At 35.7% G+C, this 58,758-nt stretch overlaps 8 protein-coding genes and 1 long non-coding RNA gene across 9 annotated transcripts; 3 read left to right on the top strand and 6 right to left on the bottom strand.

Annotated features, from left to right (window-relative positions):
• The first annotated feature begins 10,494 nt into the window (after positions 1-10,494).
• On the top strand, positions 10,495-11,596 carry LOC120214991. The gene is made up of 4 exons (XM_039212799.1): positions 10,495-10,744; positions 10,903-10,984; positions 11,215-11,282; positions 11,391-11,596. The coding sequence occupies exons 1-4, from the start codon at positions 10,690-10,692 to the stop codon at positions 11,594-11,596; spliced, it is 411 nt and encodes a 136-aa protein (XP_039068730.1). The 5' UTR covers positions 10,495-10,689.
• Positions 11,597-11,735: 139 nt separating this feature from the next.
• Positions 11,736-12,374, top strand: LOC120216234. Its single transcript, XR_005525035.1, has 3 exons — positions 11,736-11,899; positions 11,980-12,080; positions 12,206-12,374. It is a non-coding gene; the product is annotated as an uncharacterized LOC120216234 (long non-coding RNA).
• Positions 12,375-13,192: 818 nt separating this feature from the next.
• On the bottom strand, positions 13,193-14,524 carry LOC120216215. The gene is made up of 3 exons (XM_039213706.1): positions 14,366-14,524; positions 14,109-14,246; positions 13,193-13,487 (listed from the first exon to the last, which is right to left on the bottom strand). Exons 1-3 carry the CDS (start codon positions 14,454-14,456, stop codon positions 13,474-13,476), a joined length of 243 nt encoding a protein of 80 aa, XP_039069637.1. The 5' UTR covers positions 14,457-14,524; the 3' UTR covers positions 13,193-13,473.
• Positions 14,525-16,092: 1,568 nt separating this feature from the next.
• Positions 16,093-18,866, bottom strand: LOC120216225 (syntaxin-22-like). The gene is made up of 7 exons (XM_039213717.1): positions 18,482-18,866; positions 18,291-18,384; positions 18,062-18,207; positions 17,930-17,965; positions 17,321-17,478; positions 16,942-17,042; positions 16,093-16,261 (listed from the first exon to the last, which is right to left on the bottom strand). Exons 1-7 carry the CDS (start codon positions 18,652-18,654, stop codon positions 16,196-16,198), a joined length of 774 nt encoding a protein of 257 aa, XP_039069648.1. The 5' UTR covers positions 18,655-18,866; the 3' UTR covers positions 16,093-16,195.
• Positions 18,867-23,375: 4,509 nt separating this feature from the next.
• On the bottom strand, positions 23,376-26,943 carry LOC120216193 (potassium transporter 4-like). The gene is made up of 9 exons (XM_039213687.1): positions 26,896-26,943; positions 26,096-26,336; positions 25,766-26,008; positions 25,619-25,669; positions 25,268-25,528; positions 25,095-25,147; positions 24,893-25,007; positions 24,551-24,805; positions 23,376-24,442 (listed from the first exon to the last, which is right to left on the bottom strand). Exons 1-9 carry the CDS (start codon positions 26,941-26,943, stop codon positions 23,376-23,378), a joined length of 2,334 nt encoding a protein of 777 aa, XP_039069618.1.
• Positions 26,944-27,794: 851 nt separating this feature from the next.
• Positions 27,795-33,200, bottom strand: LOC120214981 (protein ESSENTIAL FOR POTEXVIRUS ACCUMULATION 1-like). Its single transcript, XM_039212788.1, has 8 exons — positions 32,963-33,200; positions 32,734-32,828; positions 31,703-32,476; positions 31,555-31,627; positions 31,371-31,454; positions 30,451-31,242; positions 28,255-30,369; positions 27,795-28,144 (listed from the first exon to the last, which is right to left on the bottom strand). The coding sequence occupies exons 1-8, from the start codon at positions 33,033-33,035 to the stop codon at positions 27,795-27,797; spliced, it is 4,356 nt and encodes a 1,451-aa protein (XP_039068719.1). The 5' UTR covers positions 33,036-33,200.
• A 2,896-nt stretch (positions 33,201-36,096) lies between these two features.
• Positions 36,097-38,035, bottom strand: LOC120214977. The gene is made up of 4 exons (XM_039212776.1): positions 37,555-38,035; positions 36,823-37,215; positions 36,679-36,748; positions 36,097-36,438 (listed from the first exon to the last, which is right to left on the bottom strand). Exons 1-4 carry the CDS (start codon positions 38,033-38,035, stop codon positions 36,348-36,350), a joined length of 1,035 nt encoding a protein of 344 aa, XP_039068707.1. The 3' UTR covers positions 36,097-36,347.
• Positions 38,036-39,251: 1,216 nt separating this feature from the next.
• On the bottom strand, positions 39,252-41,748 carry LOC120216206 (protein ESSENTIAL FOR POTEXVIRUS ACCUMULATION 1-like). Its single transcript, XM_039213696.1, has 6 exons — positions 41,620-41,748; positions 41,429-41,523; positions 40,346-41,149; positions 40,181-40,253; positions 39,912-40,049; positions 39,252-39,831 (listed from the first exon to the last, which is right to left on the bottom strand). The coding sequence occupies exons 3-6, from the start codon at positions 40,934-40,936 to the stop codon at positions 39,356-39,358; spliced, it is 1,278 nt and encodes a 425-aa protein (XP_039069627.1). The 5' UTR covers positions 40,937-41,149; positions 41,429-41,523; positions 41,620-41,748; the 3' UTR covers positions 39,252-39,355.
• A 14,512-nt stretch (positions 41,749-56,260) lies between these two features.
• Positions 56,261-58,104, top strand: LOC120214522 (cysteine-rich and transmembrane domain-containing protein WIH2-like). Its single transcript, XM_039212410.1, has 3 exons — positions 56,261-56,382; positions 56,472-56,748; positions 57,869-58,104. Exons 1-3 carry the CDS (start codon positions 56,340-56,342, stop codon positions 57,924-57,926), a joined length of 378 nt encoding a protein of 125 aa, XP_039068341.1. The 5' UTR covers positions 56,261-56,339; the 3' UTR covers positions 57,927-58,104.
• Positions 58,105-58,758: the final 654 nt, after the last annotated feature.

Raw genomic sequence — 58,758 nt, 5'->3', positions numbered from 1 at the left:
CGATATATATATGGAGATCGTTGTCATTCAATTCCGTCTTCGAAAAAATCAGTTGATGTAGGTTGTGTGCTTGTACTCAAACTGAGCTTGACTTGAGGACATGTTAGTTTGTTATGCCCCTCACCGTTGCAGTACCCACATCGCCTAATTTTCTTCTCGACCTTGTTCTTCGACACTTCTTTTCGCTTGCGTTGTTTTCGTGAGGGTCACGAACATTGTTTACTACAATGCTCTGGTTGACTGAATGATTCAAACCAAACGAGTTTTCTAATTCTTCTATTAGGTTTTCATCTCATCTCTTGCGGTTTTGAAAGACTCGTCTGTCTTTGATGCAATGTAGCATAACCTACTTGACGTTGAACGTAGAGCAGTGAACCTTGCCATTTGCATCACTTCTGGAGACACATTCAAATCAACATAGCTGGGTGCAGAAGCCTTCGCATCATTAGTCCACCTACTTTGAATCAAAGTCCCGGGCAAATATGTGTAGTCCAATTGCTTCAAAATGTGAAGTTGATGGCGACCGGAAGTCCAACGGTCTCGAATTTTTTGCAGGAGCAAATTAGAGTTTTCGTACGAGAATCAAAACTAATTTCAAATTTCCTATTTTTTCTGCGTACTTTGACAAAATATAATGTTGACATTCATCTGATAAGGACTTAATCTCTGCATCAATCCGGTACAATGTCTCCCGTATAAGTTCATCTTGGAACACACGAAAAGATTCGCGGGTAAAAATCGCAGCGGCATGGCTTTCAAGGTCGACCAGTTTTGTGATCTGGAAGGGCTTCGTATGGGAACTTAAGTAATCCGCTTTCAACTCGTTCATACGCATTCTACTAATTCCATCTTCAATTGCACGAACAACATCTAAATATGTCTTCTTGTGTTTCAGTGCAATAGCTAGTGAAGCATTCATAGACTCGCACCTTTGTGTTGAGCGAATATTGGCAAAGAAATGACCGGTTAGATATGCTTGTGCCCATAAGTGTCGTGTATTTCCCTTCTCAATCACCAATGGATGCTTTTGGAAGTTGAATTCTGAAACAATCGAACGCCATTGAATATCAAATTCCTTGGTTGTCCACAGGAAGCCATGCATTTTGAGAATGCTGCTGTAAACTTTGGGTCACCAATGTTAGCTTGTGCATTGCGGAAAGATGCCAAGAACATAATCTGTGCTTAGCATAAGGGATAACAGATTTGATAGCCCTCTGCATTGCCCTATCCCCATCGGTTACAACGGAAATAGGTGATTTATTCATCATGGCTTCTAAAAAATTCTGTAGCACCCACTCAAAAGATTGACGTCTCGTCAGCGATTATGGCAGTGGCAAAACAATTGTGTTATGGTGATGATTGACACCAACAATAGGCATAATTGGTCGACCATACAAATTATCTTTGTACGTTGTGTCGAACGCAATTACATCACCGAAACATGTGTAATCCGATCTCGATGTAGAATCCGACCAAATAAGATTATACAATGCCCCGATTCGTCTACCGAGTATGTCATAAAAAACCCGGATCATCATGTTTCTTATAATCAAAGTAGGAAATAAGCGCATTCACATCCCTATCGACGATTTCCTTTGCTTTACCTCTTTGAAGTGCATTGTAGAGGTCTTTATGTGTAAATCCAACATTATGATAGCCCCCTGCCTGCTGCGTTAAATAGTTCATTACTTGTGACGTGCCAACACCGACCTCTTTCAATGTTGTTGCTCATCGATATCAGCCTTACTTACAGCTCTATTAGAACGCATAAATGGTGTCATAGCAGATGTGCACAATGCATGATTATGTTTCTGATCAGACTTACTTATAACCCATTGATCGTTTGTATTTGTTGCTGTAACTACGACTCTAGCCTTACATCCTGTTCTTGTGACTGGCGTATGAGCACGTTGACGATCAACAGTATTGACTTTTGATACTCGAAACCCTTCTTTGGAACAACAAAATTCTTGTGTCTTCAAATTCCCTTCCACGTCAAGCCGTGTTGTTCCCTTACGTGCACTAAACCCATGTTCCCGTGCGAATCCCTTGTAAAAGTGCCAAGCTTGATCACGTGAACAGAAGAGCTGACCAACAAATCTGTCAGATTCATCAACATTATGTACTTCATGGCATTCCTCGGTTGGCTTAACATTGTCTACATCAGTATTATCCATGGCACAAATTTTGTTGTGCAAGTTCAGTGCTCCAAGAGTTGATGGAGATGTAAGCAAAGGTTCATTTTGAACATGTTTCAGCCGTGCTGCTTTCAATAGGATGTGGCATTGGTAGTGGTAGTTAAAGGGTGGGTACACCATTAAATTCGCAGTACATATTTAGGTATGTACAATAACTACAAGTATATATTATCATTAAATTTAGGTATGTACAATAACTACATATTAGGTATGTTTGTTAACTACATATTTAGTATATACATCTTTTGAGTGAGTTTTAAGATATTAATTTAGTAATTATAGGCGTCTAATGATTTATTTTTTATGTTACGGTATATTATTATTAAATTAAAAACAATAAATATATATTATATATTTATTATTATCTTTGGTTAATGTTGTTAAATTTAAATTATAAATATATTTTATAAAATATCAAAACAATCAATAATTTTTTGTGTAAATGAAATTATTAAATTAATATTGTAGGTGGAAAACATGAAACACTGTTAAAAAAATTGAAACATAAATTACATAACTTTTAAAAAAAGTATCGATCCTTTTTATAAAAAGTATGGACACTTTCAATATAATAGGTAAACATATGATGTAATAGGTAGCGCTTATATAATGTAATATGTATCGTTATATAATGTAATAGGTAGTGGTTATTGTAAAGTATCTATCCTTTTTATAAAAGTGTCCATACTTTTTTCACCGTGGAAATATTAATTAAGGTTATCTTTTGAGTGAGTTTTAAGATATTAATTTAGTAATTATAGGTGTCTAATGATTTATTTTTACGTTACGATATATATTATTAAATTACAATTCTAAATATTATTTTATAAAATATCAAAACAATCAAATAATTTTTTGTGCAAATAAAATTATTAAATCAAATTACTTATTCCAACCATGTGACAAGTGTGACAACTCCATCAACTCACAACTCAGCTTTGAACTCAATCAATATTGTCTTTTAGCTTGATGGTTCATAAAGCATGTTACTTGAACAGTATGAATCAATTATGCAATTTTCATGTTCAATTTAACACTACATTTCAAATTCATTTCATATGTAATTGGAGTTTGAATTTAAATTTCAATTTGAGTTTGAATTTCAATATATATTTCGGCTCCACTATAAATATTAGCCAAGCCAATATGCATGTTATCATTGATTATTCCTAATTTCCATTGTTTTTTTTCCAACGTTTAAAAGCGAGGGAAATCCCGACCATTGTATTTTTTGGTCAACTTTAAAGCGTCAGAAACGTTTCGGGCGTATGATCTGGGTGGTAAACAAATAGCAACTAAAATCATAAGTCCGAAATGCTTCTGAGTACCACCCAAATCATAAGTCTGAAAACTTCCGATGCTCATCAAAATCCAAAGCTCATATGGTGCCAAGCAAAAGGAAATCAAAATTCAAATCTCATGATGCCAAGTAAAAGGAAATCAAAATCTACAATTTGAGTTTGAACATTGATATGATATGTTCAGTTGTTATCATGTTGGGATTTTCTCGGTTTTGATTGCTTGGATAGTTGTTCTCTTGCTTCTTCAAGTGTCCTTAGCTTGTAATTATAGCTTGGAATGTGTTTGATATTGTATATTATATTAAATTAAAAACAATAAACATATATATTACATATTTTATTATCTTTGGTTAATGTTGTTAAATTTAAATTATAAATATTATTTATAAAATATCAAAACAATCAAATAATTTTTGTGTAAATGAAATTATTAAATTAAATGTAGATGGAAAATATGAAACACTGTTAAAAAAATTGAAACATAAATTACATAACTTTTAAAAAAAGTATCGATCCTTTTTATAAAAAGTATGGACACTTTCAATATAATAGGTAAACATATGATGTAATAGGTAGCGCTTATATAATGTAATAGGTATCGTTTATATAATGTAATAGGTAGTGGTTATATTGTAAAGTGTCTATCATTTTTATAAAAGTGTCCATACTTTTTTCACTGTGGAAAACATTAATTTAAGGTTATATTTTGAGTGAGTTTTAAGATATTAATTTAGTAATTATAGGCGTCTAATGATTTATTTTTTACGTTACGATATATTATTATTAAATTAAAATTCTAAATAATATTTTATAAAATATCAAATAATCAAATAATTTTTTGTGCAAATGAAATTATTAAATTAATATTGTAGGTGGAAAATATGAAACACTATTAAAAAAAATTTGAAACATAAATTACATAACTTTAAAAGAAGTATCGATCCTTTTTATAAAAAGTATGGACACTTTCAATATAATATAATGTAATAGGTAAATTTGCAATACTATCGGTATAAATATACCGGATTACTTATAAAATAGGTAAATATAAGCGCTACCTATTACATTATATAAGCGCTACCTAGTATGTTATTGTACTTTATAATATTTCCGGTTAAATAATATAACATAACCGGTATAAATTTTAACCGGTCAATTGTTTAACCGGTCACGCCGTATATTAGCCGTTTTTTAGGCGCCGCACCGCAGAACTACCCGTCTAGGGAGGGCAACGGCCGGGTATTGGTCCGTCCCGTTTAAAAAATTCATATATGTTTCTGTTTAAAAAATCACGGAAATTTAAATGGTAATCTTCATCAGGTAATCGGAAAAATTTGTGAAAAAAATGAGTATCCTCATTTAGCATAAACGGTTATTTAAATGGGTATCGGGTCGGGTATCGGGTTGTATATATATATTTAAATTAAATATATAAATATTATATATATAATTTAATTTAAATTAAATTTATTAATATTATATATATAATAATTATTTTTAATATTTATCGGATCAGGTATCGGGGCGGAGATTACCTAACCCGTCCTCGTCCCCGTTTAACATAAACGATTTTCCCCATCCCGTCCTCATTTATCATCCCCAAATCTAACCCATTTCATTCGATTTTCGATTTTCTCCGTCGAGTTCGAATTTTTTTGACATCCCTATCAGAGTCGATGCTTATGTGCTTATTCATATTCCAACAACGAAAATGAAAGGTTAACTATACCTACCACTAGTAAATTTTAAACTTCTGTCTGTGTTTAAAAAATATATATTATTTCTTATATTTTTAATATTTAATTATTGAACTTAATAAATATATAAACTATTTATTTGATCCTTCACTTATTCTTGTGTTTATATTTTAGTCATCTAAATATTTTTTAACAAAATCATATTAACCTCACATTTCTCTATTTTGGTTATTGGTCGTTAATTGTTGACTTTGTCATTTGATATGACATAATAATAATAATAATAATAATAATAATAATAATAATAATTTTAATTATCATTTATTAAATTATTTTAAAGCAAGATCAAAATGATAAAATATATAAATTTTAAAAATTAAGGTTATTATTATGTCATAATACATTATCATTTCTGTTAAATCAACAATTAAAATTCGTTCAAAATAAAAAATTATATCATTAAATATGATTTTATAAAAAAATATAATAACATGACCAAAATAAAAATATAAAAATAGATAGTCTACTCTAAAAAATATTAGATACTTAGTATGTATCAGTGATTCTATAAACAATAATTATTTGATATATTTACTTAATATGTATTTTGTAGTAATGATCAATAATACTTGATAGATTCTTGAGTTTATTTGTGATATTAGCGGTAAATATATTAGATAATTATTGGATAAAATATGCAAATGGTCTTCTGACAATAGGATGTTACTTTATTAAATATCTCAATTATTAAAAGTTACAAAATAGTCTCATGACTATATAGGATGTTGCTTTATTGAGTTTATTGACTATTAAAAGTTTTCATTGTGTCATAAACTCGTCATTTTTTGTTAAAAAATTGATGATAATTGGAGCTAGACGTTAACATATTAACTGAGATATGTAGTTGTTTGAGAGTGTGAAATTAGATTATATCATATCTCAGTCAATAAATTAACGTCCAACTCAAATTGCCATAAATTTTTATCGAAAAATGATAAGTTTAGAACATATGAATTATTATGTGACTATTTTATTGATGGTCAAGTGACTCGACAAAACAATATCCTCTAGTTGATGATTATTTTATAACTTTAAATAGTTGAGGGACTCAATAAAACAACATTATGTAGTTGGAGAATCCTTTGTTAACTTTACCCATAATTATTTTATTATTTATAATAATATTAGTTTAATAACTTTTTAAGTAAATTACATTATTCCTCACTGAAATATACTCTCTCATATTTTACTCATTGTACCTTTAGTTTTTCTAATATACTCATTGAAATTTTCGAATTGTTATTGTTTTGATTTCTCTTAATTATTTTATTATTATTTTTGAATGACGTGTCATTTATTATTATTATTTAATATAAAAAATAAAAATTAAAAAATAAAAGCATAAGGTGGTCGTTTGCCACCGACGACCACCAACAACAATCATAGATAGTGACCGTTCGATCCTAGATTTCATGGGCAATTTCGTCTTGACTCCTTAAGTTTGAATTTGATGGTTATTTCATCGAAAAATGTCCTAAAACCCATTAATATTGACTGAAACGTTTCGACTTCCTCGCTTTAAGTCTCTAATTTGTAGACTTTAGAGTAAGTTTCAATAAAATGTAGGTCGAATTCGGACTCAATGTGTCAAGACGAAACGACTTATGAAATTTGGGACCAAACGACCACCATCTACGACGGTCGATGGTATCCGACGGTGACATCCAACCACATTCTTTTTTTATTTTATTTTATATTTATAATTATTTTATATTAAATAATAATAAAAATAAAAATACTATATCATACAAAAATGATAAAAAATAATTTATGTGGTCACCGGAAAAGCCATCCTAATTTTTTAAACGGTGTCGTGGAAAAATTGAGAAAGAATTAGACTGGGGAATTCTCGACAGCCCTAAGGAAAAGCCACCCTCGATGGCCGCCACACTCAAAGTCAAGTCAAAGTGCATGACCTTTTAGCTATTACCAATTGGTTCCAAGTTGAAAGCTTAAGAATATATTTGAAAAGATATACAAAAAACACCCTTGGTAATAGGTTATTAATCATTACGACCTTCTGTTTCCCCCCTTTTTTTTCAGCTTCCCACCTTTCACTGCACCTTTATTTCTTTCTCTTGGCATGTAACCCGGATTTCTAAATTCATCTAAGATATCAGCTCTGTGAATGGAACTCATCAGACGGTACATATTTTTCCACGAATGCAAAGACAATAGATGGATATAGATATGGGTATCAATATTAATCTTTACAAGAGCAACAAGAAAACAATAACTTGCTAGCACACATTTACGACATCATCAACATAACGAAACAATAGCAAGAAAATCCATAGGTGCAACAAATAGGAAATTTTGGTTTAAGACCTTACCTCTGATATCAGGTGAGGGGAAAAACATATATAATTGGCCACCATGGTCTGACCTTTCCTTGAAGAAACGCTGAAAGACGGGTTCTTATAGGAGCCTTTCTGGAGGTGCCATTCAAATTAAACTGAAGAGAAGAAGAGAAGAAGAGAAGGGAAGCATACACAAACAAATTTATTACAAATAACGTAAATTTGAGCGTTTAAGGAAAGGTCCCTACACTATCAAAATGAAAGCTTCATTTCTTGAAGGTAATTTATTTAAGGCTAAGAATGATAATAAACTAAATGGCTATCTAATAGGTTCTTCAAGTATGAAATACAATTTCGGTGCGAGTCTATCTTATGCATACCTTTTGTCCCAGCTTCATGAAATCTATTTCGACAATATTCATCCCGAATTCTACTCAATACCTTTATAAAAGCTCGGCTACATACGATCTGGTTCGAAAATGTAATGCTAATAATGAAGACAAGTCTAGTAGTCTATGCACTATATTGTTCAACAGTATAGACAAAATTTCGATGTCCCAACACATTCCACCAAATCCACTAATTCATGTGAATTATATAAACACACACAAAGATTTACTAATAAGATGTACATCCCTGCGGGTAAATGGTTTAGTTTTTTTTTCAGCTAATATCGATCATCTGAGACTAACACAGATAAATGACATGGCTGATAACTCACCGTCTTCTCTGCCAGACATCTTAGATTTAAAAGAAGCAAGTCACACCGAGACACAAAGGGTCCATGGAGCCTAGGCGCAAAGCGAAGGCCTCCTTCTTTTATGCGAGACACACTTTTGTACTAAAAAATCTTACAAGTCAATTATGGAGCATATTTTGTACTCAAAACAACACGATAATCATAGTATAGATGCTTAAGAATCAAAATATTCGATATCATTACACTAACAGTGACAAATTGATATAAGGAAAATAATGATAAAAAATCAAATTACTCCACGGAATCAAGTTACAGATGCTGAACGCATTGAGCTCAAACAATAACACAATGGAACAGAAAAGTAACCCTTTATATAAAGAGAGAAAGATTTCCTACCGTCATCAGCTTCTTTTTCGCTCTTCATGCTATTAAACATTGGACTAATTTTAATTTCCATTCACCATTGACTAACATCCGATGAATGCAGAATTCAACGACAGAGAGATCAAGTAATGAAGTGAAAATGTCTACCAGCAAACTCATAAAGTAGAGAAAGATGGAATAGCTTGTATACACAAAAAGTGGCCCGATTACATAGTTCAAACTTTGACATGCTTAATAATCCTCGAAAACGAATGCCCAACAACAATAATCAAACTGACAATTCATTAGAAAGAAGGAAAAAAAAGATAGAGCGGAGAGTTAGAAAAAATAGAAAACGGATCAAGCTTGGGTGCCAGTCAAAGCCTTCATCTGAATATGATTATTATCAGCAGCATTGAAGGCAAGGCCCATACGATCCCAGTTTTCCTCGTCCCAAAGTCTTGGCAACAAGTGCGTAAGTGACCATCACAATGATGACAACAAACATAACGTGAACAACGAACACTAGATCCAGAATCGCCACAGCCCTGAGCCGCGACTCGTCGAGCTCGCACTTGGTGGATCCCTCGACGCCACTCACAACATCAGCCTTATGACAACCTTCGGGTATAAACGCATCCACGTAGAGCGAGAGCCCGGTTTGCAAAACCCAAAGCCCCTGCAAGCAAATCGCCGCCCCCAGGCCCACCTCCGCCACAAAAAGCTTGGGTGACAAGCTAAAATCAAACTCATCAACGAAGCCAAGCAGAGACGCGGGCGGAAATGGGAATCGCATTTGGCCTGTAGATATCAGACGTCTGAACAGAAGAAGCGGATTCGGAAAACGGAGAATGGAGGAAGAAAGAGCCGACCCAAAGGCGAAGAAGAGATCAGGAGGGAAAGGAAGAACGACGTAGTCTCGGAGATCAGAAACGAAACCGAAACGAGAAGAAGAACAAAACGGCGGCGGAGTTGAGGGTAACGAAGCGGTAAACGGGGGTGCGGCCTTTGACGAGGGGGTCGGGGTCGGAGGAGGTGATGGATTGGTGGAGGAAAGCGATGAAAAGGCAGAGGATGAGGGATAGAGGGAAGGTGCTTGAGGCGGAGATTGGGGGAGAAAGGGAAAGGGTAAAAGGGCTGGCGGAGTAGCTTTGTGGGGATTTGAGGAAGTTACGGGCGGTGCAGATTAGATGGTAAAGACCAGAGAGAGAAGCGTGGAGGAGGCTAATTTTGGTATATAATTCCCGCCATTGAAGATGTAAAATCAAAGCCAAAAGAAGCTCAGTGACGATCACAGTAAGGGAGATCCAGTGGGATTTTTTTAAAATCAAGCCAAAGAAGCTCAGTGACGATCAACAGTAAGGGAGATCCAGTGGATTTTTTTCTTCTGATTTTGATTTTTTCTGGTGACAACGTTGTTTTGCTTTTGTTTGAATAAATTACATAAATGATTTTTTAACTATACAACATTATTTTATTAGGTCTCTTGATTATTAAAAATTATAAAATAATTTTTTATCTATGAGTATTGATTTGTTGAGTATCTCTAACATTAAAAGTTATAAAATGGTCATCAAATTATTTATTATGTTCTAAGCTCATCATTTTATGTATCTTAGTCATCATGTTAATATTTAAATTAAATAATTGTCAATTTATAACTGAAAAAATATGAGTTTATAACATAATAAATAATCAATTAATAATTTTATAAATTTTAATAAATAGACATCTTATAATTTGAGAGATCATTTGTGTACCTTTACCCTTCTAATTTTTGGATAAAATAACAATCGCTGGATAAAATAACAATCGCTGGATTTAAATTTGTATGAATCAATTCAAGATGAAGCCTTGAACTGAGAGGGCAAAAAAAAAAAATCTTTACGAAGCAGACAACAGTTTACAGACACGGGTAACAATCGCTGGATTTAAATTAGTCTGGTTCGGGTTTGTCCTCTGCCTGCTAGCTGTTGTTTTCACAGTAGCTGCTTTGAAAATCATTTTTACTTGAGGCCTAAAAACTGTACAGAAGGGTATGTATGCAACGCAAGGAAGATTTTCGATGATATGCTTCAAAGAGTGTATTCGTTCGTTTTATTTCTCGTATGTTGTAATCTTGGAGGTAATTTTATTTCCTCCATTTTTTAATGTTTGGAATTTTCTTTTACGACAATTAGGTTAATCCTTTGAATTGTTTTTTCTCTGCTAAAAATTGTTCCTTCTGCCTGTTTTTGGTTATATTCTACGTGACTTAGTTTTTTAAGCTTTCTTTTTTGGAAGGAATGGAGCGTGAAGACGAGATGAAATTAAAAGGAGACACAAAGGAGAAGATGTTCCAAATTTATACAGATTTTTTGACAGGGTAATCAAAACACAAAAATTTTGTTCACATTTGTTAACTTACTCCATTGCTTCTAGACATTGGTTTCGATGTGTTCATTCCTTAATTGCTTTAGGATATTGTATGTCTGCACATTAGAGAAAGGGGTTGGATTTGCAACTTTAAGATGCAACTTCATTTTCAATAGAAATCAAAGTGATGAAGCCTTTGGTTTTTACCGAATTCCGAAATTATTGTTTGGGACATTTCAGGGTGGCAAAGCTTGATGAACTGGTGGCCGTTGGAGGCAGACTACTTACCGGCTTTCAGCAAGGACTAGGTTGGCACCCTGTGAAAATCCGCATTATATTTTTTATCCATTGTAATCGATAGGATGGTTTCGTTGCTAATTTTCCTTGGTGATTGTATTTTCTCGATCATCTTTCAGAGTTTCTTCGGCGCCCTCCAATTAATGAGGTGTCCAATTTGATCGAGAACGTTCTTAAAGCCAAGGAAACAAAGAGGTTAAAGTCATACCTTGAAGCTGGTTGTATTAACAATCATGACTGTGTACATAATATGAGCAAGTGTAAGTTCTTTAATCATGACCGTGTACATAATACGAGCAAGTGCAAGTTCTTTCATTCTTCATAGATAAAGCATTATCCGGTTGATAAATGGAAACAGTGAGCACTTAGTGTTCTTCTGTTATATACTGATTTCTGCTATAATCGGGTAATCTCTTTGATTATGTAGTATGATTTGCCTTCTAAAACCCTCCTAATTCTGCTTATTTTATCTCACTTTTGTACTTGCAAACTTATGGTGTGCAGTCGAATCCTCGAATGCCACTTGAGGGATGCCACAGCTACGCTGCAAATGGCAGATCAACAGTTATCTCCTTTGTTGGATGCGGAATCTAGTGTAGGACTACATCCACATGAAAGTGATGACGAAGTAGGTGTTTACGCTTCAACTCTTTCTGTTTATTGGAAGTTGACTAACTTGCTGAATGATCCTTTTGTTTTCCCCTTTAGGATGAAATGACTTCATCTTGTCTCCGAGAACCCGAGGTGACAGATTATGCTGTCTTGATTGGATCGTATATAGTATGGTGAAGCAGGATTGTACAATGCAGGTACTGCTTGTAACTATTATCATACTTCCGATGCAGAGCGAAACCATCAATCATCGAATATGGAGTTCCGAAACAATTTCTATTTTTCTCTAGAACGGTGACAAAACACCGCCTTTCCGTTGCAGGATAAGATTGTTAAATCTCTAAATCTCAAGACAACATCCGAAGAACTAGAGAGCTATTCCCTGATGTGGACGTTGTGACCTTACATCAACGATCAAACTATGCAGCTAGCTTGGAAGCTTGTTCCTTGAGACATGTCTCTGTTTTGTAAGAACCCAAAATTTGTTTTGTTCGGAATATTCAGTTTTTGCCTTGTTCCATTTTTATACAGTTTTTGGAATGGTTGTGAACTTGAATGAAAGCACAAGGGAGGCCATTTTGCCTTGTTCCATTTTTATACAGTTTTGGAATAGTTGTGAGCTTGAATGAAAGCACAAGGGAGGCCATTTACCCCATCAAGCCAAGCCAGTGATGTCCTTATTCATGTATCGGAAATCAGGATGTTGGTTATTGACAAGATGAATATGGAACCCTACAAATGGCATAGTTTCAAATCAAAATAAAGACGAAAACATCATTGTTGAAACCTCACATTGTGTTATTTCCATTTGAACACATTATTCTCTAATTTATGCCAAAACCCAGGCTCGGGCGTGAAACAGTTCAAGTTACTCCTACATGGTTGAAATATCTAGCATGTTCGAATCGTTTTGTTGAGACTTTTCTCATAAATAATTCTAAAGGGAATTGAACGTTAAGATATCTTCTTAAATTCCACATGCAATACAACACTCGTGCATGCAAGCCCCCAGGCACTGACTCACTATTTCAAATACGCTGCAATGCTATTATTCAGTCGTCTTACAACAAGAAAAATAGGCTGTGCAGATGACAAACCAATCTCCCACGCAGCTACATCACATATTATCTAAAGAAATACAAAGTTCAGCTTTTAACAAACAACTTTCGGATTATTGGATTATATTGAAGAACAAAAAACCAAGTATTATTATGTTAAACATTGCAAAGTGAATGGTTTATTGGTGTATATAAGATAATGACTAGATTTCCCATGGCAAAATAATTTCAAATTTAAGAAACACTGCATCTAGAAAAAAAAGTGCAATTTCTTTGAAAGTTTGAATAATTTATGTATTATTACACGAGAAATACTTGCACTAACAAGTTTGCACTTTGCATTCAGAATCACAAGGCATCGAAGCCTATATTCAGCATGGAAAAAAGCAAACAAAGAAAAGGTTCTTAAACAGGATCGAAAACAAACAAACAAAGAAACAGTCCAAAATCATCTTGTCCATAACCTGAACCAGTTTTATGATCGCGGTTTCTTGGTTCATGAAATGTCTTATACGAACCAGGCAAAAAGCCATTATTCATCATCATCTGCAGTAGAAAGAGAAAGGAACGGAATTTTATGTCAAACCAGTGGTATAAAAACAGATAAGATTCACAACTTTAATCTTAAGCTTGATGAAGAGCAAGGTTTTAACTGTTAATACTATGGCTTATCAGCTAACATAAAATACTAAGGAAATAAATATATCCGAATCCAACTCAGTATTTGCAAAAGAGGGTAAGTTTGGGTTGGGATAAAGTAACAATTTTTGACAACTCCTTCATTTATGAGTTTATAGAACAAGTATAAAACTGAAACAATATCGAGAAAAAAAAGAGAGAGACTACAACATTGCAAGCAAAAACAAAACTGCATGAATTGGAGCATTCTGAAATAAGAAGACTAATAGTATAAATCAAAGACAACTTAAAAACTTTATAGTGGGCAAACTAATAAAATTTTAGGGGGGCAAAAACATATTATCAATACAAAATAAAAAGAAAAAATCTAAATTATATAAGAATTTGAATTTTTCAAGGGCAACCGCCTCGGTCCATCCCTGATATAAATGGATGCTAATAAAATTGATTGCAGATGAAACTAGTAGTTCTGATTTCAGGTAAATTGATAAAATTTATGGGTTAGATTTAGGAAATAGGATCACTGACCAAAATAGCGGCGCTCGTTGGCTGCCTTGGCTTTTTCAAGCATTTGGTCAAGGTCCCGTTGGAGCTGAGCGTCCCAACTCACTAGCTGGTTAACGAACACTGCTCCCAGGCCCATCCCCAACAGGTGCTCCCACGGATCTGCATTTCGGGTTTTCCAATTTCGAATTCAAATTTATATAGTCTAGGGTTCGAAATTAGGAACGAGATCGACTGCATAAATAAATTGAAAAAAAAGGAAAGAAGGAAATGAATCGCACGTCGCATGTAAGGGAGCTTGCGGAGAGCGTTGGAGTACATTTGGGTGCCGAGTCCCAGCAGTACTCCGATCACCGTCGCGCTCACTGCCATCTCTTCCTCTTCTTCTCCTTTGGGCTTTACCTTCGCGTGCGTCTTCCTTTTCTCGAATTGGTGATTGCCAAATCTTTCCTTTGGTTATGTTTACCTCAAAACACTACATTAATAGTAGAGACATAATAGGATAAACTACAGAAATGATCACTTTTATTTCATAAGTGTTCACTTCTTATCATCGAATATAATAAAATAGTATTTTAATCACTTACATTTAGGGATGGGCATGAGTCAGGTTTTTGATCCACCGACTCGACCCGAGATCAAAAAATCCTCCACCCAAGACCCGACCTAATAAAAACAAGATTTCACCCGATCCGATATATAACTTAAAAACACGACTGACCATACCCGAAATAATAATAAAAATATTATTTTTATTAAATAAAAACAGTGACTTAATTGAAAAAAATAATATATAGAGGGGTATTATTATAATTATTCATAAATATATAAGATAAAATTATAAAAAAAATCAGGTCGGGTCGGATATTTTTCACCGTAAACCCGAACCTGACCCGAACACGATTTTTTAAAATAACCCGACCTGATCGGGTCGGAATCCGTCGGGTTCGGATCTCATTCCCATCCCTACTTACATGATCATTTTATAAGATGTTAAATATCTTTAATTTGATGATGTGACACGTTAGTAAAAAATAATTTGTAATTTAACTTTTAAAATTTAAATTAGAAAACGCTAATTAAATATTAGAAGATTAAAAATTATATTTGAACAAATATTATATTATATTTACGCCAGTTTAATAAAAAAGTATATATTATTAAAAAAACTTAACATCGTATCTCATTAAATAACTGATAATTAATATCTCTATTCTAAATAATATATATACATTCCTTTTTAAAATTAAAGGAAAAAGTTATGAAAGTCTATTTATATCAATACAATTGTTCAAATAGATATTTATTTTCATATCAATAGAACCGTAAAGAGTCGAAAGTTTTCGTATGAAAGGTTTGGATAAATTACGTGTTTAGTACCTAAATTATTAATTTTAATTTGTTTGAATACTTAAACTTTCAATTTCAAAAATCATACATAAAATTCAATTTTTGTTTCATTTTAATACCCGTCATTAAAAACTTTAGTTTTTGTTCCATTTTAGTACATCAATTTGTTTGAATACTTAAACTTTCAATTTCAAAAATCATACATAAAGTTCAATTTTTGTTTCATTTTAATACCCGTCATTAAAAACTTTAGTTTTTGTTCCATTTTAGTACATCCGTTCAACATTTAACGTTAAACTTTGAAAAGATTGAAAGTTAGGTACTAAAATAGACCAAAACCGATAATTTAGATACTAAACGCATTAAATTTTTAACGGTGGAATACTAAAATGAAATGAAAACTAAACGTTAGACATTGTTTTGAAAAAGATTGAAGTTTAGGTACTAAAGTGGATCAAAACTGTTAGTTTAGGTACAAATGCGTAGTTTACTTTCTTTTAAAAAAATATTTTTATTAAATCAATTATTCAACTGAAAATTAATATCTAATTGACTCCTACTGCCGGTCCAATTCTCATAACAAAATCAAATTCAATTGCCATAAATATTGTAAGTGCCCAAATGGGGCAAATACACAACACACAACATTCGCCAGGTATTCACACTAACAGGAAGTATATAAATAAAGAAAAACACATGTACACGCCCTCATATAAAATATATACCACTCCCTGCAGTAATTTTATACAACCGCTTGGACACTAAATGATAAGAATAACGAGAAGGATTACCAGCACCAACACTAGAATTCCCAGCACCCACCAGCACTGCCAACAAAAAGAAAAGAAATAATGATATATCAACATGAAAATACATATCAAAGTTAGGGAAATATGAGGGATAATGGTTCATCAGACCACATTACTCTTGTAATTATTTCAAACAGATTAAAAATATGCTGTCACCACCGAACCCGAACTGCGTTGTGCAGACACTGTGAGCATAATCCGGTATTGTCGACGATACCGGATTGTGCTGACGGGGTGATAGGTCATGACTCATGACACCTGCATCCTTCTCAGAAGGCTTCATCTAGAGAGAACTAAGGAGCATATCATTCCTATTCCTTGTGCATGGGCTAAAGCTAATGGTTTTAAAAATGTACATTGCGTACCAGGCCAGGGCACTGCAGTGCTGGGGCTAAAGCTATGAGTTAATCTGTTATTGCGGTTAAAAACAGCAAGTTTATGAACTTGCCAGCACTATCTCAATAACCAGACTCTTTACATCGAACAATTTCAACTCTTCAACAAAAACAATTCATTGTTTATTCAAGTTCTTTTTTTATTTGCAAATTCATTCTCTATCATCAAGCAAGCATACGGTGAACCGATCCGAAAGTTGAAACAATCTTCGCACATTTGCATTTCCTCAGCAAAATTTCAACTACAAATATCATGCATGTCATGTCAAATAAAATTCTTGAAATCAACAGTTTACAGCATACCCATGAGGTTCGAGATTTCACACTTTTGGAACCCTTGGCTAGTTGAACTCTACCCTGGGTTGTTGAAGAGGAGGAAGCGTCAATGTTTGATGAAATGTCATCTGTTTATGATGGAACAAACCACAGATAAACGTAAGCAGGTAGCAATGTTTTAGCATGCAAACCAAGATATTAACCCTTAAATCGTACATAATGGCAATTCTATTGTACTCTCCTTTTCGGCATAGTCAAATTTCTCCGAGTTTTTCACGTAAATATGTGTGTTCATATTTTCGTTTCTTTTAACTTCGCGGTTGTTTCTATTACCATTACCGAATCTAGTATTACAATATGCATGCATGAATGATGTATGTATCTCAAGGGGTATTTGGCATCTTACCAATTACAACACCCTGGTCGTGGACAAGAACGGCAAGGTCCTTAAATATATCATTTACCTGTCCTATTTGCTCCTCTATTTCTCTGATTCCCTGTTCTCTTTCATCAATCATAGCTTCGTTGAACCCGATTTCATTATCCAGCAGAAGCACCTCTTGTCTGCACATTTTCTTAGATGAATATGGATCACAAAGAAAAGGCTCTTGCAACCAATTGCAATAACATAACGACGGAAAATTTGTATGAAATGTCTTTGACCAAGGCATGTTCATAGGAGTAAAAAAATGTTCAAGATCAATGGACTACCAAGGAAAGCGACATCAGAATTCATAGCTAATGTTTATATCAAGAGCATTCATTTCAACGATGCTTGTCATCATCGTTGACTGGCAAGGTACCGTGACTTCATTGGATTACATCATGCTGGTGTAGGCGCCCTCGTATCCTAAAGAGAACAATATCGATATTGTGCTCACGACACCAGCACAACACGGCATGGGAAAAATAGAGTATATTGCTGATCGGCCGGTCGTTAAAGGAGTGACAAGCGATGAAAACGGATAAGTGAAAGGAGTTGGGGGAGAAAGGAAAGGATGAACTGAACTCTCACCTTCTCTGTTCCATAAGAAAAGGTTGTGTTGTTGCTCTTGAGAATCATTGAGCCCAGAGCTGCTGCATACAAAGCATCCAATCAATATAAGGCCTCAAATAATAACAATAAATGATGCAAAACGTAAAAGACTGATACGTAGGAGGCAAGGAAGGTGGAGGAGCGGCAGGAGAGTAAGTAGACTCGCGTTCAGAAGCCAGCTGTTGAACTTTCTGGAACTCTTGTAGCGTGTTCTGAAAATCTCTGGCCAGCTTTGCATCTTCTACCTTCTTACTTGGCTGGAACTCAGAATTCGAAATTGAATTGAACATAGGATACTCAAAAGAAAGAAAGAACAAAATTAGAGATGAAGGAAAGATACATTGACAGTAGGGTCATGATCGGATTCAGTCAAGTTCTTGAGCTTAGCGGAAGTTTCCTTCACTAGTTGAAGAATCCTTTGCCTTGTGTTGTGCCTGTTGATAAAAATTTTGCAGCTTCGTGAGAAGAAAAAGGAACAAGAAGGATATGCATCTTTCATGTATTAATTCCAAGACATAAAAAAAAGAGTACAGTTTAAGGCGGTGATCGGGAGTGTCCTTGGCGGTGCCGATGGCATCCACGAGGCGACGGAAAGCGGCGACGGCAGTGTTGATCTGGAAGATCCCGGCCGCCACAGCTTGTGAGGGGCTCTTGGACGCCGATGAGGAGCGAACACCACCAGTTGGAACGTCTTGAAAACTCATTTTCGGATTTCCTTTGAGGTTTCCGCTTCCAATTGCCAAAAAATGGGGGAAAGCACTGTTTGGCTAATTAATAAACCCTACAAAGAGAGAATTGATACAGCTTCATAAACGCTGATCTCAGAAGATAGGTGGCAGGCTAAAGGCAAAGCCTTTCCAGTTGTACTGTGATTAGTTATCAGTTCAGCTCATCTTCAATCACAGTGGCACCAATCGCCGACCAGTCAACGTGTATGGGATATTTCCTCCCATTGAATTCTGGGTTTAAAACAGAATAAACTAGAAAATATAAAACTCACCAATCAAAATCGATCACTTGGCTGCTGTTGCTTTTCATGTTGAGTTAAATACTGGGCCAAGTGGCATATGATCTGACACCTGTTCTTCCCAGGATAAGGCCAAGTCACATTCTAATCTTGTTAATCTGGATCGATTTGTTATGACATAATTTTGGTGGATAAGTATTTTAAAAAAGATCTTCTACATACGTAAAATCTCGGAGCCGAAACATTGTTTAAACAATATAATTGTTTATCATTTGAACTAATCTTTGATGATATTAAATGATTTAATTGCGTCAAAAGTCCCCAAGTTATGATATTTATTTTAAATTGATCTCTAAATTTGAATATTCTAATTATATACTCAAATTATGTTCCATTTTAAATTAATTCATAAACTTTTAATATTTTAATTTCATCCTCAAACTATAAAATTTGTTCTACATTAATCATCAAATATTTATATATTTCAATTTCACCAGTGACGAATCCAAAATTTTAAAATAGAGTTTCAAAATAAATATTATAATATTAACTACGAAAAGGTTACATAATCCAAAATAATAATCAATTCAAAAAGCACAAAATAAATACTAATACTAAAAAAATTATAATTGTTTTAGACGACTTTTCATTCCTTAAAATCGTTTCATGATTTCTTCATCATCAATTTGAAAAAAAAACAACTTTCTACAAAAGTGATCAAACAATCATTTAAAAATTAGTCACTGATACTATTTCACAACCTATTTCATTTTAGAAAATCTATTTCCACACTTATGGTTACTACCGGGAGAATCAACATTAATTTTATGAGCAAATAGACTTGTCGGTACACTTGATGTTTCTTTGTCTCGATTAGCATCATAGAAAGTTCACCCATATCCTTCCATACCCAAAATCTATCGTCCCTCCGCATATCAACAATATAATTACCTAGTTGATCATTAATGTCTAGTCTACCAACACTTATATATTCACCGGGATACAATTCATCAAGTCTTAACTATTTTTGTTTGTCAAAGGAAGAAAACTTATCGTGGACTCAAAGAAACCATATAAGTCAATAACTTATACTAACCTCATCAAATATGTTGTTTAACTCTTTAAGTTGAAGATCAATAACTCTCGAGAATACTTCAGTTCAAAAATGATGAATCCTGGTAGTATCCATACGACAATGTTTCTTTCTTGTTACAAAATGAAGTGACTGTAACAAAAAAGACTTGGTTGTTTTCTCTCATAATTTACAATCTTTCTTTAGTTAAAGTGACAAGAGACATAACATTGACAATATCTTAATCTTTCCTCTGTAAAGTTTTATTTAATTCATTCATAATCCAAAATATTCTCTTCATCAAGTGAATCATGAAAAAAAATTAAATGATTCTATTACAAAACTCACATTATCAACTTTTCTAGCATCATCACCATTTTGAGCATCATTACCACTCAAATCAAGCACTTAAAGTATTGCAGAATACAAATCAATCACATTCAAAATCAACTTATAATCAGATTCCCCACGTGTATTAGCTTGTTTTCCAACCATTAATCTTATCATGCATGTTTTCCTTCAAATAACCAAAGGTAGTTGTCTTATTCTTCCCAATGTGGAGAGGCATGCCGAGGTAGTGTCCAATGTCATCCACTTTACCAATACTCAAAAAAAAAAAATTGTTGGCGTCGAAAAAGGATGGTGCTAGGGCTAAAATAGAGAACCGGTTTGTCAAGGTTCTCTTTTTGACCAGAAGAATCCTCATAAATACACAAGGCCTCTTTGCAAGAAGTAGATGAGTCACCTTAGGCTCATTCCGACTAGCACTAATACCCCTTATCTTGTTCTGATTCTATAAATTGTGTAACAAAGCAGACAAACCTTGAGAAAGAGGATCACTTTGTCTCGGTCCTCTGCTAGGTTTGAACTCATGATTCAAACTACCACTCACACGGATCGAAAAAGTAACTAATTCCGCACATCTCATGATAGTGCCAATCCAGTCAGAACAGAAACATAACCGCAACATTACCTGTCGTAGAAGAAACCACTCCACTCTATCATACGCCTTTTCCATGTCCAACTTAAGCGCAACCCCTTTGTTCGGACAATTCTTGGATGAATTCAGATAATGAAGAAGCTCATGGGCCACTAATATATTATCAGATATTTGTCTACCTGGAAGAAAAACAACCTGGTTCTCAACCAACACCATTGAAACAATCTTATAGACCACGTTACACAAACTAATAGGTCGCAGCTGCCTCATCTGTTGAGGGTCAGCCACCTTAGGGACGAGAACAATCACGGTCTTGTTCGCCAACTCTATATCCAATTCACCTCTCAATAATTGCAAACAGAGTCGCACCACATCATTACCAACAAGGTCCCAATGCAGTCAATAGAAGTTGGCAGGTAGAACATCAATACCTAGTGCTTTCCTAGGATTGATATCACTGAGTGCTGCAATAATCTCATCAGAAGTAAATTCCGAACATAATGCATGATTCATATCAGGAGTGATAACAAGTACAATAGCCTCCCCAAATACTTGTATTTTACCGATGGTGCTCAAAGAAGAAGTAGACCACACACTATTCACTTTAGCCATACATGCAGCCTCCTTGCCCAGTAATTCTCATACCGAAAATAATCATATCGAGAGGAAGCATTACGGTCCATTGTTCCATTAGTTTCCATCATCAGATAACAATGGTCCGAATCAAAAAGAACGAAACCAACCTTGATTAGCAACAAATCAGTCTATACGTTCTCGAATAGCATGATCCTAATTCCCCCCATAATGCCACGTAAACCAGCCTCTAGCAGGTTTCCAATCATATAGACCATTGCACTCAAGCACTTCTCTAAATTCTTGCATTTGAACTCTCGCCTTCCTCTTACCCCCTTGTTTTTCCGAATCACTTAAAACAACGTTGAAATCTCCTCCCGCCAATCAAGGGAGTGAGGAGGCAGCACTCAAAGAAGATAAAGTATTCCAAACCACATGTTTTAAATTAGTACGATAACTAGCATAAAGACCAGTGAAATGGAAACACTCATCACCCAACACAAGTATTGCTTTTGTCTACCATAAAACAATTATCCATATTTACTTTTAATGTAACTATTCTTGTCCCATTTTATTTTAGTTTCACTTAGGAAAACAATATTAGTACCCTTCGACCGATAAAATGATTCATAGAACGAACAGTCGCAGCGTTGTTCAATCCACGACATTATTTTGTGCAAGCTTCGTCCTCTTAGACGGTATAGGATTAGTGACCTGATACTTTCCCTGAAGAGCACGTTTAGATATACGGCTAGCCACCATGATCTATCCTTTTCCAGAACCTTTAGAGGACCCAGAATTTGAATTCGACACAGCATTATCATCCAACACAACCATTTTATCAGAATCATTAACCCCAAAGGAGTTTCAGCAACCACATAGGTACCAATATTGTTTACAAACTTCCCAGAATCATCAGAAGATAAAGGATTATTTAAATCATTATCCTTACGAATCATATCACCATCAATAGGAACATCCTCCATTCCAGCAGCAATACCCTTCGAAGCATCAATAGTCAGTACCTGCTTACCACGATCAAGACCCACATTTGGAGTAGAGTGACAAACAGGAACTGGTACAACCTTCGAGTCATCCACATACTCCACATCTCCTTTGACCCTACCACCACCAACCGGTTTTTGAATAGGCACTCTAAGCCATTCATCAAATTGTAACTTGGTGGAAGACCCCACCTTAATAGTTCGGCAAGAGAGTGTCTGATGACCCGACAACCCACAGGCAAAACAAAACATAGGAAGCCTTTCGTAACGTACTGGACACATCCTTGGTTTGGAGCTACTAGGAACTCCAAGTACAATAAAACGTCGCAATGGTTTCATGGAATCCAAACGAATCCGAAAGCGGAGAGAATCACCCATATTACCATCCAATATTCGTGTATCCACTGCTAATACCTTCCCCATGCTTTGACCAATAGACAAAGCCATAGCTTTGGTCATAAGTCCCAAAGAAACTTTATACAATCTTACCCAGATGTCTAATTGTGAGAAATCATAAATAAAGTGACTTAGAAACGTATAAAGAATTATATAAATTAATTGAGAGAAAAACATAAAAATTAAAATACCTTTTAATCTCATTCTAAATAATGTAAATATCTATTGTAATCACGTTAAATATGACAATTTATTTAATAATTTACGTAGTATGTTAATCTTTTATGCAACTATGGTTACTATTTTATATTTTAAATTTTAAATTTTAAATTTTAAGATACCCTGACAATTAATGTTACGATTCAATGAATGAATATTCGAATAATTAACCGATTACAATGTGCCGTAATGTTTCATTATAGCTCAACATATAGCCATATAGATTCTTCTCCGGTGACTGGTTAACTAACGGACTACACATAATATATCATTCCGACTTCAATGAGATTGATGTGAGGAATGTTCAGTTCTACCGCAGGCCCCCTGCAGTTCGTCCGGAGAAACGCATATGCGACATCGATCGCGAACTTTTTTAAAACTGGTGAACTTCGCCTGGCCTTTACACATGAATGTCCCATTATATATGCAAACCCTGCTTCCTGTGCCTCGATCAAGTCCATTAGCTCTTCTCGGACATCAGGGTCCATTTCCAGCTTTGCCGGTACTTGAAATCTCATTTGTCGCCGCCTAAACAGCAGGTTCTCTTCATTGTACACGGACTGCAAGCTCGGTAGGATTGAGGATTGGCTGCTTTGGATGGTGTTACAATCACTGATATCGTCTTCCTCGGTGACGATTATACTCGAGCCTGATCGGATGCTGGTGGAACTCGTGACAACCATCCTCCCATCATTGTAGTGCGGGTCTTCGGCTTCCACCTTGATGAACTCTGCTATTCTTTGTATGAGCTGGTTCTCGAAATCACCGCTGTCTCGCTGGACATCTTTGTACCCGTACCTCAGGATACACCGATACATTCGATATGGCCTCGGGCAAACCCGGCCGATGATGAAGCGTTCGTGTGATGGTACGAATGGGACCGGAACTGATTTGATACAAACAAAGACCAACACCTTATGGAACGCAGGCAGGTTCGTGACAAAGTGGGAGAAGATTGCAGGGACTCCTGTTACCAATTCGGAGTATATTAGGCCTACACCGGGCACACGGGCAATGCCGAGGCTAGGACCTAAGCCGAGCAACCATTTCAACGATACTTTGTTGTGCATGTCGAAGTCATACTTCTTGCCCGTCCCGTAATGCCAAATGTACATGACCATCATGAAGATGAACGACAGCACCAGGGGCACCCATCCTCCTTGTTGCACTTTCATCAGCGCAGCCGACAAGTAGACCCCTTCGATAAACCCGAAGAACAGAAAGAACATTCCAGCAAGCCAAATGCTTTTATGCCAAACAAAGGCTATCACAAGCGACATCAGAAATGTCGTGATTAACATCAACATAACGTTTGTGAGTCCTGAAAAGCGAAACCAAGCATAATCACCAAAGACAGAGGCAGGACAGTTGATGCAACGTAGTAAGGGACCATCATCACCAAGGAAGCGTTTATGAGAGAATGAATTACCATAAGCATTTCCAATTGAAGTTGTATCGTGAAATCCAGTAGTGATAGAAAGAGCAAGGAACAAGAGTATCCAGTTGATTTCCGGGATGTAGATCTGGCCATATATGTGCTTCGAGGTGTGAACGATTTTGACTCGAGGAAAGCAGCCGAGGGCATGGCATTGTTTAATTATAGAGAAAGTGGCAGTTATGATAGACTGGCTTCCAACAACAGCTGCAAGGGAGGAAACTACATAGATAGGCCAATAAACGCGTCCTGCAATGGTAAAACTAAAGATTTACATAAGCCTAAATGTTGTAACAATGTTTAGAAGCTATAGAGTTGATCTCAGATTGCACTAACTTGGAACAGAATCGAAAAAACTGTTGGGAATCGCATCGAGGTTTCTCGACAAGAACGCAGCCTGACCCATGTATTGTACAACCAAAGAAGGGTATATTGCAAATACAAATGCAAGCTGCACAAACCAGTAATCTTATCAGTTCCTATACATCGTTCAAAACACAAGTTCATAGGGTCAAGAATGAAATACACACACACTCACCCTTATTGATGTGGCAGTGAAATGACCAAGGTCTGCATACATATATTCGGTACCTGGTGAGACCGAAAATGTACACATGATTGATACATCGAAATCAGCAAGCATTATTATTGAAAAGGCGATTGAAATGAAAGTCATGCAGTATACAGAATCGATATCGATATCCAACCTACCGGTTACCGATAGAAGGATCCCTCCAAGAGAAATCCAGCCATCTTTACCAGTCTCTTTAAAGAACTTGATGATATAAAACGGAGAAATTGCTTTAAGAATATGTGGATTCCAATGTATTATGTTGTACAATCCAACACAAAAGATTGATGTCAGCCACAATAGTACAATCGGGGCAAACATAAATGATACCCTGTGCGTGCCAATATGCTGCAGAGCGAATAGGCTCACCAATATGACACAATCAATCAAGAGGAGTACTCCTAGGTTCAAAATAAAGCAAAAACTATTAAGTCCTGCAGAAACCAGAAAATGAAGATAAAATCGAACACAAAATTAGAGAGACAAATTACCTTTAGATAGTTTCTGTCCGAAATTTAGTAGGCCCGGCATCGATGATAGAACTACAAAGGTAAAAATATTTAACCCCCTAACCATAGCAACAAAAGCCAGATGGGCGATTTGACTGATATGATGAACTATACATTCTTAACATCTACCTGATATTGCTACAGTGAGCACACCATCACCAATGACCATAGAAGCACCAAAGAGTACCACGATAAGAAGTCCCGTCCTCGCCGTTTTACTCTTCTCTAAAAACCGCTTTAAGAAGGATGCATTCGACTGTGCCGGGGGGCCGTATTTATAGGCCGAGATCTCTTCATCGGCTGCATGTTGATTGGGGAGCACGCTAAACTTTGCGTGCCTACAAAGCAGAGAGTAAAGAGCAAAAGTGCCACCTGACAAGAACTCGTTTCTATCAGCTTGCAAATGGTTAGCCAAAGGGGTGTACGTCCACATTATGAAATTTCATTGATTCACCTCACCTTCACCATTATCATTAACAGACAGCAAGATGAACACATATTTACAAAGGGGTATCAATGTAAGGGTCCAAAAAATCAAGGATAATGCTCCAAGTATAGCGTCTTCGTTCTGATGATTCTGCAACTTCCCAATGAAAGTGCTCGAGTACACATAAAGAGGTGATGTGCTAAGGTCTCCATACACCACCCCCAAGCTCTGGTATGCTAATATTAGGTTTCTGGAGAGATTGGCCCACGAAAGCTGCAAAACTGACAGTGTCAAGCAAGTATACTAATACAATGGTTAATGCCAAAACATCTAGAAAACTCGAGCACGGTCGATACAGAAAATATTAAACAACTACGTTTATAACAAGCATTTGTGCATAATACAACTACATTAATAATGTACTGTCTATAAACATAATTAATAGTAAAATGATGGCATGACTTGGAATCTTGTAAGTTGTAACTTTTTCTACTGAAGTGTAAGTTGCGGAATGACTTCTAGTAAGTTATTTGCCCCTTCAGATCATCTCTCAGATTATGATGTGCATTTAATGCAAAAAAACAAAAATTAGTGAGTTATAAAATGTATAAAAGACTTTGATCGATTGATTGTTGATCAAAATCTAAGTTCGCTGAATTAAAGAACGGATTAAAATAAAGAAGGAATCAATTCCTTTACAGTTGAATTAGTAGGAGAGAGCTAGAATGAAAAATCATATTCTAGAGTTTAAGAAACAGAAGCAGATTACGAAATTGAAAAATATAATAAAATCAGATCAAACAAAAGCAATCAAAGTTAAATAAAATCTAACCGGAAAAAGATGTTTTGGAGGTGTCGAGCAGTCGGAATCTGGATCCATCGGAAAGCGGGCTCAGAGTTCGAAGAGATTGGATTCTACAAATCGTCGTTTTTCATATTCTTTCCCTATTTGATTTGATTTGTTTGTTTTGTTTGTGTATTTAGAAGAATTCAAAAAGCAGTTATTATAGTGGGAATGAAATGGATTGATTCCAACACAAACACTCGAGAATTTTGGTTTATTAATTTTCTTTTTCCGAAGCTTGATCTGATTTAACCTATAATCCTGTTTATTGAACAACAAAATGAAACAAAAAATAAACCGACTTAAGTAGTACTGAAGATGCTGAAGAGAGTTTCAACTTTCAAAACCTTCGATTCCTGTTATTGTTTCAGCGCTTTCCCAGTCTCCTTCCCCAACGGCAACGGGCCGATGAATTTGGAATACTACTTTGAATAACAAAATCAATAATACTAATAACGATATATAACACTTTATTTTATAATGATTATTTATTGTAGATTTATGGTTGAACACTTGAACTCCACACCTTTAACTATCATTCATGTTGTCTTGTCATACAAAAGCTGACGGCAGTAGTCATAGTTATAACGAAATAAAATTTTAGTGAATATATTACAAATTTTAAAAGTGACCAAAACACAAGCACTTAAAAAGTTCAGGAACCATTTATGTATTTTACCCTTCTTCATATCATGACATGAACCAATCGCAGGATGAGGATAATGTACTTAACCCTTTTCTTAAAACAAAAGGAGCCTTTATTATTCCTTTTAAGGGGAAAAATCAATAAATTAACTCTGTACAAAAGTAATATTTATCTAAAGGAAAAATGGTAACAAAAATTTACAGGGAATGTACAACACAATCTGGTACAAGCAGATGAGAAATTAATCGTCTGGGCGTTGGATCTCACCCATCAATATGCGGTTGCTTGTAACCTTGAAACCGAGCAAGGCCGGATCGATCTGTTTTCCCTTCTTCCCTTTTTTCTTGCTAGATCGGGGAACTTGCGGGCCAGGCGCATCAGATGATGGCTCAAAAGCAGAGCCGTACACTGCTGCTTCGGTTCCGTGAAGATGAGCCGGCTTCTTGAGAACATCTATGAATGATGATGCCTCAGACACTGCAGCATCATTGGAGGATGAGGTCCTTCTCATACCTGCATCTTTGCCCGATGCCTGAGTTTTTGTGCTCCTCTTGGCACCTGCATACATCAACATGCTTTCCTGACTTCCTTCTGCACATATCGAATGAACACATGATTTTGTAATCAATATATATACAAGGACGAACATATATTTATTTTATGATTCTTCTTTTTTATAAATAATCTAAAAGATATCCTACCAGAAGTTGCAAGGCTTTTCTGCTTCATAAGCACTGTGTTTTGTTCGGAGAAAATGTTCTGGGATGATGAAACCTGTGAAGCTTTTTCACTAAAAGAACCATTCCGGACATGGGTTCGATCTTGTAGATCACCATAATTCAGAGATGCCTCTACTTGTTCCAAGTCCTCAGACCCCGACACAGAACCGCTCATAGAAATCATGCCTTTCAATCCACTTCTCTTCTCCTTACCCTCCAATTCAACTAATTCTTTGTTCACAGTGGATTTTGTGATCAGCTTAGCACCTGCATAACTACTAGAAAAGGGATCCCCGGAGTCCAACATAAACGACTGTTCTTCTGCAAATGAGACAGAATTTTGAGGGCCTTCTGAAAATGAACCATTCACATGAACTTCCTGATCTTTGAAATGATTAAAAGGTAGATTCGAAGACGACGTAGAATATTGATAATCTACTTCTGGTGACTGTTCAGATTGAATACCAAGTTTTTGGTGAAGAAGGTCCATTAAAGCTTTCTTGTTTTCATGAATCCCTCCTGCTGGTGTCCAAGTGTTTGAATCAACTTCAGAATCCCTTCTTTGCAGATCTGCTTCAAGACTTAATTGTTGCATTTGTTTTTCCGCCCAACTATTTTCTAGCTGCCCATTTTGCCAAAACTGGTAGCTCTCTGCTAAATCTGGATGAGAAGTGAACACGTCACCAGAAACTTGCCGGTCAAGAGAGTGATTACCAGAAGAAAATGGACCTAGTTGGTTGTTTGAGTGCATATAGAGATGCTCAGATAGATCTAGAGAATTTACATTGTCTACTTTCATCCCAGGAGCAGGTGCAGAAAGAGTCGACCTGGCAAACACTGTAGCACTAGGGTCCAAAGCCCCTTGCTGCTGTTGGTCCTGCAAAGCAGGATTCATTTTAAGATTGCTGAACTGCTCTTCAGAAGATGAAAACCACTTTTGGTGAGGATCTGAACCATTCAGCCCCGCTGCTTGAGCCTGGGGATGAATGCTAGGATTCCTGACAAACTGACCAACTTCATCTACAGACCAAGAACCAGCATGTTGTCTCTCTCTCTCCATACTTAATTGTTGGTTCAGCGCCCTAGATAATTGCTCAGCTTGAAACTGATCATGTTGAAGACGAAGCTGATGCTCTGAAGGAAGCACATTGCCATACTTCGCTTGTAACATGAAATCCAAAATATCAGCCTGCTGCCCTTGGATTGCACTATGGTTTATCTTTGCTTGGATAATCTGCTCCAGTGATGGATCCAAGTGCCTTGAAGCATGAGAATTCTGCTGTAATTCACTCAGAAGATGCCTTTTTAACTGAACCTGATCAAGCAGGTTGTCTCTAGCAACATCAAATATGTGCTGGCCATAAACAGGATCAGAAACCTGATGCTGCAGCAATTGATCAAGTAGCAACTCCCGAGCTTGAGATGGCTGCTGATGTAGATGTTGCTGTTGAAATTGCTGCAACAAATGAATTTGATGGTTATGAATCTGCTGCTCCCGCATACGTTCCAGCTGCTGCTGCTCCCGCATACGTTCCAGCTGCTGCTGTTCCCACATACGTTCCCGCTGTTCCAGCTGCTGCTGCTGCCGCCGCTGAAGTTCCAACTGCAGCTGCTGTTGCTCAAGTTCCAACTGCCGATGCTGTTGCTCAAGTTCCAATTGCCGATGCTGTTCAAATTGAAGTTCCAAAAGATGTTCCATATCCGGAGCTGAAAGATGGATTGACTGCTGATGATTGAGATTCTTGCTTTGCAAACTATGAATTTGCTCAACACCAAATCCAGTTGATAGTGATTCACTGGGTAACTTTTGTGACATTAAGTGTTGTACCAGGTCCAACCCATTGCGTCCTTGTTCCCTGTGAGATAAGGGGCTGCCTAGATGAATGTTAGGATTAAACACAGAATTTCTTCTGTAATCATCAGACCGAGCATCTGGAAGTAACTCGTCACCACAATGAGAAGGCACATTGGATTTTGAAAATTCATTTGAAATAGGCAGATGGCTTGCAGGATTGCTGCTAAAAGGATCTTGAATTTCACCATAAACTTTAAAAGGCTCGGCACCAGCACTTCCAGGCCTTCCGGGAAAAAGAATTTCTGCATCACACAAGAGAAAAGCAGGAATCATTATCAAACACAACAACAAAATCAACAATAGGTCCAACCCATTAAACTTACCATTTGCACGAGCAGCAGCAAATTTATGGAGCTTTTGATCTTCAGAAAACTGATGCTCGGAATGATAACTTTGAGAAGGCCCTCTTAACTGAAAATTACTACCAGAAGTCTCAAAAGCAGACAAAAACTGCTGATGCTCACGTTCAATGGCAGACCCCTTAAACTCTGGAGCAGAAGCGGAAGATATGGTCTCTTCCAAGCTCCCTTCAAAATGATCAGGTATCTGCTTTCTTGTAACTGCAATAACACCGGAGGCTGAACCAGAATTCATCCTTAAGTGAGGCATCAATTCACCAAGTTCTTGGAAAGGCAATCCATCAGGAGCGTTTGCCAATTGAACAGGTAAGTCTGTACCAAAATAACCTTGCTCAAACCATGAAATTATGTCGATCCCCAGATATGGTCCCTGAACTACCCCTTGAGGATCAAGATAGCGCAAACTCAATTCCTCTGGAGGGGTAATACTTTCCAGTGAATGTGACTCATTATTTCCCTTAACATTTATCTGGTTATAGCCAAGATTAGGCTGCAGTGACTGAAAACCAAATAGAAAGCTTGAGTCATCAGGAAGAGCACTACCCACTCCAAATTGCAAGGATGATTCTTTTTCCTTCACGTTGGAGTCCTTTTCCATTTTCCTATCAGCTACTGCTCGATTTCCAAAAGATTTTAATCCATCCATGTAATTTGAAGAACCATTGATCTCTTCTCTATCTGACCCCAAAGCATTGGTTTCATCAATATCAGATGGTGTCACATATTTTTGACAGCCTTCTTTTGAACTATTCATTTCTGTAATAACAATCAAAACAAATCATAAATATTATCCTTAATGGACTACTGAAGGAAAAGAAATAAAACGGAAAGTTTCCTACCCTTAATCATAATCATATGCAAGTCTGACACACAAAATGTCTCACCTTGATAATTATTGTTTACAGAAGCCTTCTCACCAGATTGAACACTATCCTCCCTTTTAACTGAGAAACTTTGTTTTTCTTCACCTGAAATCACATCCATAAGACCTGGATTAGGATAGGAACATAACTTAGCTTCTTAAATGTATCTAATCATTTATTAGGTAAGTTTGAAAATAAATGATACTTGTGTCCCTAAATGAGTTGCAGATCTCGTCACTGCTTGTAGTTTTTCCTTTCCATGTATCTCCAAGGACAGCCTGCAAGAATCATGCAAGCAAAATTGAGACAATGGGCAGATTTTTCTTCTATAAATCAGATTAGAAGTTTCATACCTCTTCCTCTGCATCAGGAGGAACAAATGCCAAAGGCTCAACAATTTCTTTGTGTGTTATCGTTGAAGAATGATCAATCTCATCAGGTAGAGTGTCAAAATTCAGAGCAGTCTTTTGCATGCGGTAAATGTCAAGGAGTTTTCCTCTTGGGTAGCAATACGCATTGATTGTCTTGTTTTTATCCCCAACACGAGCACCAATAACAGAAACAGACAGTTGCTTCCCTCGTCCTACTGTAAAACCCACATTTGATTTCTCCACTCGTCCCCTCCCCAAGCTGAATCCTGGAGCACTGCGGAAAGAACTGGACCCACCTGCATGAACTTCCAAACGATGACGTGGCCTCCATTTATCACGAGAATCAATCTCACGTTCAGAACCTAAGCGCCCCCCACTGGCAAGAGCATGTTTCTCAGTAGGGGCATCTTCCTTCTTAGAATCTGTCCTCTTATCATTTTGAGAATCCTTTTCTTTTTCTTCAAGACCCCATCTTGAAGACCACTTATTTTCCCTTCGAGATTCAATCCCTGAACCTCGACTACTAATATCTTGCCCTGCACCCAAAATATCAGAGCGCCGATCTTCTTTTCTGCGATCTCTCCGGCCAAGTAAGCTTGTTTCTCTCTCCTCTTCACGCCAGTGACGACTGCTTTCAAGATCAGGTGCAGCCCTCCTCCATTCTTTCTTGTCCTGAGAACCATCTAAACGCCAACTATCTTTCAGATTGGGATCACCAGAGGCTCCGTGAGGCAACAAATTTGGTGATTTTATATCCTGTTAAGAGTAAATAAATTATACCACAAACAATACAAATCAAAAACCAAAAAAATATCCACAAGCTATAAGTAAAATGTATATTTCAGATGAGCATTTAACGATTAAAATTATACTATTTTTATGCAATCGGATAAACTATTCACTACACACGAGTAGATGAGTCTAGAAACTAGAAACCAACAAATTAAAAAGTCATATTCCAATCATTACCCTAAAAGACAATGATAAAGATAGAGAGAGAAAATGTTCCATACCCCAGTCGTTCCAGCAGGTAATATCTTAGCATCGGCTACTTTAGAGTAAAGCCATTGAGGGGACAAAGGTATGCTGCTCTCCGAAGTCGGTGGATCTAGTCACAGAAAATTTAAGAAATTTCAGACAAACGAGCATATTGAATTTAAATCGGAATCCAAAAAAGTTAAAAGTTGGAGTATAGATATGAGAGAACGGAAACAACAACAATAAAAAGAAATATGATAATACCTTTCGGGGAGTAGTCAGAGCCGATTTTGGAAGATAAGAGATCATCGGGCAGATCGAATTTTCCGTCATCCATCGGGGAAAATGAAAGCTGATAGAATCTGAAAGGCGGAGATCGGAGTGGGAAAAACGGCGGCGTTAAAGGTTGCGAGAAAAAGCGAAGCAGGGGAAATTGAGAGGGATCCGATGGCTAAATAGGGGGAGAAATAAGGATTCAAAGAGAGAATGATTATGCTGAGCGCGAGAAATAGAATGGCTAGGGTTTCTATAAGTCAAGGATTGGGTCTGATTTTGATAATGACAATTTTTATTTTATTTTATTATTTTTCTTTACAGAGTTAAACGAAAAATGAGTAGGTAAATAAACAAATGTTCGATTATAAAATAAGTGTTTAAACTAATCATTTTTCTTAAATAGGTGACTAAATTTTTTTATTCATCTAAGTGTCTAACGTTATAAACATTAATATTTTAAGTACCTGAATCATAACGCCGTTAAAGTTCACCATTAATTGACATATGTCACATTTTGCTAATTTTAAAAATTTCATTTAAAATTAAAAAAATAAATTATATATTTAAAAATCCAAAAAATTTGAAAAACTTTTAAAAAATTCAAAATTTTGAAAGCTATAATTTCAATCCTCAAACTCACATCGACCGTCATCGTTTGACGTCAATCAAACCTCTACCCTATGGCAAGCCAAAATTGACGATAACGTTGTTTCTCTAACAAAGGAAACTACAAAATCGCAATACCCAAAATCGTGTCTTCAACGAACTCAAACTCCCAAAAACGTGACACTTAGGCAATCCAACGACGTGCACGATGGCAAGGGAGACAACGGCTGACAGAGGAGATGACAAGGACAATATCGGTGACGGCAACCACGACTGACAAGGTGGTTAGGGTTAGGGATTTGATATTTTTAGGGATTTAGGAATTTTTTATAATTTTAGAAAAACAGGGTTTTTATAAATATAATATTTTTTATTTTTTATAAAATAAAAATTTTAAAATTACCACAATATGAAACGTGTCATTTAACGAAATTTTTTTATGATTGTTATGGTCTAAACACCTAAAATCAGTAACATTTATAATATTAGGCACATGAATGAATCAAAAAAAGTTTGGGCACCTATTTAAGAAAAACGATATAGTTTGGACACTTATTTTCTAATTAAGCCATAAATAAATAAAAATTAAATAAATACAATTTGTACGTTTAAATAAATATAAAATGGGTAAATATAAATTGTAATTAATTGATTTTATTATAGTGGGTAATGATGGATTTAATAGTTATCGTGATTTTTAAATCTTTATTTAATTATATTATTAACGAGTCCACTAATTTATCTATAATTATGTTTTGGTCATCAAACATTTTTTTTTACAAATATGAGTGAATATAAGGTAGTATCTGTTCAAAACTCTCAACCCTATGACAATGAAGGCTCATACCTTTAGCATATGGGATGCTCGAACTCAAAATCTTAAGAGATAACAACAAATCTCTTAATCACTAAAATCGTTTGATTCGTAACGATCATCAAACATTTAAATAAATTATAATTATTTTAATTATTTTTAGTTTAATATTGATGTTACCGTGAAAATCTCCAATTCTTTCGTTCACCATTCATCATAAAAAATGGTTGTCCCTTGTTCCCATATGTAATGGGGTAAGGGGAGGTAAAATAGTAGGTTGTCCCCAACACCAGGTTGAAAGCAGCTTCCATAGAAGACCTCCGAATTATGAAATGCCTTCCGTGGGACTCGATCCCACGACCTCAAGGTTAAGAACCTTGTGCTCTACCAACTAAGCTGGATAGTCATCTCCATTCATCATTAATCATCATTCACAATAAAATCAACATTAAATGTTCATTTTTCACGTATTCTTCTTCTCTACGAATTGATTTTACACGAGAATAATTCAAAATCAACAAAAATCTATTTAAAAAGTAATTTCTAAATATGTTATTTGTGTTCTACAAGAATTTTTTTTTCACTGTTTAAATTATCGAACAAACACTCCAAACCTCTCAAATCTAAAACAACCCCAAAATAATGATATTTTTTTGTTTAATTATATGAATTTTAAATAAATTTTGTAAAAATCTAAACCAATAAAGCAATAAAGGATTACGAGATAAGTTTATTGACATTACAGATATTGAATAATGATAATTTTCAAGACGTTATTAGTTTATAACCCCTAAAATTTATTTATAGAACCAATATCTCTCAAACATGATTTTTTTTAAAAAAATACCATAAACTGCACACATATGATGATCTCGCGTTCTATAAAAATTAGGTAATACATCTTGTTTTACAAAAAGCGAGTTTCATGCATTTATTATGGTTCTTATCTAAACAATAAATCATTTTATCTGAAAATTTGATGGATTTCGTGCCCAATAAAACACGAGGTTTATTAAACACAGTTTGTAGGAGTGAGATTATCTTACGTGTGCAATTTGGAAGAATTTTCTAAAAAATCTTATTTGGGAGATATTGATTCAATAAATGATTTTTTAGGGTTATTAAACTAATAATGCCAATTTTCAACTATTAAAAACAAGTGAAGAAATATTAATTTTGATCAAGATAATAAGATGAAATAATATATATATATATATATATATATATATTACTTCTACATCAAAATCAAACTGTTTAATCAATCAATTGTTGTTGATGTAACAACAAAATAGTAATTAAATTTGCAAACAAAAATTCATTGTCAAAATTAAAACGTTTTAAAATTCACTATTCAAATCAGTACACAACCTAAACATTAGTGGCTATTAGTATAATTTACCCTTATTTTTATTTTCATAAGCCAAATAACGCAGGAAATACTTTATTTGATCGACCTCGAAAAGTTTGATTCTAAAGAAGATCAATTGCAAATATTTAACTCTGATTTGCTCATTGCTTAACGTTTAAACCCAAACTGAACTAAATAAGCCTAGCAAAACAAACAAAAATTACAGGGAATGTACATGGCACGGCACCTGTAGATGAGAAAAATTAGTCAAGACCTTGGATCTCACCCATCAAAATGTGGTTGCTCGTAGCCTTGAAACCGAGCAAGGCAGGATCGATCTGTCTTCCCTTATTGCCTTTTTTCTTGCCACTTCGAGGAGCTTGTGAAGCAGCGTCAGATGAAGGCTTGAAAGCAGAACCGTACGCTGCTGCCTCAGTCCCGTGAAGATGAGCCGGCTTCTTAAGAATCTCGATGAATGACGATGCCTCAGACACTGCAGCATCGTTGGAAGATGTGGTCCTTCTCATAACTGCATCTATTTTGACAGATGCCTCGTCTTTTACGCTCCCTTTGCTTGAGTTGCAAGGCTTGTAGGATTTTTCGCTTCACGAATGACACCTCGTTTTGATCAGAAAACACCTGGGATGATGAATCTGTGAAACTTTATCACGCCCTTTTGGCATAACTGACAGTAACCTACCAATAACACAAGCACATTTAGATCGATTTACAAACTGAGTTTAATAGTTAAAACATTGTTAACAACCAAAATGATACTGAACATGCAAAGATGTGCATTCATGTCAATTATCAAATGATGCCGACAGGGGAGAGAGAGAGAGAGAGATCAACATTATGAGACATGTCGTGTCATAGCTGTGCTAAAAAAAACACAAGCAAATAAAAGCTCCGACATTACAAATAAAAGAATGTCACCTATCAGTAGAATGGTCTTCAACTGATTTATCCAATCCAATATCATTATTGTACAACTTGTCATTGCCACGTGCACATTTCACTTCCAAGATTTAGTTCATACAAAAAGGATGGAATTTAATGAAAAGTTTTCTGACAGATTACCAGTACTAAGAGAACCATGCCGGAGATGGGTTCTACTTTGTAGATCACCACTGTTCAAAGTTGTCTCTACTTGCTCTAAAATATTGTCCTCAGACCCTGACACAGAACCACTTCGAGAAATCATGCTTTTCAATCCATTTTTCTTCTCCTTACCCTCCAATAATTCTTTATCCACAGAAAATTTTGCTGTCAACCTAGCACCTGCATATCTACTAGAAAACGGATCTCCAGAGCCCAAAATCAATGACTGTTCTGCAAATGATCCAGAATTTTGGGGGACTTCTGAAAATGAGATGTTCACATTAACTTCCTGATCGGTCAAATGATTGAAAGGTAAATTCGAAGCTTGTTGCTCGGATGGTGAAGTAGAATATTGCTCATCACTTCTGATGACTGCATGGATTGAAAACCAAGTTTTTGTTGAAGATCGTCCATTAAAGCATTCTTAGAGTTTTCATGAATCCCTTCAGCTGATGTCCAAGTGCTTGAATCAACTGCAGACTCCCTTCTTTGCAGATATGATTCGAGACTTAATTGTTGCATTTGTTTTCCAGCCCAACTATTTTCTAGTTGCCCATTTTGCCTTGACCGGTAGCTCTCAATTAAATCTGGATGAGAAGTATACACATCACCCAAAATTTGTCGGCCAAGAGAGTGGTTGCCGGAAGAAAATGGACCCAGCCGATTGTTAGAGTGCATATAGAGAAGGTCAGATTGATCTAGAGAATTTACATTTTCCTTCCATCCCAGAAGCAAGTGCAGAAAGAGCTGGCCAGGCAAATGCTGTAGGGTTTGGCTCAAAAGTCCCTTGCTGCTGTTGCTCCTGCAAAGCAAGATTCCTTTTAAGATTGCTGAATTGCTCTTCAAAAGATGAAAGCCTCTTCCGGTGAAGATCTGAATCATTCAACCCCACTGATTGAGCCTGGAGAAGATTCCTGACAAACGGACCAACTTCATCTACAGACCAAGAACTAGCAAGTTGTATATCCCCCTCCATTCCCAATTGTTGGCTCAGTGTCCTAGACAATTCTTGTGTTTGAAACTGCTCTTGTTGAAGGCGAAGCTGATGCTCTGAAGTCTGAAGGAAGCATATTGTCAAACTTTGCTTCTGACATAAAATCCACAAAATCAGGCCGCTGCCCTTGGGCTGCACTCCGATTGATCTTTGCTTGGATAATCTGCTCCAGTGATGGATCCAAGTGACTTGAAGCATGAGAATTCTGCTGCAATTCACTCAGAAGAACCCATTTAACTGAACCTGATCAAGTAGGTTGTCTCTAGCAGCATCAGGTATTAGCTGGTCATAACCATTCGGAAACCTTATGTTGCAGTAATTGATCAAGTAGCAACTGCTGGGCTTGACAATGTTGCTTCTGTAGATGTTGTTGTTCCAGCTGCTGCAACAATTTAATTTGGTGGTGACGAAGCTGCTGCTGTTGCCGTTGAAGTTCCAACTGCTGCTGCTGCCGCCGTTCAAGTTCCAACTGCTTCTGGTGCTTCTGCTGAAATTCCAACTGCTGCTGGTGTCGCCGCTGAAGTTCCAGCTGCTGCTGCTGCCGCAACTGAAGTTCCAACTGTTGCTGCTGCAGCAGCTGAATCTCCAACTGCTGCTGCTGCAGCAGCTGAATCTCCAACTGTTGTTGCTGTCGTTGCTGTTCAAATTGAACCTCCAAAAGATGTTCCATATGTGGAGATGAATAACTGATTGAGTGCAGCTGATTATGATTCTTGCTCCGTATCAGATCAAAACTATGAATACGCTCCGCACCAAATCCACTTGATTGCGGAAGGGGTTGAAGAAATTATTTTTCTCTTGAAGTGGTTCATTGGGAAACTTTTGGGACATTAGGTGCTGTACCAAGTCCAAACCATTCTGTTCTTGCTCCCTGTGAGAAAAGGGCTGAGAATCAATACTGCCGGGATGAATGTTAGGATTAAATACATCATTTCTTCTATAATCATCAGGCCAAGCCTCTCGAAACAACGCATCACCTTGATGAGAAGGTACATTGGTTTCTGAAAATTCATTTGCACAGGACAAATGGCTTGCAGGATTGCCAAAAGGATCTTGAACTTCAGCAGAAACTTTCAAAGGCTCGATGCCAGCACTTCCAGGCCTTATACGGGAAAAAGAATTTCTGCATCACACGAGAAAAACAAGAATCATTATCAAACACAATAACAAAATTAACAGTAGGTCAAACCCATTAAACTTACCATCTGCATGAGCAGAAGCAAATTTATGGAGCTTTTGATCTTCAGAAAATTGATGCTAGGAATGATAACTTCGAGAAGGTCCTCTTAACTGAAAATTAGTACCAGAAGTCTCAAAAGCAGACAAAAACTGCTGATGCTCATGTCCAATGGCAGACCCTTTTAACTCTGGAGGAGAAGCGGAAGATATGGTCTCCTTCAAGCTCCCATCAAAATCAAAATGATCAGGTATCTTCTTTCTTGTAACTGCACTAACACCAGAGGCGGAACCAGAATTCATCCTTAGGTGAGGCATCACTTCACCAAGTTCTTGGAAAGGCTATCCACCAGGAGCATTTTCCAATCGAACAGGTAAGTCTGTACCAAAATAACCTTGCTCAAACCATGAAATTATGTCAATCCCCAGATATGATCCCTGACCTACCCCTTGTGGATCAAGATAGCACAAATTCAATTCCTCGGGAGGGGTAATACTTTCCGGTGAATGTGACTCGTTATTTTCCTCAACATTTATCTGGTTATGGCCAAGAGTAATATGCAGTAACTGAAAACCAAATAGAGAGCCTGACCCATCAGGGAGACCAGTACCCATTCCAAATTGCATGGATGATTCAGTGTCCTTCACGTTAGAGTCCTTTTCCTTTTTCATATCAGCTACTGGTCGATAATGGAAAGATTTTAATTCATCCATGTAATTTGCGGAACCATCAATCTCCCTATCTAACCCCAAAGCATTGGTTACATCAATATCAGATGGTGCCACATATCTTGGTCCACCTTTTGATCCATTCATTTCTGTAACAACAAGCAAAACAAATCATGAATATCCTTAATGGATTGCTGATAGCAAACAACTAAAACAGAAAGTTTCCTATCCTTCGTCATAATCATCCATGAATCTGACCCATAAAATGTCTCTGCATGATTCCCTTGATAATTACTGTTTACAGCAGCCTTCTCACCAGATTCAGCACTATCCTCCCTGTTAACTGAGAAACATTGTTTTTCTTCGCCTGAAATCACATCAATAAGACCCGGATTAGGGTGGGAACATAACTTAGCAACCCAAAAGTAACTAATCATTTAATAGGTAAGTATCAACATAAATGAAACATTAGCAACAATGCTTTCATTAGATCCCTACTTGTGTCCTGAAATGAGTCACAGATCACATCACTGCTGGTAGTTTTTCCTTTCCATATATCTCCAAGAATAGCCTGTAAGAATCACACAGCAAATTTGAGGCAACCACAAAGAACGATAAAAATGGGTAGGTTTTATTCTATGAATAAGATTAGAAGCTCCATACCTCTTCCTCTGCATCAGGAGGAACAAAAGCCAAAGGCTCAACGATTTCCTTTTGTGTTATTGTTGATGAATGATACATCTCATCAGGTAGGGTGTCAAAATTCAAAACTGTCTTTTGCTTGCAGTAAATGTCAAGGAGTTTTCCTCTTGGGTAGCAATATGCATTAAAGGTCTTGTTTTTATCCACAGGATGAGCTCCAATAACAGAAACAGATTGTGGCTTCCCTCGTCCTACTGTAAAACCCACATTTGATCTCTCCACTCGTCCCCTGTCCAAACTGAATCCTGGAGCACTGTGGTAAGAAGTGGACCCACCTGTATGAACTTCCAAACGATGACGCGGTCTCCATTTATCACGAGAATCATTCTCACGCTCAGAAGCTAAGCGTCCCCCACTAGCAAGAGCTTGTTTCTCAGAAGCATCTTCCTTCATAGTATCTGTCCACTTTTCATTTCGAGAATCTTTTTCTTTTTCTTCAAGACCCCATCTCAAAGACCACTTGTCTCTTCGAGATTCATGCCCTGAACTACGACTACTAACATCTTGCCGTAGCTCTGAAGACAACAAGTTCCTATTTTCAGGAACATCCATTGTTGAAGAAATACAAGTGCGACGGTGTTCTTTTCTGTGATCTCTTCAGCCAAGTAAACTAGTTTCTCTCTCCTCTTCACGCCAGTGACGACTGCTTTCAAGATCAGGTACAGTCCTCCATTCTTTCTTGTCCTGAGAACCATCTAATCGCCAACTATATTTCAGATTGGAGTCAACGGATGTTCCCTGGGGCAAATTCAATGCTCTTGTATCCTGTTGATGAGCATAGAAATTATAGCACAGAAACAATAAAAACCAAAATGAAAAATTGCCACAAGATACGAGCTAGATATCACTTTGTGATGAGCATTAAACAACGATAATAATACTAATTTCTTCAAATTTAGTCCAACTAATTTTTATCTAATCATATTCACTATCTATGCATACTCCCACTACAAAAGGGTAAATGAAACCAGAAACCAACAAATTAAACACTCATGGAAACCAGTACCCTAAAAACATTTCTAGAGAGAAATGAAAGCTCCATACCGCAGATACTCCACAAGGTAACATCTTAGGATCAGCCACTTAAGAGAAAAGCCATTGTGGGGACAGAGGTATGCTGCCTTCGGAAGTTGGTTGATCTATTGACCACAAACAAAAAATGAGAAACATTTGCAAGAAAAGAGATGCACATGATTTTAAAAATGCAAATTTCGACCAAAGGCAAAATGTATTACCTCCGGTGTCATCCAGCAACGCCGTGAGTCCTTTCTCCTCCAAGTTCCCATCCCAACATTCACTTAACAATAACAGAAACTAAGATAACACAGAGATGAAAATGGTAGAAACTGTCTATCCTCGTGTGTTTCAAGCGTGTTTTCATGGAGTCCCTACAATACCAAATGCTTTGAGACTGAACTACGAGTAATCTTTCCATACAAAGAGAGGAAAGCATACCCTACTACTATTTATAATCTTCAGAGTCAACAATTAAAATTTGCCAATAACTATGCGAAGCAACTAAATTGATTCTTTTCCATAAAAAAATGCGAACTTTTCTCCAACCTCCAGTGCATTTGAAAGGGATGATTCTAGCAGATACAATTCTACATAAAAGCAATCGTGAGATTCTTTCCCTTCTTTTATTGAGAAACCATTGAAATAATTAATTATAAAAAAGAGATCTTAGGTGAATCACTAACGGAATCAGAAGTCTACAATTAAAAAAAGGGTAAAGTATAGTAATGGTCACTGAATTTTTCTAAATCATTCATTTAGGTCCCTTAACTTTTAAAACTTGCAATACAGTCTTCTAACATTTAGTCCGTTTACAATATTGTCCCCGACGTAACCGATCGTTTGACGCCGTTACACTACAGTTAGTACGTTTACAATATGGTCACTAAACTTTTCAGGCGCTTACATTTAGGTCCCCCAACTTGTAAAATTTACAACACAATCCTCAGTTTCATTCTAAACCCCAAATTCCTTTTCGATCTCGAATTTCCTTTTTCGCTTCTCTCTTCTCATTTTCAGCGTAACTTTTCAGTCGGGGATGTATGGAAAATTCTAATCTAACTTTGAACTATGTGGATGTGTTGACTTGAATAATGGTTATTGAGAGAAGACCCGACCAAAGGACTATCGGGACCATCAACTATTCAATGTGTAATGTTAGATACAGGTCATCTCAGGTGAAGCATAGATGTTCGATGAAATGTTTGTAAGAAAAAATGGGGTTAGAAATGCAGAGTTGACAAATACTACTAAGATGAACTAAATATCATTGTTAAAGTCACAACAAAGCTGAAATTATTTTGTATAAATGACATATATTAATTTATTCGTTTAATATTTGTGGTTAAATATTTTTCAACAAATGATCAAATATAATAAAATCTCAAACAACACGTTCACCTCTCGGTCTCTTGTTTATATAAACATATTTGATATTAAATGAAACATCCATTCCTCTCTTCTGAAGTCCGGCTGTTAGACAATCTGACACTTGATTCAGCTTGATGTTACGAGTTCTGTGATATAATTTCATCGGTGAGAATGCGGAAAATCAATAATTAAAAAACAAAATAAAGACGGTCAGGCTATTCATTTATCTTTAAATAAGCAATCGTTTACTTCCCACCCATACTATCCACTTCTAAAAAATATATATATACACTTTAAAGTCCGAGTTAAACTATTTATTAAAATATTTTCTCATCATTAGCTGTAATAATAATAACAAAAGTCCATTAAATTAAATAAATTTCAGAATTCTCTCTCAAAAAATCTAGTTATTATAATATTTGAAGACGGTATATCTGCAATTATGTTTCCAGATCCACGTAAAGAGGACCTATCCTATAGGTAAATAATAGGAAAAAGGGGAAGGTTAAAAGGTGAGAGGTCCTACCGGGTGTCGAACCCAGGTCGTTGGATTCAAAGTCCAGAGTGCTAACCACTACATCATAGAACCGTATAACTTAAATGTCAAAGATTAGTTTGAAGAAATTTTCTTACTTTTTCATTTCCTATTATATCAAGTTTCATATATGATTATAATTATTATGAATGCCGTTTAAGTCTTAGATTTGAACACCAACAGAACGATAGCATTACACATTTAGATCATTTAATTTAAAATTTAAATTTTTTAATTTTATAATTAAAATTTTAAATTTTATTCATTTAGATGATTCAAATATTATGTCTTTAAATAAAAGAAGAAGAAAACAAATTCAAAACCAAAGATCAAATGCCGGAATATTAAAGGGAGAGGTAGAAGGATGAGAGGTTTGGTACAACACTCGAGAAGCTATATTCCTATAAGGATCTTTATCTCTTCTGTGTTTCAAGAAATCAATGCATCCCTCCACCTCTGATTTTATGTGCAAATACAAGTCATCACATTTCTTCTTGTACTTGAACTCCACCATACATGTATGTGTATACACATGGTATGTGACTTTATGAAGGAAAAGAAAATTTAATTTTGTGATTCTTAGCCTTAATTACCTCAGCGAAATCATCCTCTCCAACAACACCAAAAGGAACAATCTTGGCTCCAAATCTGGCTGCCATCCTCACAAACTCAGATTTCTCTGGCCAAAATAACTTGTATTCTTCGCCCTGCAGGTTCATCTCTACACTTGAGCATTTCATATACATACACAATGTGATGCATGATCTTATATTCAGCAAGGGCCAGCCCATGGAATACATATATATATATATATATATATATATTATATTATGTTACCTTCCTATGAAGGGCATGAGATTTTGAAGACATAAGTTTGTAAAAGTTTGCAGCTGAGACAGGCACTGCCCCCATTACTCTAAGTACGTCATAAGGAGGAAGGGGGAGGCAGAAGTCCAGAACCATATTTGTTTCAAACAATGATGGGGGAAGGAGGAAGGGGGAGGCACAAGGCCAGAACTAAAAAGGTCGGGGAAGGGGAGGCAGAAAGGTCGGGGAAGGGGGGAGGGGTGATTTTTTATTTATTTTTAAATAATTTTAAATGATATATTAATTTGAGATCTCTCTCACATTTAGAATTTATAATTTAATTCATAGTTTAAAATGTAAACTTTAATTTTTATTTAATTTAATCTTAATTTCAGTAATATAAATTTATGCAATTTAAATTTTATAATTTTATTTTAATTATATTTAATTTAATCATTTTAGGGTAAGTTGTGCGACATTTAAAAAAATTCACGACCGCGATACCCGTAATGACCGCAATGACATCCGTTATGTCCGTAACCGTGAGAAGCGTGACGCGACCGAAAACGTGACCGCGAACGTTATTTAAAACCTTGGGTGCATTGTATTGGCTCTGCCATGTTTGTTTTCCTGCATTTAGGTAGTTGTACTTTGTTAGGACAACTGACTCCCGTGTGTCTTGGTAGTGTTTATTATATCATTCATATAATGTAGAACCAATGCTTCCTTCCGGACACTGAAATATTTCGACTCTTTTATCAGACATAAATATGTTATTAAAATGCACGATGCAGGTCGTGACAGTTTAAGACGATTCACTCAGTTGGATAGAATATTCATATGATATGATGCAAGTATTTTAAAACCCAAATTACGTATCTCTGAAATGGAGTGATTAATCGCAACACATTATTCTTGCCCCAAGGGAAGAAGAAAAAGGTCTATCATGAAAGAGAAGACTCTGTCGGCTAAGCCAAGGATGATTGCCTGCAGGAACCCCAAACAGATCTTCAATGAAGAATTATTATTACCTTTGTGAAGGGAAAAAAAACAGCTTGTGAGGTGCAGGAAAGTCATCCTTGGCTACCCAACAAGGTTCTTATCCTCATGGAAGACCTCTCTTCCTCTATCGTATCCATGTCCATGCATGCGTGCTTGACGAGCGGAAGTACAAAGAAAATACTTATATGAAAATTTGAAATTTTCAACAGCCATCACCCGTAAGCTCCCTCTTTTGTCATGGAGGAAGACAAGGACTAGCATGAAAGAAAAGAGTCTGTCAGGTTAGCCAAGGAGACTGCCTGCTACCCAACAAAGGGTCTTCAAACAAAACTTGAAAGAAAAAGAGAAAACCCCTCTTGGAAGGAACAGGCAAGTCATCCTTGGCTACCAAACACAACTCTTATCTTCATGTTAGACCTTTATTCCTCTCTCGGGTATTTCGAGCTCAAATGGCGATGCCAACAACACCATTTCGAAAGTCTGGATTTATAGCAGATGGGAAACTAAAGAGTAGTGTGCTCAGATTAGTATAGTTTTGAGCCCTTCTCATCCATTGAGCCTTTTCTCCCTTCCTGAAATACTCACTGCCCATAATGGAATATATTCGGTTCATATGTAGGGACCCCATGGTTTCATAGATAAGAGTCTCCTCGAAGATTAAGGAAACGTCTTCAAGTTTCTTATCCTGCACTCTTGGCCAGCTAACGTGGACCTAAGCTAGTTTCATTTTTGCCACCATGTGCATTTATTGAAGCATAGACTTGACTCAAGGGCTAGCTCTGTTTCGTTTTATCATGTGAAAACTCAAATTTCATACAAATTTAGAGTTCATTTATGCCATTTGATTCACAACCAAAAATAAGATGATCAGTTGGTGTGCAAGAAGCTGATGACTGAGGGAAGGCCAAATTGCATGTATTTGACTTTGAACAGCGCAATCAATGGAAATTAGATTGATTTTTTGCCGACCTTTTCCAGCTAACTACAGATGATTTTGACTAGACTCATAAATGATGCAAGAATGAAATCTAGTAAAGGCACAATATCGGTCAATATATCTTTGTAAAATGCCTGAAAGAACCCCCCCCCCAAAGAAGGCATATGATTCATTGACAATATGCTTCCATTTTGAGATGCCCCAACTAAGCAAACCAATTCAAAAAGAAATATAAAATGTCAATGCCATTTGCACCATGCAATGGCTTATCGTCCCCATTTACTTTCGTGTGCATCCATTCCTTTGTTCATAAATGCATATCAGTATTTATTCTGACTTCTTTAAGCCCTTTTTTTCTGCATTTATAATTGGCAAATACTATTGATTGAATTACTGATAAAATATTGATAGACTTCTTATGTAATCTTCAATTGATATTTCTTAAGTTCACATCCTCTCTTATGGATCTATCTCATAGCATAATTCACAATAGATATGCATGATGTCAATAAGTCTTTACATTGTATCATCTTTGGACCTCCATAAACGTATAAATAGATTACAATTTAAAACTCAATCTGATTCTAAGTTAAACTCGAAGTTATTTGGTCATTAAAAGATTTAATTCATGCTTATTCTGTCAATATATATACATGTTATTTAGCACTGTAAATATTTTCGGATTTTAGATAAGTCACGCCATATAGCTGAGCTAGCCCTTGTGTCAAGTCTATGCCTCACAAATACACATGGTGGCATAAATGAAACCTAGCTAAGTATGCATATCTAGATCATGCTGCAACAACCCTAGCATTACATATTTTTCAAGGGGGGCTAAGCTTAGGTCCATGTTGGCTCACCAAAGTTGCAAGGTCAGACACTTCAAGACCTTTCCTTAATCTTTGAGGATACTCTTATCTCTGAGACCATGGGGTCCCTACAATATTTGAACCGAATATATTCCGTTATGGGCAGTGAGTATTGCAGCAAGGGAAAAAAGGCTCTATGGATGAGAAGGGATCAAAATTATAGGAATCTGAGCACACTACTCTTTAGTTTCCCATCTGCTATAAATCTAGACTTTCGAAATGGTGTTGTTTGAGCTCGAAATATTCGAGAGAGGAAGAAAGGTCTAACATGAAGATAAGAGTTGTGTTTGGTAGCCAAGGATGACTTGCCTGTTCCTTCTAAGAGAGTATTTTTTTCCTTCAAGTTTTGTTTGAAGACCCTTTGTTGGGTAGCAGGCAGTCTCCTTGGCTAACTTGACAGGCTCTTTTCTTTCATGCTAGTCCTTGTCTTCCTCCATGACAGAAGAGGGAGCTTACGGGTGATCACCGTTGAAATTAAATTTCAAATTCTCATGTAATTTAAATATTTTCTTTGTACTTCCGCTCGTCAACATATGTCTTGGTTAGCACGCATGCATGGATACAAGAGAGGAAGAGAGGTCTTCCATGAGGATAAGAGCCTCGTTGGGTAGCCAAGGATGACTTGCCTGCACCTCACAAGCTGTTTTTTTGTTCTTCACAAAGGTTATAATAATTCTTCATGGAAGATCTGTCTGGGTTCCAGCAGGCAATCATCCTTGGCTTAGCTGACAGGTTCTTCTCTTTCATGATAGACCTTTCTCTTCTTCCTTTGGGAGACACATTTTGGGTTTAAAAATACTTGGATCATATCGGAATATGCAGATGGAAAACACAATGGCAGGTGATGATGCGATGAACCACCCATTGATGATATGTATCTCATTTCTTGTCCGGAGCCCGACATGTTGAACATTTGTTTGTTGGTATCTGAATTTGATAGATGTATTTATTCCCTACATTTTCGATGATCCAATTTAGTATTTAAATTTGATATTTTTTTATATACGATATTTTAATAATTTTAATATGTATGTTCTTAGTTGTTAAAATGTCATCTTAGCGTATGTTAAAATCATTAAGGGGTTGTTTGTTTACTTCAGAATGATTATGCGCTGAATAATTCAAATGCGGAATGATTCAGAGGCTCTGTATGAATTAGCTCTGAATGTGACATGATGTTTGATAATGGGTCTGAATCATTCAGAATATACTTCTGTGTTGAATCATTCAGCACTGTTTTGCTGAATCAATCAGCACTGAATCATTCAGATGTGCGAAACAAACGCGCTGAATGTTGAATGGTTCAACATTCAACGCTGAATGTTGAACCATTAAGAGGCAAACAAACAACCCCAAGTCTTTGTTAGATTTAGGTTTGCTTTTTTTTCTCTTTCATTAGCCGTGGACGATTTTTTTTCTTCCTTCTTTGTAATCGGTGATGGCATTAATCTTGGTGTTGTTCGTCGACTGTCGATATTTATTGTTTTTTCTTTACTTTATTATAATGTATCTTTATTTTTTTTTCTTGTTTTAATTTTTAATAAGTCTGTCTTTATGACACGTTTTTTTCTGCCTATACGACATATTTTTCTTTGCCTTTATAGCATGTTTTCGGTTGTTTGACCGTTATTTTCACTTATTCCTTTTTTAGGGTTGGATTTGACATCACCACGAACTGATCAAGATAACGTTTTATTTATTATAATGATGGTCTTATCTGATTTGGACTCTCGGATTGTATTTGGTTACACGATTTATGGTCGTAGATAGTATTTTCACATCGCTCAATTCTAATTTGTGATTTTTCAGTGGCTAGTTTTATCGTGTTTTAAAAAAATATCTTTATTATATGTTTAGTTTACGATTGTGTTTGTAAACCTTTATTGTAATTTGGATATTTGTCTATTTTTAATAAAATTAACAGATTCTATAAAAAAAATCATTAAAGTAAAAAACATGTTAAGATTGAAATGTGATAATTAACCATACACACACGTTGCAGACGTAGTTGTTCGACTCTAAAACATCTAGAGAAAATAACATTCTTTTTATTATTAAGGTCAACTAATAAATTCATTTATTAAATTATTTTTTGAATTAATCATTGATATCCGATTTATTGATCGACTAATCCAGATCAAATTTTGTTGAGGTTAATTTACTTAACTCATAATATACTTTTGCCCTCGCCTATTTAACAATACTATATATTCACTTTTAGAGAAAATAACCTCAGTGACCAAAAATGCCTTATAATATACGATTTTAACCAACTTTTTTTGGATTTTCCAAAATGACTAACTAAATCGCAATGCGATCGATAATTCGCAACGCGATCTCCGGTATCGCAAATCAGTTTTCAGATTCGCAACGCGAACTTCGACTATCGCAATGCGAACTTCGACTATCGCAATGCGAACTTGGACTATCGCAATGCGAATATATAAATCGCAATGCGAACTTGGACTATCGCAACGCGAACTTCGACTATCGCAATGCGAACTTGCGAACTTGGACTATCGCAATGCGAATATGTAAATCGCAATGCGATAGTCGAAGTTCGCGTTGCGATAGTCCAAGTTCGCATTGCGATAGTCGAAGTTCACGTTGCGATTTATTCCAAATTCGTTGCGATAGTCCAAAATCGCAACGACTGGTGGTATTGCATTTGTTTCTTAAGAATTTTCTCTAAAAAGATAGTATTCGCGCGGACGTGTCGAAGACACGTATTACCACGAGCACGACCACGACCACGACCACGAGATGAGACGAGACGAGACGGCAACGGCGCGCGAGAGTCTCCCTTGTTCTCTATTACTCAACAAGGAAGTGGGAAAGCCAAGCCTTAAATACCATTCCTAATATTGTTTCCAATACTATGTGGGATTGAGCATTACCAACACTTGTTCCCAATACTATGTGGGATTGAGCCTTAAATAGTGATATTATTTTTGAATGTTTTACTTAAAATTGCAATAATCGCGATTCATTGTAGATTGACTTTTAATTATGACATATTTAATCGTATAATACTAATGCAATTGGTTGCTGATTCAGTTGTTTTAAGGTGCATGATTGTTAATTGTTTCCTGAATAATCACATTGTATTGGAAACAAGTGTTGGTAATGCTCAATCCCACATAGTATTGGAAACACTATTGGGAATGGTATTTAAGGCTTGGCTTTCCCACTTCCTTGTTGAGTGATAGAGAACAAGGGGGACTCTCGCGCGCCGCCGCCGCCGTCCGCCTCGCCTCGCCTCGTGGTCGTGGTCGTGGTAATACGTGTCGAACGACACGTCCGCGCGAATACTATCTTTTTAGAGAAAATTCTTAAGAAACAAATGCAATACCACCAGTTGTTGCGATTTTGGACTATCGCAACGAATTTGGAATAAATCGCAATGCGAACTTCGACTGTGGGATAGTCGAAGTTCGCGTTGCGAATCTAGAAACTGATTTGCGATATCGGAGATCGCGTTGCGAATTATCGATCGCATTGCGATTTAGTTGGTCATTTTGGCAAATCAAAAAAAAGTTGGTTAAAATCGTATATTATAAAGCATTTTTGGTCAATGAGGTTATTTTCTCTCACTTTTATATAATTAAAAAAGTTTAAGGGTCACTTTTGTCCATGTAGTAGACTCAATTTATTATTTTCACCCCTATCATATTTTCACATCAATTTAGTCATCAAAGCTATTTAATTGCACCATTCTATATCTTATCCCTAACTTAAAATCCTAAACTAGAGTTTATCGTTAGGGTTTAAGACTTATAATTTAAGATTTTAAGTTAGTGATCGAATATAGAATGATGCAACTGAGTAACTTTAAGGACTAAATTGATGAGAAAAATACGATGAGGATAAAAATAATAAACTTAGTCTATTACATGAACAAAAGTTATCCTTTTAAAAAAAAATCTTTCTCCCAAAGTGATAAAATACTAACAATAAAACACTCACCTTTCCAAAGCCTATGATTGAGTAATAAGCTCATGAAGTTGAGATTCGAATTCCAACAATAATTGGTGCCACATAGTTTGATTCCCATGATCTTTTACTTTAGACTTTATAAAAATAAATTGAATTTTCTATGAATCTTATACGTAATATTTTAGTTGAAATTTTTTAATTTTTATATAATTTAAATATATTCTATGTATATTTTATTAATGATTGGTTTTATACTCCTAAACTTTAAATACATTGTATTTTAAAAATTCGTAGCCTTGACATAAAATTATATTTTCAGTGGTACATAGTTGGACAAAACAAACAATTGAGGTAAAAAATGATAATATAAAGACTTAACCTACACGTGTCTATGATAGAAGTGTGTTATCATGAGATTTGGACCATAAGAGATAGGACCATATGCCTTTCGAGAGGGTTCTATCAGGCATTTTACAAAGATGTATTGACCGATACTATGCCTTTAATAGGTTTTATTCTTGTATGATTTTGGGCCACCTACATTTCCAGATTGAGAACTGACCACAACTAGAATAAACGAACGAATAAATTGGTTGGTTCAGTCCATTTTTATGCTTTAAACCAATAAATTTGAGTCATCAAAGGAGAATAAATGGTTTTGAGTTGCTGTAATAACTCAAAAATAAAAGGTCCGAAAAGAAAATCAATCTATTTCCACTGATGGAGGTGTTTAAAGTCAAATTAGGGATGCTCACATATCTAAATCCGACGGATTTCGATCTGATTTGACCCGATTAGTTTGGACTTTTTTTAAAAAAATGGATTGGGTCGGATCGAGTTGTTTAGAAAATATATATTTGGATCTGACTCAAGTTTAGAGAGAAAAATATTTGACCCGACTCGAAAAATAATGTAAATTTAACTTATATATTTAGGGATAATTACAATAATAACCCTCTCTATATATTATTTCCCCCAATTAGATCTCTATTTTTATCGAATAAGAATTTATTTTGAGTTGAGTTTGGTTGAATTCGGTTTTTATCTTAAAAATCGGGTTATGTTCTGATCAGACGAAATTATTCTATACTCAGGTCAGTCGGGTTTTAGAAGAAAGATATATCTCTTTCAGTTCGAGTTGGGTTGATCGAAAATCCAACTTGACCCTATCCATGCCCATCACTAAGTTAAATACATGCACTTAGCCCCAAGTCATCAGCTTCTCGTGTTCCAACTGATCGTCTGATTTTGGTTGTGAATCAATTGGTTTCTGGTCAAGATTGGGGGGCGAAAACTTAATGAACTCTTAATTTGTATGCACAATGCTTTCAGAGTTCAGGTAAGCCACACGATATGGCTTGCATACATTAGCCATTGAGTCAGGTCTAAGCCTCATAAATGCACATAAATGAACCGAATATATTCCATTATAGGGCGCAGACTTAATGAGTGTGTTCCTCCGCCAGTCAATAACCCACATTTTTCTAACTTTATATGGATCACTTTTTAACTTTCGATCATAACCCCGATAATATACGTGACGGCTTTGCATGCATGGATAGAACCAAGGAAGAGAGGTCTTCCATGAGGGTAAGAACCCTGTAGGGTAGCCAAGGATGACTTGCCCGCACCTCACAAGCTGTTCGTTTTTTCTTCACAAAGGTTATGATATTTCTTCACTGAAGACCTGTTTGGGGTTGCAGGGAATCATCCTTGGCTTAGCTGACATGTTCTTCTCTTTCACGGTGGACCTTTCTCTTCATCCTTTGAACAAGGACCATATCTGAAGTATTCTTTTTACACATTGGAAACTAATTTAGACACTGACATTTGTTTGTTTGTTCAAGCAAACCAGATTGATTCTCTAACATTCATGGTTTTTAGTGCATGTTTTCTTATGATCAAAATAGAAGATGAAGCTAACATACAATTATTAAAATTTTATTTATTTTTATTACAATCACTCACATAGATGAAGCTAGAATAAAACATTGAGGGATTAAATTATTTTTTATATTTAAACAAGGTTCTATGAAGTATTTAAATAAAAAATTAGGAGGGATGAAAATCCTATTTGACTAATATTTAAACTAAAAATAACTTACATTAGTGACCTCAGTGGTAAAATAATTGTTATTTTTTCTTAAGGTCTTAAGTTTGAGTAGAGATGGCAATATGACCCGAACCGACGGGGAAACCCGAAACCCGGTCAAGTTCGGGTCGGGTCGAGTTGAATGATATCGGGTCGGGTTCGGGTTCGGGGATTTTTTTCGGGTCGGGTTCGGGGCAAAGTATCCCCGCCCCGCCCCAATTATATATATATATATATATATAATATTTTATATTTTTATATTAATTATATATATATAATATTTTATATATTTTATATATTTTATATTAATTATATATAAAATATTTTCGGGTTCAGGTTCGGGTATAATATTTCGGGGACGGGGCAAAAAAAATCCCCGACGGGACGCCCCGATAAAAAATCTGTCAGGGATCGGGTCGAGGTCGGGGATGGGGATTCATTTTGGGTTCGGAGACGGGGCGAGCAAAATCCGCCCCAAACCCGACCCGTTTCCATTCCTAAGTTTGAGTATCAGAAATACCAGGAATGTGAGCGCAGGGACGGAACTTCAAATTTATTATAGTAGGGGTTAAAATATTTTTTGTTATTTTATAAGTATAATATTTTAGTTGAAAGGTGAGGGACTTGATAAATTTTCTTTTATTTATTTTTAGATATATATAGATGAATTCTTATTGATGTATTCCAACAAAACAAATGAAACAATATGTACAAAAAGCTAATAAGGTCACCGGCCCTATATCAGTAAACCCCAATTCTCACATATATCATTATGCTTAAGCAACTGCCTATGTCTTACTCTCCTTTAAAATACATACACTTTTAATATTAATTAATACTTAAAAAATAATTAATTAGGGCTAAGGCTCTCCTTGAACCCCATAAATAGGGTTGTAAATGAGTCGAGCTGAGTTCGAGTATTGTTGAGTTTGACTCGAAATGAAACTTGACTCGAAAAACCGCGAGCCTGAAATTTGTAAGATCGACTCGAACTCGAAATCATGAACTGAAGCTCGTCAAAGATTGAAAAGGCTCGAAATGGGGGGAAAATCTTAAACTTAACTCGATTAAAGCCTCAAACTCAAACCTAAACCTTATATTGTATTTAAAAAAACAACACATAAATGTTAATATTATTAATAATTTAATTTTTTAAAAATAAAATTTGAATATATTATATTTTCGAGTTGCTCACGAGCTTTTCGAGTTGAGTATCAAGTAGCTCGTTTCGGCTCGTTAAGAACTTGAGTCGAGTCCATTCGAGTCGAATAACTCGCGATCTATCTCGTCTCATTTACAACCCTACCCATGAAGTTTCACCTCTGTGTGAACGTTTCAATGTTAATTGGTTGAGAGATATCTTTAAATATATATTACTTTGTATAACTCCAAATTAATAAAAATAAAACTAAAACTAACTTAAAATATCATTATACCAAAAAATTTGAAAGAAACAACGTCCAATCTCAACCATTAATAGATTCGTCGATGACTCAATTGTCGTTAATAAATATTGACTAACATATTAAACTCAATCTCCTACCCAGGGACGGAGTCACATAGGGACTGCGGTCTGCGAGGCACTTTTATAGGGTGTATTCGGTTCAGTTCGGTTTTTTATTAAAAATTAAATTGAATCGAAATAAACGGTTTTTCAAAATTTAAATCAAAACCGAATGGTTAAAAAAACGAAAAAATTGAAACTGATTTTTTCGGTTCGATTCGGTTTTTTTAACGGTTCGGATTTTTCGGTTCTGTTCAATTCGGTTATCGGATTTTCAATGAAAAAATCACTTGAAACTATAATTTTTTTTTAAAAATTGCCTATTTGTTTCAATATGGAATAAATGGGTTTCATATGAAAAATCTGAACCGAACCGAATCAAAAGAATTGAGACTTTAAACCGAATCAAAAACCGAACATTATAATAGCGAACCGAACTGTTTTACTCGATTCATATCGATTTTTCGATTTTCTCAATTTCGTTGCTCAGCCCTACGTCTTATCCATCCCAAAATTTTTTGTTTAATAACAGTTTAAGTCTTTATCGGTTTAAATTTAAATAAAAGTTAACTTTTGACCCCAAACTTTTATATTAAATACATAATAAATCCTTATTATTTTGAAATTAAATATATTCTCCATTCTAGTATTTAATCCTAACTCCGTCGATCCTACCTAGAAAACTCTAAATTCTCAAATTAATAGAAAACCACCAAATCCTTTCATTTATATCATCACCGTATACTTCTTATATTAAAAATTTGTACCATCATTTTATAACTATTAAACCATTCATTAGGGCTGTTCATTCGGTTAATTCCGTGGTCGAACCGATCGAATTACCATTAATCGAATTAATCAAATTTTTTTAACCGTTAATCGAACCGAACTTTTTTTCGAAAATATTAATCGAACTAAATAAATTTCGGTTAATTTTCGAATTAACCGAAAATTTTTAAAATTTTCTAATTTATATAAAAATTAAATATTTTATAATTCAAAAAAAAGTTTATAATTAATTTAAATAATATATAATTATAAAATAAAAATTTTATATAATTTTTTAATTAATTAATATTGATTTAAGTTTAAAATTTATTGGATCTTAAATTATTAATTGGGTTTTAAAAGGTTTGGGCTGAGTCCATATGTTATATATAATATATTTAATATTTTTTAATTCAGAAAAACAATTTACAATTAATTTAAATAATATATAATTATAAAATAAAAATTTATATAAATTTTTTAATTAATTAATATTGATTTATGTTTAAAAGTTATTGAATCTTAAATTATTAATTGGGTTTTAAATGGTTTGGGCTGAGTCCATATGTTATATATAATATATTTAATATTTACAATTTTATTTCGGTTAATTAACCGATTTCGAACCGAATTAACCGTTAACCGAATATCCAAAAAAATCTTAACTATTCCTCGACCGAACTAATTCAGTAGCCGACCGAATTAATTCAATTCAATCGATTAATTCGATTTAAACCGAATTTTAACACCGAATTTTAAACACCCTACCATTCATCATACATCGTTTCATCCAAATCCTACGAAATGTGAATATACTATTTTTTTATTAATATAATCGAACTTTTAGTCAATTTTGTATACTATTATTTGTTATATTTGAAATTATTAGGGCAGGTTGCTTAGCCGTGTCTTGTGACCTGTTCCTCTGATTGGTTAGCCAGCTTAGTTAATTGACAATCGAGTTGGTTCACATTTTTGGTTATGTTTTAAACTTTAAATAAAAATAATAGTTTTAAAAATCATATTTTAGATAAATATCTTTTTGGCATAAAACGATTACTATTATTCAGGGCTCTCTGAGGAAGACGAATAGCATCATTTTCACAGCAGAAGAAGTAATATGAGTTATCAGCGAGTTCCTCAAGATCCTTATTCTCCTCCTGGTATTTAATACTTTCCCCGTTTTGATTTCCTTATTTAATTGTCGTTTATTTGGTTTTTCCTTCAAATTTTTTTACTGTTGAAACAACAGGCTACGCTCCGCGTTATCCTCCACCTGGCTACGCTTCTGCTCCTCCGCTACAACCTCCGTCTCATCAGCCTTACGAAGGCCATCCGCCTCCGCCTCCTGGTTATCCTCCGTATCCTCAACCGCAACGCCCGCCGTACGAGGGTTATCAAGGGTATTTTTCTGAAGGGTATCCGCCGCCGCCACCTGGTCATCCTCAATATCAACACTGCCACCACTACGATCATCACCATCACCAGAATCATTATGATGATGGCTGTTTATCTTTCTTAAAAGGCTGGTACGCACTTTTGTTCCTTTATTTCATTGATCCATTTGTTTGGTGCTAAAAGATCTGATTTTGGTTGTTTAATATGTGAATTTTACAATTCTATAGTTCACGCTTTGAATTTTAGTATTGGGCTACGGAATTGGGTGAGCTAAAAGAATTTTTTGATCAAACTCAAAAGAAACTAGGAAATTAAAAAGGGGGAACTTTCTCTTATGTATTGAGCACTACAGTAGCAATTTGCTCTCTTGGGTTAAGTTAATTTCGGTGGAACTTATCATCTATGTCAGCTTACCCCCTTTTTTTTATGCAAATTGCATCATCACTCTCTTGGAAGTTCATAGGATTTGATGGAGCTTTGTGTGTGTTGCATAAGTATATTTCTTTTATTTAATCCTTAGTTCTTATGTCTCCTCCATAGCATATTTCTTAGTTTAGATCAGCATCATATAGGGTAAGTGCGAGTGTAAATCAGATTTTTTATTTCTCACATGAAGTCCATTATCTATTTTTTTTTTCAGTTCAACATGAAGAGTTTTATATAGGACAGATTGTTAATAGATGTGCAGACCAAATCCATGTATTTTTTCCAGTTCAACACTAGCAGACTTGTTGGGGACAAAACCCTCCCATTTGATAGGGAGATCGCGTTTGAGTTTTAGATTTAGTACTCATATGGACTTGGTCTGACATTTTATCGGACACTTCGGTTAGAGCCTATGGTCACATTGCCTTGACTCGTCATTTTTTTATGTTCAATACTCATGTCCGACACATGGATATGTGGATATGACCTCTAAAAATCCTCCATATACGTTGAAAAACTTATAAAAACCTAACCATACCTGTGTTGTCTTATAAGCTGAAACTCATGCTTAATTTCGTGTAACGTAGGCTAATGCTAATTAGATTAGTCATGCTTGAACATGCGCTTTGCAGTCAGATTGTATGGTTTTCTTGTGGTTTAAGTGTTGTTAGGCTTTGATTAACAACTAAACTTGAACAATAGTGCCCGTTGGCTACCTTTTTATCGTTTACCATTAATAGACCATCAGTTAGATGACATGCATGTTTCGGATGGTTTGCTCAGAGCCGATACTGATGGCATGATGCATTGTTTATATATGTGCAGTTTGGCTGCTCTATGTTGCTGCTGCGTGTTGGAGGAATGCTGCTGCTTCTGCTTGTAAATCGTTCATGGAGGAAAATGCTGCTTTGCACTTCCTGGGGTCTTTTACCATTTTACAAACAATCATATGCTTGTATTATAGTTTATCTACTAAAATCTTTATAAACCCAAGTTTGCATTATGGGTACAGGCTTTGTCGTATATCATGTTATTTGTATCATATGCGTTGGTTTTCAGCATGCTGGTGTTTCTTATGGTTCATAAAATTGTTTTATCTAACTCGGTAACGATGTCGTAGTTTGTTAACATCACAGACCAAGGTTCGAGTCCCGAGTCATCGTATTCCAATTAAGAATGGAAAAATTATTAAAAGATTGTTCTTTGCCAGCACAGTTCCTTTTAGAACTAGACAAAGAACCCATCTTCCACTTCAGAATGAGTATTTCAGCCACCAAGAGGGTCCCCCTGTGCTTGATAAATTTGATTCTGGAAAATACTCGACAGATTCATTTACAGTACAAGGATTACAGATAAACTATTCTCTTGTCATTAAACAGCACTGGCAGCTAAATCACCAATAACCTAAGAATACATGGGAATCAGTTGTCCCAACAAAGTATAACTACTTGTATATAAGAAGGAAACCAAACATGGCAAAGCCAATATGGATACATCTTGTCTATCTTTTCTATGTCCCATCAACGTTCGATATAGATACATCTTGTCTATCTTCTGCCCATCATCGAGGTTGCTTTCCGTTTGGTCGTTTTTGTTTATGATCCCCACTTTAAGGTTCGGCATCTTGCAGTCTCCGAGTGTAACCCCTCAGACCAATACGGATAGTCCAATCCGATCTGGAGTGTCACATTAAGGCCACCGAAGCGACCCACCGT

This window comes from Hibiscus syriacus, unplaced genomic scaffold, assembly GCF_006381635.1.
Source record: "Hibiscus syriacus cultivar Baekdansim isolate YM2019G1 unplaced genomic scaffold, ASM638163v2 tig00000764_pilon, whole genome shotgun sequence".
Classification (NCBI taxonomy): Eukaryota; Viridiplantae; Streptophyta; class Magnoliopsida; order Malvales; family Malvaceae; genus Hibiscus; species Hibiscus syriacus.
The sequence above is the reverse complement of the archived record's forward strand: the minus strand, read 5'-3'. Positions and strand labels throughout refer to the sequence as shown.

What these genes read in the sequence shown, in the direction of transcription:
- LOC120216215 (XM_039213706.1), bottom strand. Translation starts at nt 14,456, where the DNA reads ATGGCAGTGAGCGCGACGGTGATCGGAGTACTGCTGGGACTCGGCACC. An exon ending in CAAGCTCCCTTACATGCGAC is followed by an intron (nt 14,247 to 14,365) that starts GTGCGATTCATT and finishes CCCGAAATGCAG; the next exon opens with ATCCGTGGGAGCACCTGTTG.
- LOC120214981 (XM_039212788.1), bottom strand. Translation starts at nt 33,035, where the DNA reads ATGGATGACGGAAAATTCGATCTGCCCGATGATCTCTTATCTTCCAAA. An exon ending in CTCTGACTACTCCCCGAAAG is followed by an intron (nt 32,829 to 32,962) that starts GTATTATCATAT and finishes TTCTGTGACTAG; the next exon opens with ATCCACCGACTTCGGAGAGC. An exon ending in TGCTGCTGCTCGTGCAAATG is followed by an intron (nt 30,370 to 30,450) that starts GTAAGTTTAATG and finishes TGTGTGATGCAG; the next exon opens with AAATTCTTTTTCCCGGAAGG.
- LOC120216225 (XM_039213717.1), bottom strand. Translation starts at nt 18,654, where the DNA reads ATGAGTTTTCAAGACGTTCCAACTGGTGGTGTTCGCTCCTCATCGGCG. An exon ending in ATCATGACCCTACTGTCAAT is followed by an intron (nt 18,208 to 18,290) that starts GTATCTTTCCTT and finishes TCTGAGTTCCAG; the next exon opens with CCAAGTAAGAAGGTAGAAGA. An exon ending in TCCTTGCCTCCTACGTATCA is followed by an intron (nt 17,966 to 18,061) that starts GTCTTTTACGTT and finishes ATGATTCTCAAG; the next exon opens with AGCAACAACACAACCTTTTC.
- LOC120214522 (XM_039212410.1), top strand. Translation starts at nt 56,340, where the DNA reads ATGAGTTATCAGCGAGTTCCTCAAGATCCTTATTCTCCTCCTG. An exon ending in AGATCCTTATTCTCCTCCTG is followed by an intron (nt 56,383 to 56,471) that starts GTATTTAATACT and finishes TTGAAACAACAG; the next exon opens with GCTACGCTCCGCGTTATCCT. An exon ending in TTATCTTTCTTAAAAGGCTG is followed by an intron (nt 56,749 to 57,868) that starts GTACGCACTTTT and finishes ATATATGTGCAG; the next exon opens with TTTGGCTGCTCTATGTTGCT.
- LOC120216193 (XM_039213687.1), bottom strand. Translation starts at nt 26,943, where the DNA reads ATGGATCCAGATTCCGACTGCTCGACACCTCCAAAACATCTTTTTCCG. An exon ending in TGTTAATGATAATGGTGAAG is followed by an intron (nt 26,009 to 26,095) that starts GTGAGGTGAATC and finishes AGTTCTTGTCAG; the next exon opens with GTGGCACTTTTGCTCTTTAC. An exon ending in GATCCTTCTATCGGTAACCG is followed by an intron (nt 25,148 to 25,267) that starts GTAGGTTGGATA and finishes CGGTCTCACCAG; the next exon opens with GTACCGAATATATGTATGCA.
- LOC120214991 (XM_039212799.1), top strand. Translation starts at nt 10,690, where the DNA reads ATGCTTCAAAGAGTGTATTCGTTCGTTTTATTTCTCGTATGTTGTAAT. An exon ending in CGTATGTTGTAATCTTGGAG is followed by an intron (nt 10,745 to 10,902) that starts GTAATTTTATTT and finishes CTTTTTTGGAAG; the next exon opens with GAATGGAGCGTGAAGACGAG. An exon ending in TATACAGATTTTTTGACAGG is followed by an intron (nt 10,985 to 11,214) that starts GTAATCAAAACA and finishes GGGACATTTCAG; the next exon opens with GGTGGCAAAGCTTGATGAAC.
- LOC120216206 (XM_039213696.1), bottom strand. Translation starts at nt 40,936, where the DNA reads ATGGATGTTCCTGAAAATAGGAACTTGTTGTCTTCAGAGCTACGGCAA. An exon ending in CTCCTGATGCAGAGGAAGAG is followed by an intron (nt 40,254 to 40,345) that starts GTATGGAGCTTC and finishes TGATTCTTACAG; the next exon opens with GCTATTCTTGGAGATATATG. An exon ending in ATGGATGATTATGACGAAGG is followed by an intron (nt 39,832 to 39,911) that starts ATAGGAAACTTT and finishes TTGTTGTTACAG; the next exon opens with AAATGAATGGATCAAAAGGT.
- LOC120214977 (XM_039212776.1), bottom strand. Translation starts at nt 38,035, where the DNA reads ATGCTTCAAGTCACTTGGATCCATCACTGGAGCAGATTATCCAAGCAA. An exon ending in TTCTGGGATGGAAGGAAAAT is followed by an intron (nt 37,216 to 37,554) that starts GTAAATTCTCTA and finishes CAATCCATGCAG; the next exon opens with TCATCAGAAGTGATGAGCAA. An exon ending in GCATGGTTCTCTTAGTACTG is followed by an intron (nt 36,749 to 36,822) that starts GTAATCTGTCAG and finishes TGAAATGTGCAC; the next exon opens with GTGGCAATGACAAGTTGTAC.